Source organism: Populus alba, chromosome 6 (assembly GCF_005239225.2).
Source record: "Populus alba chromosome 6, ASM523922v2, whole genome shotgun sequence".
Taxonomy (NCBI): Eukaryota; Viridiplantae; Streptophyta; class Magnoliopsida; order Malpighiales; family Salicaceae; genus Populus; species Populus alba.
The window spans coordinates 10,801,790-10,867,363 of record NC_133289.1 but is presented as its reverse complement, the minus strand read 5'-3'; the positions used below and the strand labels follow the sequence as shown (position 1 = coordinate 10,867,363).

The following is a 65,574-nucleotide window of genomic DNA, read 5'->3' as shown; positions in this document are numbered from 1 at the left end:
TTAATTTATAACTAATTCGAGTAATTTTATGATGCTCAAAAAATAATTAATATGATGTTTTTAGTTATTTTTCGAGGCTCTAAAAATAGAAAGATATAACTAGAAGATAGAAATTCTAGTTACAAATATTATTATGATTTTTGGTGTGTTATGAATTTTATATTTTCTATTATCTTTGTGTTTTTTTTTCTTTATTTAATGTAAATAAAGAAACGAGAAAACAAAAAAATTAAGCAAGTAAAAATTAATTTACTAGCTCTAATCAATTAGGTTTATTCATATAATTGTTTTAATTAATTTAATTTTTTAATCATTTAATTTTCACCTTAAACAGGAAACGTTTTTTTTATATATATATATATAAAATAGAATAGTTCTTAGATTACAAGTTTTGAAAAAGAACAAGGTTAAGCATTCAATTTGGTGCTTTGATAGAAAGTTGTCATATAGAGGCATGACCTCACGACATAGAGAGGCTAGGGACCGTTTGGTAGTGCGTTTCAACCTGTGTTTCGTCAAATTTTTGAATTTTTTTTTTTTTTACTAAAATTGAGTTTGGTTTGTACTTTTTGCATCGTTTTAATGTGCTGATGTCAAAAATGATTTTTAAAAAATGAAAAAACATCATTGACATGTATTTCGGCACGAAAAACTATTTGAAAAGCAACCGCTACCACACTACCAAACACGCTTTAATCAATAATAATAATAATAATAATAAGCTCCGATAAAACTTTTTGGAAGGGTAGCTGACTGAATCAATTATAGATAAAATCCAAAATGAAGAAATTGTATCCAATTCTAGATTACTAGTTCAGTCATGTCACTTATGATTATATATATATATATATATATATAGAAAATATACTAATAGACATCAGTCTTCCACTGTAGCAATCCAGGTGAAAGGCTAAATTGTATCTTCTTTTTTTTTTTTTTCTATTTTTTGAGCTATTTTTTCTTTAAAAAAACAATTTTATTCACAATAAAAGGCTGAGTTGTATCTTTTATTTTTGTTTTTTTCTCTTTTTTTCCTGGTTTTTGAGCTATATTTTTTTTTCATTTTTTTCTGTGCCTTTCAATTTTGTTTTCTTCTTTCTTTGTATTTTTTCTTTTAAATTTTTTTTTTAATTTAGTTTGTTAATGTTAATTTTTTTCATTTAGTTATCAAACTTTCATGACATTGATCCCGTGTTTAATAGGTTAACTTGGTTTCACGAGTTAACCAAGATTTTTTTTTAATTAATTTTTTTTGTTTACTTTAGCTTGTTAATGTTAAATTTCTTTCTATTTAGTTATCAGAATTTCATGATACATATCTCAGGTTTCACGGCTTAACCCAGTTAATTCTAGGCTAACCCGTCCATTTTTTTTTTTTTTTTTTGTTAATGTTAAATTTTTTTTTTTTGATTTAGTTATCAGATTTTCATGACACGGATCTCGGGTTTAACGAGTTAATCTAGTTTGGCGAGTTAACCCAGAGTTTTTTTTATGTTTTTTTCTTTTTCATTAATTTTTTTTTGTTTAGTTTAGTTTCTTAATATTAAATTTTTTTTCTATTTAGTTATCAGACTTTCATGACACATATCTCAGGTTTTATGGGTTAACCAAGTTAATTCTGGGTTAACCCATCCATTTTTTTTTTATTTTTTTTTTTTGTTAATACTAATTTTTTTTTTATTTAGTTATTAAACTTTCATAACACAAATCTCGGGTTTAACGAGTTAACTTGGTTTGACAAGGTAACCCAGAGTTCTTTTTTTCTTTTTTTTTTCTTTTTAATTAATTTTTTTCGTTTAGTTTAGTTTGTTAATGTTAAATTTCTTTCTATTTAGTTATCAGACTTTCATTACACATATCCCGAGTTTGACAGGTTAGCGTGGTTTCACAGGGTAACCGAGTTAATTCTGGGTTAACCTGTTAATTTTTTTTTTCTATTTAGTTATCAAATTTTCATGACGTAAATTCTCGGTTTGATAGGTTAACTCAGTTTGAAAGGTTAAACCAATTAATTTAGATTTTTTTTCCTTTTTCTTCATTAGTTTTTTTCTTATTATAGCTTTCTTTTCTTTTCTTTTTCTTTTTAATTAATATTTTTTTTGTTTAATTTAGTTCATTAATATTAAATTTTTTTCTATTTAGTTATCGACTGATGCTTTCAATTTTTTTTCTTTTTGTTTTTTTGCTGTTTTTATGTCTTTGACTCTGAAATGCCAGTGCAGTCCACAGTGAAAAGGTTTATGCATTTTTTTTTTTACTTTTTATTTTTTAAAAAAATTTGGTTTGTTTATGTTATTTTTTTTTTCTATTTAGTTATAAGACTTTCATGACATAGATTTCAGATTTGATAGGTTAGCCCGTATATATATATATATTTTCCTTTTCTTTTTATACAAGCTCAATAAATGGGTTTCACAGTTACACATTTTTTATTATATTTATTTCAATATTGACTTAAAAGTTATATATTCCATGAAAAGAATAATAAGTTGATAAGACTTTTAACTTTTAATAATAAGTTAAAAATAAATAAAATTTGCAAACACCTTTCCTTCATGAATGCTTTTCCATTACAAAATCATAGGGGCAAACGACGATTTTATATATTGGACAATACTCTAAATGTTGTGAAAGAATCATTCTTTCATCACATACAAAGCATTGTGGATTACAACAATAATCTACAGTGATTTTTTTTTTTTAAAAAAAACTTTTTCTCTTTTTTTGTTTTTTTGTTTTTTTTTTTCAAATTTACTTTTTTTTTTTTCAACTTTTCTATTTTTTCTTTTTTTTTTCAAAATTATTTTTGTTGATTTTACTTTTTAAATATTGACTTGGTTAAAATTTTTGCTTTGTAATTTTTTTCTTTAAAATACTGTGAATTGCTACGATGTTTTTCCACATATTTTTTCTATTTTATTTCTTTATTTTTCAAAATTATATTTGTCGATTTTTTGTTAATATTGAGCTGATTGAGAGTTTAGTTTTGTAATTTTTTTTTAAAAAAACATTGTTGATTTCTACAATGTTTCTCTGCATGGTTTTTTTTTTTATGATTTTCTCTGAAATTATCCTTTTTTATTTTATTTTTTAATATAGAGGTGGTTAAAAATAACAGTTACAATATGTGAGGAAAGCACTGTAACTTTCCTAAAAAATTACAGTTGATTGTTGCAGTGTTTTTTCCCACATGGTTTTTTACTGTTTTTTTTTATGTTTTTCCCTAAAATTATCTTTGTCAATTTTATTTTTTAAATATTAAGCTGATTAAGAATTGCAATTACAAGTAAATACAAGTTTTTCCTTACAAAAACACTATGGATTAATACAGTTTTTTCCCATATGATTTTTTTCCAGTTTCTTTTTTTTATATAATATTTTTTAAAAAAATTATCTTCATCGATTTTTTTTTTTTAATATTGAGTTGGTTAGAATTTAACTTAGTAATAAAGTTTAATCATGTGGGGAAAGCATTGTAGCTTTGCTCATAAAACATTGTGGTAATGTCTCTCCGCATGGTGTTTTTTTGTTATAATTTTTTTTCAAATTATCCTTTTTAATTTTATTTTTTTTAATATTGAATTGTTTGTGAATTACAATTATAAGTCATTACAAATAAGGCTAAATCATGTAGGGAAACACTGTAGCTTTCATCACAAAACACGGTGAATTGCTATAGTATTTCCAACATGATATTTTTTCCCTTTTTTTGGTGTTTGTTTTGTTATTTTTTTTTCTAAAATTGTCTCTGTCGATTTTTTTTAATATTGAGCTGATTAAAAATTTAGCTTTGTAATTTTTTTTTCTTTAAAACATTGTGAATTATTGCATTGTTTTTCCATGTGATTTTTTTTTTATTTTTTTCAAAATTATCTTTGTTGGTTTTTTTTTAAACATTGAGTTGGTTAAAAATTATAATTACAATAAAGCTAAATCATATGAGGAAAGTGTTGTAGTTTTTCTCACAAAACACTATGAATTGCTACAATATTTCTCTAAATGGTTTTTTATTTTATTTTATTAGGAAAAACGCTATAGTTTTCCTCACAGAATATTGTCAATTGCTACAATATTTTTTCTCATGGGTTTTTTTCCTTCCAAAATTATCTTTATTGGTTTTTTTTTTAATATTAAGTTGGTAAAGAATTTAACTTTGTAATTTTTTTTCTTTTTATTAACTAAAAAGCTAAATCATTTAGCGAAAGCATTGTATCTTTCCTCACAAAACACTATAGATTGCTACAAATCATTTTGTTCAGTCTTTAAATTTTTGATCACCAACACAACTTTTTTTTCCCGTCATGAAATATTTGCTCCATTATACCTTTAATTTCTATTACTTATCTAGCGTTGGTTCACATGTATTTGTTTTATAAGCCTGTGGCAGCGCGCGGGCATATCATCTCGCGCGGGCGTGTGTGTAAAATTAAGGGAAAATCCAAGGAGAGAAACTAAAATAAAAGGGAATAATCCATAAAAAAGAAAGTGTGTGTAAGGGCAACTCCGTAGAAAATAAAGAGCACATGCACAATTGTGTGATTATCGGGATTAATGTTTGGGAGTGTAACATAGTTTTGGGTTTGGCGGTAAATTCGGGACCTGATTGATCTATAGCTAAAATTGGGCTGAATTGAATAAAAAACAGGGGAGAAAAAAGCTGGTGTGACCCGATTGACTCAGAGAATTGACCCGATAAGATTAGATTAAAAACTCAGTTGCAACCTGTTGACTTTTATTTTTATTAAAACGACACCATTTTGATTTAAAATTGTTTTTTGATTTGAACGATTGGTGACCCGATCAAAATTTAAAATTCGGAACTTGAACTGATCTGAGTAAAAAACCTATAGAGTGTAGTACCACAATAATTTAAAAAAATATAATTTTTTTTTTAAAAAAGTTTTTATAAAACACTGTATGTAACGCAGTTAAAATGGACGTGTAAAAAGTAGACGCATCGTGAGAGAATCCGAACCCGCCTAACTGAAAAGTAAGTGAAGGAAGGCCACGTTGGCAAGGGAAGAAGGCAACGTTTGCGGTGTTTTGCCATTGCCGTTGGTAACAGTGAGAGAAGCAATTTACAGAAAAATGCAAAAAAAACCCCACCCCTGCTCCTTTTGTAAACTTTGTACTGACTAGTGACAGAAAATGGGAGGTGAAAGGAAGAAGATACTGGTGGGTCTAATGGTGGCAATGATTTTGGGATTTGCAGTCTATTTCAGGCTTTGGACAATTGACTATGCTATCTCCTCTGATGACACCGAATTGATAAGGTTTCTTTCTTTCTTTTGATCTAATCACCAAAATACATGCTTTTATTGTTGGTAGGTATGATTTTGGTAAGAAAATTAGTGGGTTTTCTTCCATTTCATAAAATGTACAATGTTTTTGAGAATTCAATGATGTTATATTACACAAGCCTGGAGCTAAAAAATGCCCTCAATTTTACCTTTTATTTATTTATTTCTTGATTCGCAAAGAGCTTTTCAGCTGGCTTTACAAATTTCACTCCTATTAACGTGATTATGCTTGAATTAGAGAGTCACTCAAGTGGATTGATTGTATGATTATGAATGTAGAGTTACACTAGCCTGTTGGCTGTTACTACTAATTATGATTCTGTTAGTCCACATTCAATCGCAGACCCTAATTAATTATGCACAACTGGAGTTAAAAATAATGAACCAATTTGCATTAGATCTGAATTCTTTCCTTAAAATGAAAAGGGCTTTGGGTTGGTTCACCAGCTTATATGCTATTTTTACAATGTTTGCTTCTTTTCTAGTAAAAATCAAAGCTGTCATTGATTCTGAAAGCAAGCTGAATAACTTTGTATACCTTTTGTTCCCAGTACAGCAGTAGAATACTTTCCATATTTTATTTGTTTTACAATTGCAGTAATTCTTATAACTGGTGCTGTACATTTTAGTAATTAAGGCGCAAATGCAATTGTTTTACCTTCATCCTACTTCTTAGCTCCACGGTGTTTCTGTGCTTTGGAATTTTGTAGAAGACAGTTCGATCTTGCCAACAGGGAAGCATTGGATGAATCTGCTGAGTGGAGGATGAAATATGATGAGGAGGTAGAGAGAGCTGCAAAGTGTGATAAGCAACTGGTAGAGGTGTGCTCACTTCTATTTCTCCTGATCTGTTTGTTATTCTTGGTGGTATTGCACACTTTAAGTTTTTAACTTTACTTAGTTGGGAATATCAGTTTTACTGTTTTAAGGGGTCTGTCTTTTTTTATCTTTACGACTCTACTCAAATAATCAAAGTCCATAAGTCCTTTCGTACTGATACTCACTCACCATCTTCCTGCCTTTGACTATGGGAAGGAAAAAAAAAAAAAACTGAAACTTCCAATTTGAACGAATCTTGTAAATGCATTTTGGAGCTAGTAATAAGTTAATTATGTCTTCTGATTATTGAATTTGCTTATAGTTGGAATCCTTTTGGTTCAGCGACTTTAACCAGACTCATCTTCATCATTCTTGGCTTCAATTTAGTCAATTATTGATTTTTGAACTGTACCTTCCATTGGGTTTTCTGATGTCAAAAGGACTTTGTTTTGAGTTGGCAAGCTCCATGAGCATTGTTATGTCTTCTAGTTACTACTTTTGCAATGCTCTGGATTTTCAAGTGGAAATCAAAGTTGATAATATTACGTATGAAGAATAAGGAGTCCAATGTGATTTGAACGGAAGTATGTTATATGGCAGTGCCAATACACACACAAAGCAATTAAAAAATTTATATGTATAGCTTCCATGAGATTGAAAGAGTTACCTTACATGAATATCAGATTATAAAAATGAAGTCATGTAGTGAAGCTGCTGTGAAAATGTTGTTACATTGGTTGTTCTGGGCATTAATTTTGCTGCTCTTGGAAGGTCGTTTGTGTAACAGCTGTACATCTGGGTTTGAATACTATATTTGGGTGAACATATCTATACTCGATGTAGACAATGCATTTTTCTAACCAGATGATTTAGCCAGAATAATTATTGAATTACTCTTGTGCTTTTTGCAAATATTGGAGCATAACTTAAGAATAATTCTGAGGGAAATGTTCCATTATCTTTGGATATTATTAATATTTCTGCTGGCAAATGGGCGGTTTTGACATTTCTATGTATGTGGTGTGCATGTGTAAGAGAAAATGTGCTTTCTGAACCATCATATGTGGATTGGCACCTCAATTTTCAGCTCATGGAATAGTCAAAACTTGCACATTTCTGTTTCATATGATATCAATGATATCTTATAATGCTGGTGGGTTTGGAGCAATAATATTCATGTTGGGAACTTAGAAGCTTTTTTGTTGTTTTATATCATGTTTGCTTTTGGTTTCCTGTTTTTGTGTTGAAATGTCTGTGAACAAACTGTGAAAACTTATCTATTTGTATTGTCCCACTAAAAAATGAAAACCAGTAAACAGTTACCACAATTTTGGAAACCAGTAGAAATGCTTTTCAAATATTTTCACAAGTTAGTTTTATTTCCCCTAATTTCACATATTATTGGCATAACTTACTATCTATTGCCCTGCTCTCTTGATTACCATTACCACTGGTGAGTGCCGGTCAGTGATGATCTGCAATCACCAATTGACAACTCACTGTCAACCACCACCAATTAGTTGGCAATGAACTCCACTGATTGCAATCGACTACCATCTGACCATCTGTCAGGGATAGCTAATGTCACTGCTGATTGCTTTTTTAGAAATAAATGTCGAAATGAAAACTAAAAAGGAAAAAGGAACAAAATATAGAGGTAAAATGGTAAAAGGACAAACTGGAAGTGATATTTCAAATGGGATTGTGATTTCCGTTTGTCAATTTCTCTTCAAAGTATATAGGACCTAAAAACTCAGCCGTTTGCATCTGACTAAATTTTTCTTGTATCCTGTGGCACAGATAAAGCAGAAAGTGGAGGATGCTGCCTCCGTTAACCAGCAATTGGTAATGCTACAAAAGGTGACTCTCCAACATCAAACATCTAGTTCTTTTGTTTCTTCCTTCTGATATTCAATTTTTATGGTTGAAATCTGTTTGATACATTTTCTGGAATTTTTCTTTCAACAATAAAGGAACTCTAGAATCAAGTAGCTTGGTCATGTTTTTTGCCAAACATAGTTTGTTTCTCAAACGAAAATTCATCATCAAGTGAAACTGTGCTAATGCCTTTGTCTACTGAAAACTTCCAGAATTGATAATGTTGCTTGAGTAGGATCTTTAGCGTAACAAAAAAACCATCTTGTTCATATTTATAATCTTTTTCTGGAGTCTGGACCCTAATGATCAAGGAGGACCTGGAATTCTATTATTCTCGTTATAATTTGGAATCTATTTGCAGTTTGAATTTGTGTGTTTTTTTCTGACACTTTCTCACATTACCAGGAAAACATGGCCCTAGTTGGGAGGATGGAAGTCTTGAAAAACAAGCTGGAGGCTTCCAAGTTAAAGTGTCTCTCAAAATAGATCGGCGACTTGAACAGAATTCTAACTTGCCCTTACGTGTATCTAAGCGCCTGTAATTTACTTGTTTACAGAAGATCTCAAATGCTGTGAGATTGCAGTTTCTGATGAGTCCAACAAAGGGAAATGGTTTTTGAATGCGATTCAGTCTCTTACCCATAGCTATGTACATTACATACAAGGTATATGCTTTTTAGTTAAGAGAATGTTTAATGAATTATAATGCGTTTGTACCAGTCATAATAAATTTCCTTTTGCTCTCCTCTCCCCTTTCTTTGGACTTCACTCCGTGAATAAGGGATTTATGGATAGCGAAGAGGCCTTATAGCCAATAGGTTAGTTATATAATACTAGTTTTATTTATATAAAATATATTTATTATTAATAAAAGTTTTTATCTTTAGTAATTTAATTATATTTGATTAATGAATCTAGAGTAAAAATAAAGTTAGTAAAATAAAAATGTTTTGCATAGAAAATTATAAAGTTATAATTATGAGATTTTTATTGCATTAAAATATTGTTTCTAAATATTCTATTAAGACTAAACATTAATTAGAGTTGTTGAGATTGATATATATCATATTCATTCCTTTATGAAAGGAAACAACTGCTCTCCTAAACTAAGGTATAAGAGATACATGAAACTAATATGTAAGTGCTTGTTAGATGATATGTACAATGAACTGACCCACAAAAAAATTTCATATAAAAAGATCATCTATGTCTATGAAAAGACTCTGTGATAATTGTGTAAGTGATTTTTAAACTTGAGATTACCAAATTATCTTATATAGGGAGTTATGCTTTGATCTTAACTACACGTGTTATTCAAAGGTAACAAATAGACATATATCGGGTATAACATAGACTATGTAAAGGTATTTAAGTAATAAAAAATAACAAGTCAAATATTGATTATATAGTGGCTACAAAAATTGTCAAAAAGGTTTTTTAGTTTAATTTTTTTTAATAAGTGAAAATAATACAGAAGCCAATAACTTAGTTCAATAAGATCAGGATACAAAATGATCTTCAATCATTATGGTATCATCCATGTGTCGATAATTATATATTACTAATATCCATGTAACGAGGCATAAAATAGTATAGTCTCAATGGTAAAAAAATGCACTAAGTTGTAAAGATAAGATTAAACTCATCTTTATATAAGGAATATAACGAAAAATAAGGTTGATAAGAAAACTAAGAGATCAACTTAGAGATCACAAGAATAAAGTTGCTTCATATCTATATTGCTTGTATTTTAAGTGTGATAGTAATGCTATTACTAATATTTAACTTAAAATTTTTATTGTTGACTCTAATAAAATAAAATAAATGAGTTGTTTATTGAGTACAAACAATTAACAAGTCCACGTTGCAAAAAGTTATTCAAGAAAAGCTACAACATGTTTTAGTTAAAATATTTGATTGGTTGATATGTTAGACATGGTTGATGTTTTTGGGTAACAATGTTCATTAATAACATCATATATGGTTGATTGTTCAATTAATTTCAATCACCAAAGTATCTTCCTTCAATTATTTAAGAATAAATAAATACAAGAAGCATTTGTTACACTAAAAATAAACATCCACATGTCATTAAAAATAAATAATGATTGGTCATAATAAAATAAAAGAATGAAGCTAGAATCAATCTAGTGTAATGGAATCAATCACGTTGGAATAATCTTAATCAACTAAAAGGTTTAAAGAAGCAGTTGATTAAACTATCAGAAATCATGATTGATTAAAGAAAAGCGATCAAACATAGTAGTTTGAGTGTGTGCAAGTAATCAGAAGGTTCATTTATACTCAGAACATGAGTTCTTAATATATTAAACTCATTATAATTATAAATTAGTTAGGATTTATATGGTTATTAATAAGATAATTAAGTATATATATAACAATTATTATATAATTGCTTCATTGTTAGATATAATTTGTAATATTAAAATTAGATGTATACATGAAAATCAAGCACTTTACCATTATAAATAGACCATCTAGTTATAGTTAAAGATGTCTAACCTTATATACACAATTTTTATACAAATTTATCTTTTTCTTTCCTTTCAGTTTTTCATGCTCTCTTTTCCATTTTCATTATTTTCCAATATTTTTCAATTTCTATAGTTCATCTTCCTCTATCTTTTTCTCTTCATGTTTTTTTTTTTGGTATGGTATTAATTGAGATAAATTACATTTTTCTAAATGTTCAAAATCTTGGTATTTTATATTTCACATGAATTTACAAGGTTGCTAATTGCTTTATTTCATAATTAAGTTCTTATTGTGTTGTTTCTTCTTCTTGAAAGGTAGGAAAAATTAATTGATAGCATAACTAATTAAAGAATTATTTGATAGATTAAAATATTAGCATGCCTATTAGGACAATTAGGCCATTTCAAAATGATTTATAAAAATAAAGGACATTCATGCCTTTTTTCTAATGTAATAACTATAGTGAATACTCATGAAGTAGAAGCATTTAATTCTTGGTTAAAAAAATAAATATGGTAAACTAGATATGATCGATTATAATAAAGGATATAGTTGGTCACAAACATTGTTACATATAGGAGGTTTATAGATTGTGGTAAAATCGATGAATTGACATAGAAGAGACAAATAAATATTTTTTTATGAAGTATATATGTGCCTCACTTGTATCCTAGTTCTACCTATGAGAGAAAACTTAGGAGTAAAAACAAAACAAATTAGTACACAATGAAATGTGTTTTTTAGGCCTAAAAAGCCTTTGACAAGGAATGACATAAACATAAGCTATAATAAAAATCATTCAAACTTAGTGATAAAAATGATGAATTGACTTAACAATCACCAATGTCTCTTAGGAAGGTGAAAGAAGGTATTAATAAGGTTGACTATCCAAAACCTAGTTTAGAATAATGCAATGACTAAACACACAAGTAATGATAGATAAAAATACCCTAACACAATAACACATAGTGATCAAAAACCTTATAAAAAATCTTTATGTTTTATCTTTTTTATTAAGAAGAAATAATACATAGGTAATGATTTGACTCAACATAAATTATGATATAAGATGACATTGATCATTGTGACATCATCCCTATGAGTATTCTTAATCTATTAGCTATTATTAATATGAATAGGGGTGTAATGATAAGTAGAATATTACAAAATTCATGATAATGAATTTCATGATATTGTCATTTTTCATAAAGTGTTGGAGCATTTTAATCAATCAATTGGTATTGTTTGTAATAGCAATGTCAGCCAAGGCCAAGTTGAGAAAGTTGTTATTCTTAACTTTAATATTAGGTTGTTATTTCTATATTGATATTCATATAATCTTATTAAAAGATAAATTTCTGTAATCTTATTAAAGGAGAAATTTTTTTCATAACATTTGAAACAAATAAATTGTATTATTCTTAAGTAATTTATTCTTGAAGGATTGAGGATTATATAAAGAACATGATATAATATATATTAATTAAAGAATTAATACAAGAATAACAACCTAACATTAAAGTTAGCATAATTCCAAATATCATGTCCGAAAGCCTAATTAAACATGTTTCATTTAAAATAAATTAATTGGTTGACATGCCAAATATTTAAAAGTATGGTCAACATTTTGTTAAACATTGCTTATTAGTCTAAGAGACTAGAGGAAATAATTATTTGATCGACAAGAAATAATGATTAATTAGTTATTTAGAAGTCATAATCAGCTAAAGAAAGAACTCGAACACAAAAACAAAAGTCCACATAATCAACTAAAAGGTTCAATCCTATTTAAAATTGAGAGTCCTCAATATATTAGAATTTATCAGTGTTGTAGATTAGTTAGAATTTATATGGTTATTAATATAAAAACACATAATAGTTTGGATTATATTAAGATTTAATGTATAAATTCTTTATCTAATAAAAACAATTTGTATAGGATTATAATTAGATATTTTTATGCAAAACTCAAACTTTAATCTTATATCATTATAAATATGTCATCCAATTATTGAGAAAAATAGCCAGCTTCACATATACAATTTCAGTTCTTTAATTTATCTTTATTTACAGCTTTCATTATTTTTCCAATACCTTTGAATTGCTGCCATTCTCCCTTTTCTCTTCCTATTTTTTTCTTGTGTATCGGGACATGTTATCTTTTTTAAGGATTTGAAATCTTTATATTCCATCTTCGTTGCTAGTTATCTTCTCTCTGATATTAAGTTCCTATTGTGTAGTTTTTCCTCCTTGAAAGGTTGAAACAATTAATTGATAGAACAACTGATCAGACAATTATTTGACAGATCAACAGAAGTCCATTCTTTTCTTGGAGAAAGATATGGCACAGAAGGAGAAAAATGCTTCCATTTCTGCTGTTCCTTTTCCTTTTCTTTTTTATTTGATGAAGATTTTCTGTTCTTTTCCTCCTCTCTTCTCCATGAAACAGAACTTTTCGATGAGAGAAGGCACAATTCTACAGCAAAAAATGGCAAGGAAAGCTGTTGATTAATGAGGTGTCCTGATCAGTTGTGTGTATAAATCATTCTTCAGACAAATTTTTTTTCTCATACTGCCATATTTATACTTTGTTTTATTTGGAGGACTGAAGATACAAAGAAATTAAAAAGAACTTTCTTATACCGAACAATTCCCTTTAAAAAGTTTGTAGAAAGAAATTCTCTTTCTTTCTCTTAAAACTTGTAGTTACATATAGCATATAGCACTGTCACTTCCCTTCAGGCAATCTAGATTAGAAACTATCTGTATGGCATCTTTTCCTATAAGAAACGAAACTATTCTGGATCTCTTTCTCTTGTACTTGCAGAGCCATCAGTATCTGTTGAAGGGTTAGCCCGCATTTCGTTGAGAAATTTTGTTATAGTCTGCACAAAGACTTCGTTGTCGTCAGGTTGAGTACTTGAGGATGCTGGACAAGTAGTGATGCCATTGCTGCTACTCCTAGAACTCTATGAAAAGAATACAACTATATACAGTGAAGCTATAGTTAGTTGTCCAAGAATTACGTTTGAATGCAAGCTATTTTCTCATTTTATCTTGGCCAGTCTTTCATATTAGCCTATTTTTCTTAGAAGAGAAATGTCGGCTACTCAGCATTAACAATGGAGACTGCGACATCGTTCCATTCTTACTTCGAGATTTTGAGGTCCTTAGAGTTCCAATGCTCAGGTTGATGCTCACATGCATCCCTCTGCCTCCTAAGAATATTTTGAGTTCAAAATTTTCTTTTCTTCTCACTTTTTGCTAATGTTTATGCTCGTCAAAAACAATAATATAATGATGATATATACACGTAAAATAGATTCCGACTAATGTTAATAAAAAGAATCTTACTGAGGGTACTCGTCGTCGCTTTGGTTGTCTGGTTCTGGTGTTCATCGTCTCAATCAGCTCATCAAACCGAGAAATGAAAAAAATATCAACTGAAATCAATTTTCATTTCACCAGAGAGTAAAAGATTACTAATTAATCTCTTAGCGTTTAAAGCAGTACTCCATATTGTGCTTCTGTGCTATGCTGCAATACATAGGTGCTTCTATATAGTTCTCATATGAAACGAGGAAAAAAAATGGAAATTTATATTTTTTTTGATAGCTTGGTAGTTCAGGGAGGAATTCAAACTTGCTCCTCGAGCTTTCTACTTGGAGGTCTCGATCGGTTTCACCTCCTGGTACGGGTAGGGTGGGACTTAGGCAGGGGGAATGCCACCCCCCCTTTTCTTTTCTTTTTTTGTGTAATTCAAGGCCCGTTCCCTCTCTCGATGTGTATAATAATAATAATAATAATAATAGAATTTACATTAGGAGGGTTAGGTGTACAGCAAAAAAGAAGAATAATCTTAATTACTAGTGGGGCAATATAATAAAAACTATAGAACATTTGGTAACGGACATCAACTTACCTGTTTTACAATTTTTTCATACTTTCTTGCACATTGATAAAGCCTTCTTTCATCTTCCTTAGGCGTTGCCATGCCCTCTCTCTCTTTCTTTTCATGAAGTGCTCGAGGCCACATGAAAGCTTAATATATATTCATCATGGGAAGACAATGGCTTGGGTTTCAGAAATCTCTCAGAAAGTGGCCGTTACCACCCGCCTTGTATGCACTGGCAATAAAGAGAAGAGAAAGACCGTTATGGGCTGCCATTCCTTCTTTCTTACGCACACAAAACACTATTCTTGTGATACGAAATTAGGTCAAACTTTCTCTTGCATGTAGAAAGGAAACCAAGCACAAAGGAACAAGTGATGAAAAAGAAGAAGAAACAACCATCTGCCATGTTTGTAAAGCATCAACGGAATTGGAGGAGTCTTGCAATCCTTTCTTACAAGTTCAGAATTCGTGGGACTTTTTATATACAGTTGAATATTTCATGGATTTATCGGCCGTCCAAGAAAAAGAGACGATACCTTTTTGTAGTTCAATCCAGGGCCTTGTTTGACTATATATAGTTCCAATTGCCCAGTGGCATGCATAATCATAGTTCCATTTATCTCCCGTTTTCTTTTCCATTTATAAAGGAAAGTATTTGAACACAAGTTGACAAAATTATATTATAAAGAAACTAAACACATAAGGAAGGGAAAAAGGTTGAAATTATATTCGAAATCTAATAAAAAAAAAGTCTTAATATTTACACTATTAACATCTTATTCTATTATGTTCGAAATCTTGAAATTCTAAAAGTGGAGGAGGGCAAGTGATAAATCTAATAAACCCAAACCCATCTGTCTAGGTATATATGAGCAAGAAGAGGAGAGCAGGTGCTTGTGATTTTGAATGAAAGGTGGGCAGTAAAATGCTTAACTCAGTTTAGGCGTTCTTCACCTTTATGAAAGGGGAGAGGTTTTCTTACATACACTGCCCATGAATTTCCAAGTTAATTTGAAGGCGAATTTAAGGAGTCATGAATGTGTTTTTCAGTATCATGAGATAAATGGAAAATGACTAGTTAAAGCTAATTAATAGGAAAAGTTAATATTCCTTGAAAAAGTTCGAAGATAAATGCACATAAAAATATTTTACTTCAAATATTCCTTTTAATTGTAATTGTTATTTACAATATATATATATATATATATATATATATATATATACATGCGGATACATCTTGTGTAAATCTTTTTGTGCAAAACAAATACACCTTAAATTTCCAATTAATTTTCACAACAAGCATTGGATCTAAGAGAGATAATAAAAAAATAAAAAGCGGCAATGCCTAAAGTGACTAAAAGAACCAGGTTGAAGAAAAAACGATGCAGCAAGGAGGTTGCCAGTGGCACAAACAAATCGTGAAGCACTGAGATTAGTCCGGACAGGTGAAATAAGAGGTGCTGCTTGGAATTGGCCTCTTCCGCACTTGATCGTGTTACACATGTTGCCTCAATCCTCCCTGAGATTCACGTGGAATGCCCAGTAAATTTACACACCCGATCTACTACGGTAGATTAACAACTAAATAATAGATTCAATAAAGAGGTAAAGACAGCTTTAAATTCTAAAAATAACTATAAATTATTTAATGTTAAAAATATATTCTTATTTGTTAACAAGTTATTTTGAAGATTTTTTTGATCAAGAAAAAACTCAATTGAAATTTTAATTGCAGTATTATAAGCTTGATATAATCAATCATCTATAATTAAAAAAATATGTCATTGATTACTGATTTATATCAATGATTGGTTAAAACAAAAAAATTAACAATTTATCCATTTATTGACAGTTGATTCAGTTTATTTTGACTTTTCCTGTTTCGACAGTAACTACTGAAACGAGCCTTTTCAGCTATGAAGATTGTTAAAACAAGACTTCACAATCAGATGGAGGATGATTTTCTTGTAAATTATTTGATTGACTATATAGCAAGAGAAATTGCTGAAAGATTCATAATTGATAGGATAATCGATGATTTCTACTTCATGAAAGAACGACGAGCATAATTAAAATAAATATATAAGAATCATTTTTTATTAATTTTTACTTTATTTCAAAGTTTTGTCAAACATAAATAAGGCATCATTTTAGCTAATGTTTCTTATATATTTTGCATGTTTATATTTAATAGGTACAAAAACCAATAAAATTAAAGTGATTAATATATTATGAAAATGAAATTAATTTTATAGCTTTAACTTAATTTGGTATTGCTTTAAACATCTTACCTTATACAAAGATCATTATATATTTGTAGTAAGTTCTTTGAATAAGACTAAATCATGTATTTTTTTTTTAACAATTCATGCATAACAATTTTGTTTAAAAAAATATATTTTGTTATATTAGCCTTTCCTGTCAAATAATCCCAGCTCCGTCGCTGAGCTACCTGACCTGGGATTCTCACATTGTCATTAGAAGTTCAAGAGAATAGCAAAACGGCTGATATAAGCCATAGCAGTAGCAGTTTGAAGTCTAGCACAGAGCGTCTACTAAGATCATTCTCGATGCCAGCAGATGCACATGCAGCAGCAAATGCAAGGGTGAATGTCATCTGCACTCGAAGGAAACCCTTTTTCTTGGAGTGAGTGATGCAAGCAACCAGATGCGAGCAACTAAATCAGAACAGCTCCGATGGTAAGGAGACGCAAAATGATCAGTTTTCGCAAGCTCCGTCTCACCAGAAGGGTATAAATATCAACGACGGCCACGGAAAGACTCCATAAGATTTGAACACCGACAGCATTAAGGGTTGGGCCAAGTGGTAAGCGGCTTGTGTCCCCAGAGGCGAACCAGCGCTCTAGTCCTACTGGAGCCACCACCTTGGGGAGGGCTTCTCCTTGCGCGACCCGGCCCGGAAATGTGGAAACAATTTAACCACAATTTGTTTCCTACCATAAAAAAACAAGGTAACTGATGCAGCAAATATTCATGTCAGATGAACTCCACATTTCACTTAGTTCAAGTAATTTCACACAAAAGCTGAAGACTTTAACATATGGAAATCCAATTCTGCCCATGATTCTATACATAAAAGCATAAAAGGGTATTTTTTCCGGGGAAAAAAAGGATAACCAAAAGGCAGTGCCAAAAAAAAATTAATAATAAAGAAAAAATAGAGTTGGAATAAGGGATTAAATTCAATTTAGGGAATGGATTAAGAATAACAATGAATATTCACAGGTGAATTTTTTTTGTAGGATAAAAAATATTTAATATTTATATTCATCGGTTTTAAGTATCATTATAAATACTCATTATCTAATTATTATTTATTATTCTATATATATATATATATATATATATATATATATATATATATATATATGAGGTTTGGTCTTATTTTTTTATGGAGTTTGATAATATTTATACCCTCAAATAAAATAAATATATAAAAACATTGATTTAGATCGGATTGGACTGATTGGATTTGGATTAAATTTTAATTGCAGGGCAGAATGGATACTTTGAAAGTTATGGCCGGTAAAAGGCCTGTGATGACTTACGAGGCCCATTTGACACTTGCAAGCATGGGTTATGGCATAAGGTTCTGAAGACTTAATAATTATAAAAAGCAAGAGTGACGTCATCCAAGCATGGCGGATATCAAGAATGGGTTATGGCAACCACCCACACGTTGCATGGCAGCGTGCCACGTCAACCAGAATCTCTGTTGTTTTTTGGAGGGGACCTTTTTTAACGACAAATGATCTATAACAAGCTGAAGTCCCTTCTTCTTTTCTCCCATCAGTCCTCCTTTTTTCCCCTTTCATGACCCCCTCGTGTCCACCCGAGCGCCCAGGCCTGGCTGCCTCCAGGCCCAGCTTTCTTTACTCTTTTTTTTTCTAGTTATTTTTTTCAATACTTATTATTTTCTATTTGACAATTTTTAAAATAATTAATGATTTTTTAATTTTCATATACCATCAAAAAATTATTTCCATAATTTTAATTTTTTTTTGAAAAATAGTATAAAAATAATCAATATGTAAAAGATAATGATTAATTATCAAAAAACATTTACAATAATATGGGTTTGGTGATGGATGATTAATCAATCTAAGATATAAAATTTTCAAAATTCTAATGATAATAACATTGAAATAGAATTGATATAGCACTATTTTTTCATTAAAAAATTTAGCACTACTAACCTTAGATTAACATCTAAAAACAAAATGGCTCTAAATAATAAGTATTTAATGGTTAATAATTTTTTATCTCTCAATTTATAGGGAAATGGCCCTTTTTTGGTTTCTTTTTCATTATTTATTATTTTCTTAGTGACACTTTTTATTCAATAATTTTTATTTTTTTATTTTTCATAGAACCTCTTAAAACATAATTATTAATTTTCACAATTTTGAATTTTTTTATTTAAAATAAATTAGTATAAGAAATTATTATTGTACAAATTAAATAATGATTATATAACAGTTTTTTTCATAATAAAAGTAGTTTGGTAATTAATAATTAATCAATCTAAGAAGCATAGTTTTTAAAATCTTAGTGATAATTACATTGAAACAGATTTATAATTTGACATAGCAATATTTTTTTTAATTAGAAAGTATCAACACTAACCATAGATTAACATTTAGAAGAACAAAGAATCTAAATGATAAATATTTAATGGTTATATATATATATATATATATATATATATCTTTTAGTTTATAGGGAAATGGCCTAGTCTCTATCCTTATATATGAAGAAAGTTTCCAATCTATCATTATATCCTTAACTGGCTAGTTATTCTTATAAAATGATTGAGTTTCCAATCTATCATATGTTAACTTTTCCCATCCAAATTAACAAGATCAATCATGAAGAATACTTAATATTATACAAAAAAATGGTAACCTTGAGGAGGAGGAGGGTCACCGAATAGAGAAGAAGAAGGGGAGGGAATGAGGTTTCGAAGAGAGAGAAAAGACTTGTCTTGTGTGAATTTTTCTTAAAAAATACATGTTCATAAAATTTTTTATTTTAACTATATCAAAATAGAATTATGTGGTATGTATTTTTAGCAAATCATAAACCATCTAAGAAATCACAAACATCCAAGTAGTGTTAATATTGTTTTTCATAATACCTATTTACTGTATCGTACGGTCTTTAGTGCTGTCCCGCACCCAAAACCTATTAATCATCTCTTACAATAAAACAAAAAAAAAAATCACAAAAAAGTAAATATTATCGTTCCGTTCTATTTCAATTAGTGCGCTCCACTCTAGCATCTATCTATTAGCCACAAACTACCCATGTTATTTTTGTATACTTTATGTATGCACACACACTTGCAATTTACTATGATATACACGTAATATCTTGGTTCATGGGGTTAATAGTGAAATCCTTGGAGATTTAGTCTGAGATGATAAGTGAACATGCATGGTACCTACGCTATCATCCAAAAGATATTAAATAAGATGACAAGAATATTATTTTCCTGTGAATCCATCAACTCAGGTCTGGATGGACTGTCACAAAACAGCGTGCGAAATCTTGTTAGGCAGAAAAAGAGAGGTTTCAAGCGATCGACCAATGCAATTGATCTACACATCTGCTTGTGTTGGGCGATTAATGCGTTTTAATCAAACCATGTGGTTTCTCTTCGAGACCACAAAAAAACTAGGAAAACTGTCACAAAACAGTGTGCTCTCGATCGGGAGTGGAGGAATCACAAGATTGAGAGAGTGGTGATAGTGATGTTGAGGAAGAAAAGAGTAAATAAACAGAAAAAATGGTGCGGAAACTCTCACAACATTCATTCAATAATGGTATTTGCCTTGACTTGGATCCTTCAAAACCTACCTCCTAAACTATTTTTTGTATGTTTCACAACCAACAGTTTGCTGCCCCCACGCCTTTTTGAACACCGTCGGGTTTCGGTCATCTTCTTGGTAGAAACCATGCCATGATATATGGTGGAAAGTGGGTGCTGATAACAATGGAAATTAAAGCTTTAATGAGAAACAATGCTTTGGGAAAAAAAAGGTTTTGTTTCCTTCGTGCTTTGACCATTTATCTTGCTTGACTAAACTGGGGGCCGGTGATACTTGGCACCCGCCAACTTGTGAAGAAAAATAATAATGTAAGAGAAAATACGGCCAAAATCAGCAACATGCACCTTCCAAAATTATAAAAAACCAGAGCAAGTTCCCGTGCTCAGGTGAAGGCTGACCTATAATTCTTACCTTCGTCTACACGATTTACGTTTCGGTCTTTCTAGTTTACTCTCAGATATCACTTCCTATACGGAAGAATTAGAGAAATATTGCTCGAGAGAACAGTGAGATATCATCCAAGCTCACGAAAGCAGACACGAGGCTGATAGTAAATAAAAAAATAAAAAAAAATGATGTTGGTACAAACAAACACCTAGATAAAATAAAATAAATAAAGAAAAATACAACGAAAGAAACAAAGGAGAAACGTTGATGAGACGGAATCGAAAATTCACACGATCCCAACTAAGAATCGCGTCACCAGGAATGGCTTGTGTTCCCGATCTTGCTGTTTGTCGGTGACAATTAATGGATTCTTGCTAGGGTTTTCACCTCCTTATTTAAATAAATTATTATTATAATGCACCATGCTTACCTACGAACCACTATTATTCAAGTGAAGTTAAATTATGGATCGGTTTTTTGACTTTGAGGCTGTGGAATATTATTGCACGAGTGCTGCCATGACATTCATGGCTTGTTACCTGCTCCCACGAAATTGTATTTGACACGAGCGCATCAGCAGGAGAAAAAAAGAAAGAAGAAGTGTAAGTACCAGAAATACTATTTAATATTGTGTCTAAGAAGAAAATTTACAGAATATTGAAATGAAATTTGAATTAATTGTGCACTGTAATAGTAAAAAAGAAAGGTGTTTAGTTCCAAGAAGGGATGGTGATGGGTATTAGAGTTTATATTATATATTATTTATTATTTAACGAGTAAAAAATCTATATATTCATGCCCTTTCTATCGACTTTCAAATATAAATAATATAAATTTTTATTATCTAAGTATTATTTATTAATCAATATAAAATAATATATATAATTAAATGATAAAATTATAATTAGTATTTATTTTATTGTTTTAAGAATATATTAATATAATACAAATGTGTGTGTTGTTTGGATTGAGTTTGACAATATTATTACTTTTAAGTAATGTAATTATCCTAAAACTAAAGTCTTGAATTAGCTTCATAGCTTGTTTTAAACTTTATATAACTTGTTTTAATTTGTTTTTTATGAGGTTATTATAATTTTATAATCAAAATCTTGAATTTAATAGGTTAATTCAAGTTGACTCGGATTGATTTGATACGTTGTCGGCTCAATATTAGACAAAAAATAACATCTTAAATTTTTTATTTTTCAAACTATATTTTTAAAATTATTTCAGTTATTTTCATTAAAAATAACTAAAATTACTGAAATTTTAAAAACACAACAATATTAAAATTTTATTTGATATCGCGGTACAACCTTGCATTTAAAAGTTTTAAGATTTTTTTTAGTTTTAAATTATGGAATTTCTTTTGGTATTTTTGAAATATTTTCAATGTATTGATGTTAAAAATAAATTTTAAAAAATAAAAAAATTAATATATTTTTATATAAAAAAAATACTTAAAAAAATAATATATACCTTAACAATTAAATATGACTGATCGAAAAATATTTTAAACCCAGCGGAAAAAAGTATTAAGCGGGAACACATGCAATGCTCTTGCTTTGCTGACGTGGCCACACGTGCATCCATGGGAGTATTAATTAACTTTTCAATAATTATTACAATAACAGCGACCTTCTCGTGTGGGTCCCTTGCACTCTCACGTGCGGCAGATTAGGTTATAGACTTACAGGGAAAGCCTTTTTTTCCCCTCTCACACACTTTTATTGACTATGTTTTGTGACATTTGTGTATGTTCGTTTTACAATCCCAATTCTAAACTTATGGTGATATATTTAAATATTCAACAGCTTTATTTAATATTTTAATCTTATCTCAACCTCACGGCGCCATTAATGGCATCAGCTTGGGACGGCATTTATTTACTTTTTTTATTTTATTCTTCTTGTTTCTTTATTTTTTAAATTAGAGAGAGAGAAAAAAAATACTTCCCCTTCTTTCTCTCTTTTAAGTGTATGTTTATCATTGTAATAACTATTGTGCTTACTCTTTTTTTTTTTTTTAAAGTTAGTTTTAAAAAATATTTAGTTGTGATTTTTAAAAGGTAAATTTTAACATACATGTTTGATTAAAACTTGATGTGAAATTGAACGGTAAAAACACTAAATACACAAACAAAATAAAAACAACTTAAAAAAACTAAAATCAGATTTATAGAAAAACCAACCTAATGATTACCTGAACCAAAGTTATTGATTTAAAAAGACTTCAACCCTATGATTATAAAGAATCATGAACTTGAAGTATATAAAAAACACCATAAAGACAATTGATCTTTTATATGGTCTAAGAAAAATTCAATGAAAAACCTAAAATATAAGTAACCTTGTGTACACATAAAATATTATTCTGAAATAAATCAAGTCTTCTCTTCTGTCTAACCCTCCAAAAAGAGTATTCATTGTTTACAAATAAAATAAACCCTTAAAGACTATTTGACTTACATTAAAACTCAATCATAAATCACTCAAAGTATGTAAAATAAACGAAACCAAACCTATATTTCAATAAAACTACTATGTTGTCGAGATATTGTAGAATAAAGGCCACTGGATATTCTAAAAAGAGTGTTGAAATAAACCACCTTTGTATAAATAGTGATATTACCGACTTGGCAAGATAGCTTCTGACTTCCCTTGCAAAACATGGAAAAATAAATCCTAAATAAGCTGTTAACTTTATGTTTATTAGGCTGCCAACAAAGAATCCTTGAATTATTAAGATTCATTACAAAAAAAAAAATAATAATAACACAAGCTGCTGCCACTTATACTTTTCCTTGTAGAAGAAGGATACCTTGCCAATTAATTCTCCAATTCTACTACTAGGGTGTTCTTGTATAATAAGAAAGCTCCTTTGTAGGAAATTCATAATTCAAAAGGAAGATAATCCTACGCCAATTAGAAAAATAATATAATTCTCGTATAGTAGCTTTCAGTCTTTATTGCAAGCATTTATCAAACTCTGATTGCTATGAAATCTTAATTCTTTATAAAATAAGGCATTGAGAATCTTCTAGTGAAACTTTAGCTCGATCCAACAGTCGAATTGAAAGTTATTCTTGTTATTGAAAAACCATACTGTCCATCTCCTTGTAATTGGCCCAATTAACACCTCCGATGAATCCTTTCATGATGCTTGTTGATTCTCATTATTCCCTCTCTTCTTAAAAGGATTCGACCTAGAATCGTCGACTACATAAAATATAGAAGGATTAGAAACATTAAAAATAACACTAACACCATACTCACCTAAAAACTTTGTATGTATTATTGTTGATTCATTCGAGAACTTGGAATGAATCATCTCCCCTAGGTTATGACATAAATCTCTTATGTTGAAAATCTTTTCTTCCTCATATGCACCTAAACTCAATCACCACTAGGCACACCATTTATGGGCAATACATCTTTGTAATCCTGTGACAAAGAAATAACAATTCTATTTGTGTAGGATTGTTAGTAGAAAGAATATTTTAACAATATTTTTTTCTTACATAAAAGCTCTCATACTTCTTTGTTTTTCCTCAACACCCTCTCTTCTCTTTTATGCCTTTTTTGCTCTTTCTATTTTTCTATCCACTCTTAGCTAGCTCGTTATTCTTTTTTTTTTTCTTGGCCAAATCTATTTTTTTTCTTTTAAAAGCTCATAACATTTTCACTCTCCTCGGCCTTGCTTTTCCTTTTCAATTTTATTTGGTCATTATAAACTTGTTTTGGTGAAAATAGTGTAAGAGTGAGATTTTCTATCTTTTACAAAAGAATATATATTTATAAACCCATCATGCACAACCTTTTAACAAACTGGCATGCCCTTCCCAATAACAAATTACCCGAATATATATGAATTACATCATATAAAAATTTATTGTTATATCTCCTAATAAAAAATGAAACAAAAACCTATATAGTATCCTTTATTTTTTTCACATTCATTCAACCACTAAAGTCTATAAGGTTTATGATGCTTTGTAGTATTTAGATTCAACTTCTTAAGCACTTCCTCCATTTAAAATCATACTACATACTTTATTACAGATACGACACCTCTTATGAAAGATGTTCTTTATTTATTGCTTCAAATCATCATTTTTAATCTGAACATTCAATTTATGTTGACTAATAAGTGAATCTCCCTAAATTGAATACACGACATCCCCTTAATTAGCATTCTCAAGTGGCGACATCTCATTATCATTGTTATCAATTTTGATTTCAACCTCTCTATGATTTTATAAAATCATAGCTCTCTTGTTTAGACATTAAGAAGCTAAATGAACTATTCCTAAACATTAGAAACATTTAATATTATGATTATGAAGTGTTTGAGTATCAGATTTATCTCTAAAATCAATAAAGACTTATTTCTTAGTCTTAAATGGTTCAACCTTCAAGCTCACATTCAATTTGAATTGGGCATCCCCTCTTTTTTATAATATGGCCTCCTTAATGAAACAAACTAGAATTTTCAACTTGTTATACACTTCCCTTTCTCTTAAATTGTTGTTTCACATTCATAGCCATATGCATAATTATCTTGTAACTCCATACAGTGATGTAACTTCACTTTGTTTACTATATCACTGTTCAACCCATTCAGAAATCTAGCCATAATAGCTTCTCTATCCTCCATTACATTTGCCTGAATCATAGCAACTTCCATTTATTTATGGTAATCCTCTACACTCTTATACCACCAAGTCAGACTAGTCAACTTCTAATTTAAATCTAGTAATAATGTATTGAAATAAATATTTTCCCCATGATTGCTTTTATCTTATCCCAAATGTTACTGACCTTTTCATGATTTCTTTTCTTACTTAAAACAAGTTGATCCCACCAAATTATAGTATAATTGGTAATTTCAATAAAAATAAGCATTACCTTTTTCTCCTTCTAATAGTGGTGATAATAGAAGATCAACTTAGCCTTTTTCTCCCACTCTAAATATACTCTGGGATCATTCTTCCCCTGAAATGTTGATTTTCATCTTAATATTTTTCAAGTTTTTATCCAAGCCATCACGATACCTAAAATATTTTTCTATACCCCTATGGCTGAAGTTTTTATCTTGCAAAAATCCCTCATCTCTTTGATTTCTAGGTTGTTGAAATCTATCATCTTGGCCAATTGATGCATGGTCAAGATCTTCAGCTTCATCTTCATTCTCATCAACAAATTCATCTAAAGATGGGGTGTCTTTCTAGCCTTATAATATTAAGAACCTCTTAGAATGACCCCTCTCGTAAACTAGCAATCACGACCTCTTACCTTTTTATTTTGTCAAAAACCTCACCAAACCTCACATTCATCCTCTTAAGTTGCTATTGCATAGCCCATATTATAAATAACAAGTTTTCCCTCGTATTCATAAGTGATGACTCGTCTTTAAAAGACATAGTTGAAATCTAACATTTCATGTTAGTAGTAGCAAAATATATCCTCACACTCCCTCACATGTTTACAATCAATAAGATATCACTACACTCGTGTTTCACTCAATTCTGATTTTTCACAATAATATGTTTTTTTTTTTTTGCTTCTCATGCTCTTATTTTCAATTCTTTAAGGAATTAATCATCAACAATAAAAAAAATCATAGCCTCATAATGATCAACCATAGATTTTAGGACTCTAAACAGTCAAGAAAAATAAAAATGATATCAAAAAAAATTTACAACAACGAAAACAAAAACAAAAATGAATGCTAACAAACACAAAAGCTAATATAAAAATAAAAAAATGATGCAAGAAATACTCTAATAACCTAAAACTACAATAGATTACACTGATCCAAAACTAATAAAACATAGAAATGAAATCTATTGATGATGCACATTGATTCAGTAGACCCTAATTCATAATTTCCTCAATTAACTTAACCTAAAGAATGCTTAAATAACCCAAAATCAATATAAAAATATAAATAACCATAATTTGTTATGAATTGAAGTGCTTTTTTTTAGTTTTAAATTTAATTTTTTTTATAAACCCAATTTGCAACAAAATAAACAACTTGCAATATCAACTTTCTTTTTTTCCTCTACTATACTAATTCAGTAGTAGCCCTTTTGGAATTTTTTTTTTCATTTTTTATATTAGTTCCATAAAAATCAAGACTGAAAAACAATGAACAAATAACATGGAAAATTTAAAGATAAATAGGTAGATAAAAACCTAATTTTAGAGCTTTGCTTTTATACTAACTGATGCAAACCCAGAGGGTTAAAATATCAAGACCCGCAAATAAGATAAAGACAACCCAAGAAAGATAAAATCAAATTGATAGAAAATGCTATATGAATGCATGAACCAATAAACCAAATTTATTGAATGAAAAAGACCCCAACCTTATAATCATAAGGAATCACAAACTGGAAGTATAGAAAGAATGCCACAAAGATAATTGATCTTTGATAAGTCTAAGAAAAGTTCAATAAAAAACCTAAAATATAAGCAACCTTGCAGACATATATTATTATTCTGAAATAAATAAAGTCTTCTCTTGTCTAACCCTCTAAAGAGAGTATTTATAATTTACAAATAAAATAAACCATAATAGACTAATGAACTAAAATTAAAACCCAATTAGAAATAACCCAAAGCATGTAAATTAAACAAAACAAAACTTAAGTCTGAATAAAATTACTAAGCTGTCAAGATCTTGTAGAATAAAGGTTACTGAATATTCTAAAAAGAGCGCCGGAATAAACCACCTTTGTATAAATGGTTACATTACTGACTTGGCAAGGTAGCTGTTGACTTCCCTTGCAAAAAATAAAAAACATAACTCCTAAAAAAGCTTTCGACTTTATGTTTACTGAGCTGCCAACCACGAATCCTTGAATGATTAGGATTCCTTGCAAAATTAAAAAAAAAAAAAAACCAAACTTGCCACCTATACTTGTTCTTGTAAAATAAGAATGCCTTGCCAATTAATTCTCTAATTCTGCTGCCAATGTGTTCCTATAGAATAATGAAGCTGCCTTGTAGGAAATCCATAAATTAAATAGAAAGATAATAATAAAAAATAACGCAAAACCTGCACAATAACTTCTGATATCTATCGCAACCCTTCCCAACCTTATATAAAACAAGGTCTATAGAATCTTTTAGTAAAATTTCAGCTAAATTAACGATCAGATTGAAAATTATGTTTATTAGCGTAAAACTATGTATTAGAAAGAACTAAGCCCCAAATCACTTCTTTAATCTTATTGATCCTTACCTTTGTAATTGACCTAATAAGTATCTTTAATGGATCTTCATGGTACTTGTTGATTCTCATTAAAATTACTACGAGATAGAGTTTTACATGCAAAGTCAATAACAAACAAGTCTTCATAAATAAAAGTAAGTTATTAGTTTCTACAAAATCAAGATTTGAAACTCAATTATATATAATGCTTAATGTAAAAAACAAAAGGTATTTGACTAACTGAATAATTTTTCCTTTATGTTTTGATAAAAAAAACAAAATTATCGTATCTAGATCCCATTTCATTTAAAGGTTTATTTTATTTTATTTTAAAATCAACAAAGATGCAGGGATCCTAGAGATAGACAACATTAATCATATTAATTTTCTTTTTTTATATATAATAAAAAAGAGCACTTTACAACCCACACAAGGGAAGGTAGAAGGCTGGCCTGGTCTGTCAGAATCGTACTATCATGTGAAAGAGTGACTTGTGCAGCAAACACGGTCAGGTTTTTTGTTTTGTTTTGTTTGATATGTGAATTTTGTCAAACATGTGGCAATACGTAACTAGTTGAGAATCCTTTTGATAATCTCTTGGGAATCTCGTTGTCGTGGGAAACATTTGAACCACTAATTACATGTTAACAGCCCATGAGAGATTACAAGGGATGCTCCAAGTCAACTCAACTCGTGTTTGTTATCAAGCTGTGATTAGACATTTAACCACCTGTTTACATTGAATTCATCCACGCAACCAAGTGATTTTCTAAGATGGCTTTTGTTCCATTCCATCCCCTTCTAGAGTTGAATAATTTCCTTCCAGGAAGAAACTCCTCTTTTTCAATTTCTTGCTGGTATGGCATTGGAGTGTGATTTCTAAATTTCCAACCACAAGACGCTTCCTGGTCAAGGGGAACAGTCGGAACACTTGATCTCTGTTTTATTATTGTTTTTTTTTTTTCCTGCTTAGCAACACCCTATCGGTTTACTCGAGAGATGACAATCATTTTATATCCATTGCATAACTCTCACGAATTCTGTAAAGAGGACAACAGTTGCGGATTTTTATATCAAAAGACTTAAGAATTCGATCAGAGCCAAGCAGCTCCTCTCAGAACTTGAAGGATACGATTAACCATCTGTACAACTTGAAACCAGAAAGTTTATTTCTCCCTCTAAATCCCTACATTGCCACTGCTTGAATCTGTTACAATTGTCAGCCTCCTTGCTGTTTTGAAGAAGTCACTGCAATGCAAGAAATGAACCAGCAAGAATCACTCCCAAGCACAATAGCATTCACTCGGTAAAAAAACCTCAGAACAAAATAAACCAGTGCAAGGTGAAAAGAAAAGGAGTCACACCTGAATGGTTCCTCACCAATGTGTTTGGTAATGCCATTAATGTCACGGTAAAGCACATTGCCAAATTTCTCGGAATTCCTTAGGCCAAACATGTCAGCCAGCTTTCTGTACAATTCTTCATAAGATCCAAGCAATGAAAGGTCAAGTGTGCGACCTACATCTTCTGAGTCCAGGAAGACTTTGCAGTGACCAGTCTCTAAAGATGGCTCACTCTTTCGGTGCTTGTCCTTGCTCCATTGCAATTCTTCACATGAGGAGCACTCTGGTAGGCCTCGGCGATGAAGAGTGGACACAGAGCCATCAGAAAAATTTGCCATCTTATCTAAGTTTCCTTCAGAAGAACTATTTCCAGTAAGAACTGGTGAGGCAGCATTACCAGGGCAGCTAAGAGATATCTGCTGCTCAGCAACTATTGCTTGACCAAAAAGTACAAGCTGAGGTATCTTCGCATCAACAGCTTTCTTTGAAGTCTGGGTAGAATGTGACATTGTCAGCTCACAAGAAACATCTTCACACATGCTAGGCTTTGGAATGGTTTGGACATTTGAGGCTTTAGTGAATGAAGCAGTATGATCAAGCAATGGTGGAAAACCAGTCCGAAGCAGACCTGTTTGCAGTTTATTGAGGTGGGGATCTGATAGTGGTAGACCATAATGAGCATGCCTGGCTCCCTGCATGCCAGCAGGAGTGTTGTGGGGTAGACAATCAAAGGAACTGCTGGGCCCAAGGAAGTTGCCGGAAAATATCGGCATTGGAAATTGACCGTCAATGGGAAAATCCAGGTGTTGTGGAAGTCTCAACTTCTTCCTTGGTGATGAGAAGGGGGGGAAATGAATAGCAGCCATATTCGATGCCAATTCCACTAGCCATGGGCTAACACGTTTCACATTTTGAAGCAAATCAGGCTCATCCCATGTAACCTGCAACATACAAGTTCAAGTGTCAAAGAAAAATAAAAATTATCGGAGTAGCAGAAATCATCTGCAAAAATACTCAAAATGATGTTTTTAGTCATTTTCTTAACCAGCATATCAAATCAAAACAAGAAACATGTTCCTATTGATTAGTCTCTGCAAAATGGAAATTCAATCATGCATGATAACATTAAAATCATCCATTCATTGACGTTGACTTAGTATACCCTCAGCAAGATATTCTTGAAAATGTCACACAAACCAAACCAAAACACGGCAGTCTAAAAATATTAACTTCATAAACATTAATTTAAGCCAACTAATCAAACATATGGCGTTTACATAGCTAAAAAAGATAGTTAATCAGAAAATAACACAGGTTTTCTAAATGTACACAAATTATTTCCTTAATTCACCTCAAGCAATTTATTATCCCTAATTGTTTTGCAAGAGGAACTCTGCCCTTGTTTCAACAGCATCGAGCAGCAATTCTGTATGCTAAATTGTTGTTTATCTGCTGCTTCCTTTTTTCAAAAATGAAAAAAGGAAAGTGGTAGCGTTGGGATGCATCAAACTAGTAGCTGACATTTTAAATTGATAGCAATGAAACAAACAGAAAGTGGTAAGATACTTCTCCTAAATAGTGAAATATTGCAGAATACTCGAGCATAATGACACATACCAGACACTCAGAGACAAAAGATTAAAGGTATGCATGCAAGCATTTAAGGTTTATCCCGCTAACCATTAGTCCCTTTTATTTTGTAAACGTGATATTGTCTTCTTGGCAGAAGAATAGACAAATGGAACAAGAGAAAACCCACATGGACAAAGATATCAACCACAGAGATAATAGAAAAGAGTAGTTTAAACTAACATAAACGAGACTCCTTTTCAGCAATCAAAATTACTTAAGAGATGAGAATACCTGGAGAAGTCTCCATGGTGAATGCGGCCACCAAAGAGAATCAGCAGCCTGAACAGAACAAACAGTACCCATGAACCAACTAATCCGGGAAGAGTCCTCGGTTTCAAAGGCCATCTTGAACCGCATCCCCGAACACCACCGGATCTGCATTGCTGTTTTTACCATAGAGGCCTTCACACAGAACTCGGGAGTATTGGCTCGAGGGTAGTAAACCACCTCAAAAGGCAGACCATTTGCAGCAAGAGTAACAGCTTGAATAACCGATTCAGCCCTTACTTTCCCTTGTCCCATCAAACTTTCGTTTGACTTTGAACCATTGCCATTACCACTTCCGCTTCTCATCAACTTATGCTCATCTTCCCTCAAGAACGCACCAAAACCCCCACCAGGCACTGCAGAACTCCCACCAGCCGGATTCCACAAGGACTCAGGTCCACCACCACTCGCCCTCTTAGCTCTTCGAACACCAACGCAAAGATCTCCATTTTCTGCCCTAAAAAAGACAACAGAATCACCAGCAATAAGCTTCTTGTGATTCACAAATGGGCTCCATCCAGTTGTCAAAAGATGCCTTCTCGGTGTCCCTCTATAGATATGCCTAAACTTCCATGTCTCACCGTGAACATCCTTAGCAAGAAGGGTCTGCACGGGTGGATCTGCTGTGTAATCCAACCGTGGAAAAATCATCTCAGCACAGTACCTTGGAACGGAGAAACCTCCGCCGTTATTTGCATCAGATTGAGTCAGTGTCTTGGCAAAAGAAACCGGTTTATTATTGTCTTGCGCGGCTTCCATTCCACCATTAACTGCAACTTCTTGGTCATTCAAATCGAGTTCATTATAGTTAATTGGAACCAACCTAATTTTAGCGAAGACCTCATCAGTTTCAGGATCAGCCATGAATTTGATATCCGAGACCCTGCATAGAATATGAGAAACACGGGGCAAGTTCCTGAAATCAACGGGCTCACACGCATGCTCGGCATGCCCTTGAGGGAAGTAGAAGACCTTAGAATTCACCGCCGGCATTTGGACCATGCCACCGGCGCAGGCATGCCATAACTGAGAATCTAAGCACTTGTCAGCTTCTTCCTTCAATTTATCTTTTGCTTCCATGAACGTTATCATTTCTTTAGTAGAAGCCACAGAAATACAAAAGATAAAACAATCAGGAATTGCTGGTAAAAACAAAAGAAAAAATTAATCTTTCAAACAAGAAGAGTAATAAAGTACAATCCGAGGGAGTTATTACCTTAAAAAGCATACACAATGATCGAGAAGTTGGAGAGTCTAAATTTGACAAATCTTTATTTCTGCTGCTGCATATAGAAAAATGAATCTTTTCCTCCCACACTAAATTCTGAGTCTCACAGGAAGCAGCTGTGTCCAAGAGTGGGATCTCAATTCCAAGAAAATATCAACATTGTTAAAGAAACAAAACTTCTCAACTTGTATGGCTACCTCATCTCTAAACCCCTTTTCTTTGCAGCCAAAAAGAACCCAACTTGCAACTCCTTTTTTTTCCTCGTTAAAACTTAAAAACAAAACTCCAAGAATCTCTACTTTGCTCCTTGAACAGCTAGTCCAAAACGATTGGATTGAAGCTTAAGACTAAAAGAAACTGTTGAATTCGCAGAGACTAAAAGCAAAGAAAAAAATATACCCGCAATCCTGTTCTCTATCCCACAAATTCTTGAAACCAAAAGGAGAAAATATCAGAAACTACCTAAAAAAGGAAAACTCTCCCAGCATATCCTCAAAATCCTGCTGCTAAAATTTAGCAGACAAAAAAGAAGTCGTGAAGTAACCCTCTAATATGAATCTTCAATCAAGAAATCATGGCACACAAAGAAGCAGATAAAAAGGTATCATCAGAGAAGGAAAGACCAAACTTTTCTTTCTTTCTTTCTGGATCATGCAAGAGTCCAAAAAGGAGAGACGCTCAGACCCTTTTGCTTTGAAAGAACAGAAAAAAGGCCTTTTTAACACACACCCAATAAAGAAAAAAAATCAAGGCCGAAAGGAGTGGCAGTAGTAAAGTAATTGCAGTGGCTATAGAAGTCTTTCATGTCTTTCTTTTTTATATTTCTTTTACCTTTTTCTTCGGATCTGAAGAGAACTCTGCGTATCCTCGGAAGCCAGCAAAACAACAAAGATCTTTAAGGAACCTGTCCAATTTCCTTTTTTTTATTCTTATGATTAAGTTAATTAAAATATTTCCTCACTGAATTCCTTTTTCTCATTAGTAATTGGATAATGATAAATCTTCTTTATATTAATTAATTAAAGAAGTGATGTTGCTGTTGTTGATGTTGGTCTTCTTACCTATCGTGATATTTCGCGAGTTTTATGAGTGTGTGGACCGCTCTAAAAGCAAGGCAACTACAGGACAGTCTTGTTCAAGTTTTCTGAGGTTGTTTGTAACAGTGTTTCAAACAGTATTTTTTTAAAAAAATAATAATTTTATTATTATTTTAATGTGCATTAAAAATAATTTTTTTAAAAAATAAAAAATATATTATTTTAATATATTTTCAAATAAAAAATTATTTAAAAAACATCAAGTACTACACTCAATAACTCCCCCTAACTTTAGTGTATTTTGCAAATAAGTTAAATTTTGTACCCAACCTATGTATTAATTCTCATTTGAATAGTTACTAATGTTTCACAAATTCTCAATTCAGTAATTCTTTTGAAGTTTATGTCTGATTTTCATATTTTATTTTGAATAAAATTTGATATAAAAATAACAAACATGGAAGAAAGGACCCAATTAAGAAATTTATCAAATGTTTGGGATGAGTTTTATAGAAAGTTTTGTTATGAGAGAGATTTGAGAATTAGGCAATAAAATAGGGGATAATTTAGAAAGTTTCAAAGCATAATTTTATTGGTCTAAATACACGCTCACCGTAATTTGTAAACCAATGTAACTTAATTTTAAAGAATATAGTTTAATTAATTAGGATTTAGATTTGTTTTTTAAAAATTATTAATTCAAGTCTCATAAATTTTAAAGCTATTAGAAACTTTACATAGATGTTAACTTTAGGACTAATGAGATTAGGTAAGGTACGAGTAAAGTTAATCTGGATATCCACATTAATAAATAAATAAAAAACAATGTAACTTAAAAACTTGTAGTAGAAATTAAACTCAACCTCCAATTATTAAATTTAATACAAATTATCAAAATTTTGATCGCATCTATTTTTTTTCCCTTGTTTGTTGTTTTTAATTTTCTTCAATATTGTTGTACATTTTTCTTTCACTTTTTTTTTTTAAAATGGAGTAATTTCGTTCCAGCAATTCTATTGCAATTATTGCAAGCTAAATTGTTATCACTGAGTCATTGAGTGAGGCATCTGGTCTACATTATAGTTTGGTTACATTTTCTTTTTTAATTTTTCTTCTTAAATGATTTCACAATAGTTCGGGATTATGTACATTAAGGATATTTCTTACCATGCTCATAAATGCTATGAACACACCATAAAAACTTAATATAAGATCAATGTTTTAAATCATTTTTAAGGTACCATAATATTATTGATTTATTGGGTTGATTTAGTGATTCATTGATGAACCCAATGACCCGCGGGTTAAGGTTAATTCCCGGTGTTACATTCTGTTTTTACCTTTTTATTTTGAATATATTTAAAAAATACAAAAAAAATTTTAAAAAATATATTTTCTATACAACTTGGCCAATTTGCGGCCATTCATGATTTTCAACCATTCTCTTATTGGTTTCATATTAACAAATTTTTAAAATAAAAAAAAAATTGAAAAAAAAAAGAAAAGAAAATAGAAGAAGATGAATAATAATAATAAAAGAATTATGAAATTGCTTGGTGTATGATTTTATTGGGTGTAAAAATATTTTCAAACTATTTTTTTAAAGATAAAGTTATCATCGAATGTTGATAAAAAAGATCATGGAATTTCTTAATACTTGACTTTATTTTGTGTAAATGCTCTTTTAAAACCCTTACTTTATTGTTTTTATCTTGCAATTTTGGTTGCATATTAATCTTTTTTATTCCACAAATCAACCTATGATAAATCAACCATCACTATGGATTTTATCTTTAGATTTTTTGAAAGAATAGTGAGACCACTAATATGTAACTTTATCTTTGTTATGTGCTAAATATCTTAATATATAATACTGTTTTTCATTGTAATTTTATAGTGTATTAATTATATTTGTCCGTGAAAGCTGTTAAAGATATACAAACCATCATTAAGTGTATCTAAGAGATTGTTTAAAGGGTAATAAAAGCAATTAATATGTGACTCTTTATTTTATAAATAAAAAAATAATATATGTGTATTAAAGAATAATAAAGATTTCTTTTTATTTTTTTATTCCATGAATCTGGACATGCAGGTTCGAGGGTGCTCCCAGTATTACCCTTCCGAGCTAATATTTTAGCTGCTTAGTCGGTCGCTTTTTGGAAACAGAGTCATTGGCAACATTGTTTTTTGAATTTATAAATGTAAATATTTATAAACCTTAAAATTATTTTTTTGTATATATTCATTTGTTATTTGGACTTGAATGTTCTATGTTCATAATGGTGTGTGTTTAAATTTATTTTTGTGCTCTTATTTTTTTCTTGATGATGCGGGTGAATTTGGATTGAATCAGTGTGATTTTACATGAATTCAATAAATATAAATGATAGTATTTAGATCTATTTCAGTCAATATAGTTTTGAATAGGCTATGCTTATTATCTATTAATCATTCTCTGTTCATTGCTCGCTTTTTAAAAGTGATAATTGAGCCTTATTTCTAGGCTCAATTCTCAAATCATTATCTTAGTTATAATAATGTTTTACCTTAAATAACAAACACATGTATATTAATTTAGATAAATTTTTAATGTCTAAACTTATTAGACATCCATTATTATTAGAAACAAACACAAATCAACCTATCTTAAATACATTATATAAAATGATTATTATCTTTTATATTATATAATTAGTTTCTCATTTAGAATTTTTGAATACCAACTAGAGTTACTATAAATTAGATACGACTCTTTTTGCTATTTCTATCATTTTCCTTCGCCTCAATCTAGGTTCCTTTTCCACATCAATTCTCGGATGGAGTCCAACATCTATGTAATAAATATCAATCATGTTTTCATGTTTCACTATGTACTGAAATTACAAAATCAGATAAGGAAGAAATTAAATAATAATAATGATGATAAGATGTTGAGAAAACGAACTAGATAAGATTTTTTTAACTAAATTCTTTGTATTAAAATTTATCATCTTTATTTATAGATGATTGTTTTTTCTTAAGCCAACTAATATTGATATTATGTGAAACAATTTTTTTTTCTTCAAAAGGCAAGAGTAATTTAGAATAAACAATGGACAAATTTCTTTTTTAGGTCACTGTCTCCTGGAGCAAGTGGATTGTTTCAAGTTTCTAACAAGAGACAAGCTACACCTTTTTCATAGACAAGGTACCCTTTAATAAATCACCTTGCAATCGGCTGGATAAATTATTTCTTAAAACCAAAAAATTCGTATTTTTATGTTTTTCATTGAGATTCTGGAGTTAACTTTTAAAAAGCAAAACGAAAAGAAAAAACTAATAATTTTCCAAAATAAAATGAGGATTTCATTTAACTAATATAGTTTTTTTTTTATTAGTATTAGTTCTTTTATAAATTTAAAATATTTTCTTTGAATAAATTTAATAAATGACTAGTTGTGGATTACAGTTATGCTGCAGAGTCAGATTATTATTATTTTTTTGAGTAAAAAATATGTTTAGATGTTGTAAAAGTGTTTTAAAAAAGAAAAAAAAAATCTGTGATTTAAGTCATAGATCCAATTGGATAATTAAATTGGTTTTGTTTTAATGAGATGATAAAAAAATACATATAGACTATGACAACAAATGAAGCAAAAAAAAAAAAAAAACATGATCATGATAACTTCAGAAAAAAAAAATTTAAAAGAGAAAAAATAATGTAACTCAATTCTTAATCTATGAAATACATAATGAAGAAATTAGGTACAAAAAGGACAATATTAGCATGACAAACCTGTAACCCATATAATAAAGACCGAAGTTAATTCATGTTAACCTGTCAAACCCGCGACACAGGTCATGAGATCGAGATAACCCAATTAAAAAAAAAAATTACAAAACCTTTTTTTTAAAAAAAATCATGTCAAATGATGAAATCTGATAAAAAAAAATAAACAAAAAGCGATGTCAACTTTTATTAACTTTTTAAATCTATGACTTGAGTCATTAGTCTGAAAGTACCATACCTGAAAAAACAACAAAGCCTAATTCCCAAACAATCAAATATTGAAGGATGAAATTGAAAAAAAAATAATTATACAAAAGGATCCATAAAAAAAAATAGAAATCATGATAACGAGGATCAAAATTGAAATAAAAATAAATTATAGGACAAATATAAACTTTTGATTGAATGGTGAAATTGAAAAGAAAAAGAAATTTAACAAAAGGACCAAAAAAATCAAAAAAATGAGGATTAAATTAGAAAACATAACATATAAAAAAGGGATTGAAGGATAAAATTGAAAACAAATCAATATTTTACAAAAAAAACCCAAGAAAAATATAAATAAAAAGAATATGGACTGAAGTTGAAATCCTCATAAATAAAAGGATACCTTTGAAATTTTGAATGTCCAGCATAAATTTTGAGAAGGGGAGAGAAAAGAGAGATATAGAACCAAAAAAAGCACCGCTGGTGACAAATCACCCCACCAACGCCACTATACGCCGCCCCAACTAGAAAAGGACGCTATGATGATTCTAACTACACATTGAAAATAAAGTTTTGGTCATTAGAAGAGCCGTTGCACACGCCATCAACTATTGGTTTTTTAATTATTTTTATATTTATTAAAATATTAAATTGTCATTCATTCAACCTAATAATAATTAACAAATTAGAATGAAAATATGAAAAATTCTTGAATGTCAGTTGAATTTTTTTATTTTTAAAGATAATTTAGTTATCTTATCATATTTTTAAAAATATAAAAAAAACTTGAATTATTCTCAATCAATCTAATAATAATCATGAATATTATAAAAAGATCATACAGCTCAATAATTTTTTTTATTATGAAAAATATAAAATCATCATTGCACTACTCAAGTGAGCCACAACCTGAATATAAAATCAACAATGTTTCTTGAGTATTATAACGTAATTTACGTTGTTTTGAAAAGAAGAAGAAGATAGTTAGAGGATAAGCTCCAAACTTAAACAAATTTTGTGTTTTTTTTTTTTGTTTTTTTTTCACCAACACTTCATTGCCGAGTGAACTCATAACTCCTTTTTAGATTTAGTACATATTTAGTAATAATTCCATGAACAATAATATCTGATGAACATGGGCCCGGTGCGAGAAGATGAAATTTGAGAGGTTAGGATAAGAAGATTTCCCCGATGTGTTGCAGTCGGATGTGGAGAAGTCACCGTAATGACCTCACGCCCCGCCTTGATATCTGCTGCCTAACTGAGTCAGTCAGGCAGTCCAGTCATACTACCTTCACGTCCACTCGGTTGGGGAGCCGAGAATCAAGCGATTTCGGTGACTGCTACAGTTCAATTAATTACACAAAATTAATAATATATTTATGTCTAAATAATTCATTCACAGAAAAAACAATGAATAAATAAATTTGATTGAGGTAATTATTATTCACCATGGGAGAAAAAACCGTTCATTTTGTTTTATTCCATGCGAATAATATTCTCGAACTAATATAACTTATATAAATGCTAATCGAAATAAAATTTTTATTGTATAAATCTCTCATCATTATGCAAATTGACACTATAATAATGAATATTAAACAAGAAACAACTCTAGATTGATGTATGATTTGATGAACCATCAAAACACATTTGAATCCCAAGCATTTGGTATCACACTTCGCTTGGAAGCAAAATACAAGGAAGATAAAAAAGAAAAAAAAAAAAGCTTTAATAATTAAGAATATTTTACAACCATTATCTAAAAAACATTACATATATAAAAATGAAGAAACTAGAAAATTTGAATTAAAAAAAGCCAAAATCCATGGAAATTTATCACAATATTTTTTTAAGAATTAGAATTTAGTTAAAGCTATTCTTAAAAATATTATACAAGAAAAGAGAAAAAATTATGCGAAGAAATTTTATGGTGCTTAATGAAGTAACTAGTGACATTTTTATTAGTTATTTTGTTTATCCACTTTAAAGAAAAAAATAGATATAAGTAGGAGAAAAAAAAATCTAAGTTAATATATTCTTATCACTTTTGATGAGTCATGAGTTTTATTTTTTCTCTTCTATTTATTTTTATCTTTCTCCTTCAAGGTGGATCAATGAAAAGACTAATAAGATATCATTAATTATTTTCTAGACAATATAAAACTTTTTCATGACATGCAAGCACAAATCTTATAAGAAATATTTTAAACTTATCAAACTATTTTTACAAGAGAAATGAATTGCATTACAGTCTCCAAATTCAACAAGACCTATAAAGAACATTTTTCATGATATCATTAGTTATTCTTTTTTTTTTTTCTCTTTGAGCCATTAGTTTTATGTTTTATAAAGTATGGTTGTTGACATAATTCAATTTTGACCCTCTTCTAAAAAAAAAATAAACAACAAAATTTCTTGCCCAAAGAAGAAATAAAAATTGCAAAAAAAAAAAACATTTTAAAAAATTCACACTTTTACTTTGATTTCAGTAATTTTTCCAAAGTCTTATAATTTTTAATAGTTTTTGCATTTTTTTATGCAAACAAGAAAAATAAATAAATAAAGAATAATTTGTTTTGTAACAAAATGCAATAAGAGGCGAAATCGAAAAGAAATAATGAGAAAAGAGGTGTAATTGGCCAAAAATAACAAAATAAAGATCCAAGGACTATATTGGAAAAGGTGAAAGAATAAGAAGGCTATAAAAATACGCAATTATGGGAAAACTTAAAAGAAATAATGAGAAAAGAGGTGCAATTGACAAAAAAAATAACAATACAAATCCGATGACAAAATTGAAAGAGTTGGAAGAGGTTGATGAATGAGAGGGCTATGAAAATAAGCAGTTAGGAACTACATTGAAATAAATTTGAATAAAATAAGTACAATTGGCTACGCAAATAAAAAAATTCCAAGGACCAAATAAAAAAGGCAACAAAATTAGAGGACCAACTTGAAAAAACAAAAACTTCCCTTCTTAAGAGAAATGATGTTGTTTTGCGCCTAAGCAACATGATGTCATTCCAAAGAATAAAAGAAAAAGCATACACCAAAACAATGTCATTTTGGTGCATGCAAGAACCACCATCTTCTTCTTCTTCTTCTTCTTTCTCTTAGGTAGAGCCACCTATCTATCACCTTTAAATCATTGCACTTGATTCTCTCACCCACACTTCATAACACAACCAAAACACCATCACCCCATCCCTGACATTTCCTCTTTCATCACCACTCACTCCCATGCCAAAAAACCCTTGAAACTATTGCAAAAAGATATTAAAGCAAGCCACTCAATCATGTTTTTTTTTTTTTTCAATAAAAAATTTTGATTTCATTTAGGAATGATTCTTCCCAATGGACCAAGGGTCCTAATCAAGCCACCTAAGAGGGGTACTATAAGCTTTTCCCTTTCTATAAATAAAAGAAAAGGAGTAAGAAAGGAAAAAAATAGAGCTAGAGAGAAAATGTCAAAAAAAAAGGAGAAAAAAGAGAGTTTTAAGCTATTTTTTTTTTTTTACTTTTGTTTGAGCTAAGAGTTTGTGTGAACTAGAAGAAGAAAGAAGAGAGAAAAAGAGAAAAAATAAAGCTTGAAATTAGAGAGAGAGAGAGAGAGAGAGAGAGAGAGAGAGAGAGAGAGAGAGAGAGAGAGTTTTTTAAAGTTAGTTTAGCTAGAAAGGTGTTATAGGAGGAAGAAGAAGAAGTGAGAAGGAAAAAGAGAAAAAAAGAAAACCTAAATATTGAGAAATAAGGGGAAAAGAGAAAGAGTTTGAGCTGAAAAAAAAAAAAAAAGAGTTTGTATGAGCTAGGAGGTTAGAAAAAACAAGAGAAAGAGAGAGAGAAAAAAGTTTTCCTTTCAAAATTTGGCAAGAAAAACCACCTCAAAACCCCTCCACCACAAGCACCATCTTCTTCTTTACTACTAGAAACACCCATAACACCTCTTCCTTGTCTGGAATTACTTTAAGGTGAGCCCTAATCACTTTTCCTTCTCTTCTCGCAAGATTGCACAAGTTTTTTACTATTTGTTTTTAAAATGCAAATTATACTTTTCATGCATGATCACTATTCATTCATGTATTTTTTTTTATCAGCTTTGCATTTACATTATCTTTCTTTTGTAAAAGTGTGCTTTCACCTATTTACATACGCATATGTGTGTAAAAATTCATTTTTGAACATATGTTACTATTCACTCATATAATTTAATTTTTTTTATTTTAATTAGATTCACATTCATTTTAGCTTTGTTTTGTAAAATATTTCTTTTACCTTTTTATGTATGCATGTGCATGTAAATATTTATTTATAAAAAGGGAATTTAGTTTTTCGTCACGTTAGCTATATGTTTTAAGTAAACTTGGTTCTTAACAACTAAGTTGACACGCATCCTAGTTTTTAGGGATTTACATAGGCCTAGCATGATGTTTTTAACTTTAAAATGATTACAATAATAAGTTGACGTGTTTTGTCATGCTAGCATCAAGTTTTGTTTAAACTTCAATTTTAATGGTTAGGTCAACATGTCTCCTAGTTTTAGGAAATGATGTAGTCCTAGCACATTATTTTTAACTTTAAAATGAGTTCAATAATGAGTTGATGAGGTTTCATCAAGTTAGCGTCATGTTTTGATTATGCTTGGATTTTAATAGTTAAGTCAACGTGTCTTTTTTTTTTTCAGGATCGATGTGGGCCTAACATGATATTTTTAATGTTAAATGAATTTAGTAATGAGTAAATGAGTTTTTGTGAAACCAGAGACCAACTTATTTTTAACACAATAATAGTTTTAACTCGCTTTATGAGAATTTTATTGAGATGCAAGATTTCTGATCCAAGTCCCAATGCTAAACCCAACTATCATACATAAACATTAAATAACTTATGAAAAAACTTAGAAAATAATTTAGATAATTGATGGAATGTATGAAATGAATTTATGAGAACATATGGCCAAATTAAGCTTTCATTTAAAAAGATGAAGTAATGATGATTTCTATCTTCTCTAAGGCATAATCAACCATTTTCTCAAATATCTGGAATCAGTGCATGCTATGGGATTCTTAGTCTTCTTAAGGAACTTGGTGAAAACTCTAAATTTTATTTATTTGCCCTAACAACCATTTTAGAGCCTTGTTTGCATCGTATGTAGTGATAACATAATGACTCTGTTGGGGAAGCTAGGGTTAATTCTCTTTTATTTCCATTTAATTTTGAACATTTACTTTTTTCATGTTATTTTTATGTTTATTTTAGTTTATTAGATTATATATATATATATATATAATTATTTTTCAAGTTTCACACACTTCATAAAACCAATAAAAACTCTAGACTCGAGCTTGTCCAGCTTTAGAATTAGATTGTAAGATCTAAATGGCGAGTGTGAATTATGTCCATCGAAGTTCATGTGGACTCCCACTCAATTTGGAACTCGTCTTATGTATGAGGTATCATAGAGTTTCTCCCTTACTCATGTTTCATAAGGTTAAGAGGTCGGGTTTTGATAATTTGGGAAAAAATCATTAGAGGTAGACAAATTGAGTCAAACCATTTATAAGCTGGATCTTATCCATTTGGGTTAACCCTTGATAAGACACTAATTATATCATAACATGTCATATTTATAGTACTTATATATTAACCCTACTATTTCTCCATCGGTTCTTACAAGAAGTGTGAAATATTAGGACATACTTATATTACCTTTGAGGATATGAGGACTAGATTTGAGAAAGAACAATATGATAAAGTGGATTGCCTACTAGCCAAACTTAAGTCTTAGGTACTAGAGCGAGTAGAGATTGATGCAAGGATGCCTAATTTACTTCATTGTTAGATTGTCGGGATATGTTATCCACTTATGACCAAATTGACTTTTAGATGTAGTATGGAGATATAGCCCAATGCTTAGAATTAAGGAGCAACCTATATACTTTTCAGGCTATGATTGGATTTTAGAACCCAAAGTATAGATGCTTCAGTTTTGACATAGTGGATATGATACCTATTCTTGAGGAGTATAATTCCTTCTTAGCTTGGCCAAAGTCATACTCGATGTACTTTTATATACTGTTGCGATGTTACGGTCGTACAAATTAATTACCCTAACTTAAAACATAACACTTAAGATAGTATAGAGCAAGAAAGGGGTCGATCCCACGAGGAAGATTTAGTTTAGATTTTTATGCTATATGTTATGCAATTGGAGGGTTTTGATTTGTGATGATCAAAACTATGAAAGAAATTAAACTAGCAAACAAAATCAATTGAAACCGAAATTTATCAAGAAAATAAACCTTGGTTGTAAGCACACATCTACTAACAAAAATTAGAACTGATCCTGGAAACAAAACTTTAATTTATATTTTTAATTTTTATCTTTTTTTTTAATGTTGGTTAATTAACGAATCTGCCGTATAATTAACCCTAACCAACAAACAATCATAATGTCCGCATTAATTATTTAATTCAATGGCAGCCCTAAGAACTAGATAAATTGATTGATCTCTTGACAACCAAGCTGTCCGTAGCTTGTGTTTCTTTGTTTGAGTGTTCTTCCTAAGTTTAATAACGTAGTTTCACCACAAAAGCTTAGTTGCTTCACAAGTTCATATATCATAACTCTGGTTTTGATATCAAACTTAGCAATGGATTGTTCACAATAATAACTTAGAGTTCGCTCTAACAATTATCAACAACAATCATACTCATTCATAATATAAATTGAAAATAAAAGGAAGTATAAATCTCACGGTTCTTGAAATCCAAATGTTTGTTGTGTCCTTGCAACTAAGAAAATGAGCTTAACCTTGCATATTTATGTAACAACTACCCCTAAAGATAGAAGAAATCATTATTTTTTTGTTTGTAGGGAGGAGAGTTTGTGTTTTTTTACTTCTGGTTGTTGCCCCCATTTCTGCCCTCTTTCTCATATCTCTTTTATTTTATATGCTAAGAAACCCTAGTCCCTATTTTACAAAATAACCCTCCCTTAAGTTGACAATTTACATTTAAGTACTTCAATAACTATTTTTCTAGAAAGAAGAAATAACTTTACATTAAATCTTCAAGTTTTGACTTAGAGGAGCTAAATTGATGAAATAAAAACTTGGACATCAGTTTAGATGCTTCGAAACATAATTTAGACATGTTCCTTCACGAAACCTGTTTGCTGACAGAATTTAGCTGTTATCTTTGAAAATTAATATATCCCTCATATGACATTTTTTTTGCTGAAATTTGGAGGGTTGATAGGTATTTAAGTCAATAATCCAAAAAAATTGAGTTTTCATCAATTGGACTTCTGCAGCTCCAGATATTGAATTTTGAATGGACAAAGGTCAACATGGCAGACTACCTAACAAGGCTCCTATAATTTTTATTTTTATTTTTATTATTTGAGTCTAACAAGGTTTCAACGAATTTGAGTCTAACAAGAATATAAAAAATTTAAACCTAGCAAGGTTCCTTTTTAGTTTGAGCTTTGTAAAGCTTTTACAAGTTCTTCTTTTTAAATCCTAGAAGGCTTCAACAAATTCAAACCCTTTGAGGTTCTTCTAAATACCTTTTCTTAACAAGCTTCCTATACAAAACCTAACAAAAGTACTTTTCATTGACTTTGTATGGTACATATTGTAAATATAAGGAAGCTATCATAACCTAATTTTGACCCTCTCACAAGTAACATAATAGAAAATTTTCTTGTCCAAAGAAGAAACAAAAATTGAAAAAAAAAACATTTAAAAAACCATGCTTTTACTTGAATTTCGGTAATTTTCCTAAATCGTATTATTTTTCATAGTTTTTGTGTATATTTTTTATGAAAGCAAGTAAGTAAAATAAAAATAAAAAAGAAAATGTAAAAAAAAACAAACAACAAGAATTATGCAATTAGAGACATAATTGAAAGAAACAATGAGAACAAAGGTGCAATTAGAAAAAAAAAATCTAAATAAAAATCCAAGACTAAATTGGAAGAAGAGAGGAATAAGAAGACTGAAAATATGCAACTAAGGATAAAATTAAAAGAAATCCAAAGAAAAAAGCGAAACTGGCTAAGAAAATAAAAATAAAAAACCATGGTCCATATTAAAAACAAAGGCAAACTTGGAGGACCATTTGAAAAAATAAACCCCCCCTTTAATAAAAACATAATTTCGCACCTAAGTGAAATGACATCATTTCTCCCAAAGGAAAATAAAAATAACAAATAGATGTACAAAGACAAAGTCGTTTTGGTGTTTGCACCAACCATTACTATTTTCTTTTTTTTCCTCACAAAATCACCCATCCACTACCCTTAAATTATTACACTTTATCCTTTGTATTAGCCTAAAGGTCTCTAGTACTTATGATTTTAATAATTTTGATGATAACAACAATTTAGCAAATTTAATGTATATGTCAAGTTTTTAATGTTGTAGGAATTTTCTACTATATCAACTTGCAGCAATATGGACTTTTTATATGTCAAATTAACTTGGAAATGCCTAAACTTAATCACATGTAATCAAGTCATTATAATATTTAATATGGGATCACAAAAATAATTTTTCGTCCAAAAATAAGTTTATTGCCAAATTTATACAAAGTCAAAAAACAAGTCATGAGAAAATATTCTATCATATATTTTGGCATTATTACTCAAATTGTTTGAATGGATAGCATAAATTTGATCCAATGACTTCTTGTATTTTGATCACACTAAAAGTTTATTGTCCATTTTTAACTAAGTGGTAAATGAGTACTTTGAAAGAGTTGTATTTAACTTATTTTACACTAAATATTTAACTTATTCTAAACTTAATATACAACTTGTTTTACACTCAAAACTCTTTTAACAATATTTTTCCTTTCTAAATGCTTCTACTAGCCGTTTCTAATATGTGAAGAGATACATTAAAAATTTAAAAACTTTTCTCAAAGCTTTAAACTCTTTTCACATCAATCCTCTCTTTCATATCCTTGAGCTAGATTACTTTCCATAAAGACTTGAGTTCAATCTATTATAATCTTTATTTATTATAAGGTGTGAAAAATCCTTATAAGAGACAATTCAGTGTGAGAGTGTAAGTGACACTTAAATCACTTAGGAATATTATGGTTGTGAGGTTAAGATCTTAATCATTAAAAAAGATTATGAGTATAAGTTTTATAATCTTGAGCCTGCAAAAAGAGTTGTGTATCGGTAAGGTTTGGCCTATGAAGAAGAGTATGAGTTGTTAGTGAATACTTGAATTGTGGTTTAAGAAGTTGAGTAAGCGATTGTCTAAACATTATAAATATGGTATGTCTCTCTTAATTTATAACTTATTTACTTTGCACCTTTCATATTGAATTTTTGTTTTGGCTATTTGAAGTGTTAAAAGATTAAATTTTTTGAAGTACCATATCTCAATTAAACACCTAATTCACCCCCTCTTAAGTGCTTTATAGACTTTCATTTGGTATTAGAGCTTGAACTCTTAATCACCTACAAGAAAAGATCATTTTACTAGAAGGTCAATGCTTAACTAGTGATCACTTCTTTAAAGGTAAGAATCATACTTATTGGAAAGTTAAAATGTAAACTTTTCTTGAGTCAACAAATATTGAATTATAGGATAGTGCTAAAGAGTGGATATACTTGTTCTAATAAGATAAGTTTAGATTAAGATGTTAGTTTAAAACCCATAGGTGAATGAGATGATAAACAAAAGAAAAGGCATAGTTATAATGCTAAGGCTAAAAATGTTTTGTTTTTGTTAACTTAATCATGCAAAGTTCACTAGGGTTAAGAATTGTAAAACAACTTTTGAAATTTAAAATCTTTTAAAAGTAATCCATGAAGGAACAAGTCAGTTTAAGAGTTAATTAGTCTCGATAAAAAATATGAACTATTCAAGATGAAGCCTAATAAAAGTATTCATGAAATACACAATAGGTTCATTATCTTTGTTAGTGAACTTGTTAGCTTAGGTAAAGTGATCACAAATGAGGAAATGACCGGTAAAATCTTGAGGTCTATGCCTAGAGCTTGGGAACCCTAAATTACTATTATCAAGAAGGCTAAAAATATTAAAAGACTTGAATTTGATGAATTTACTAGTTCATTAATTGCTCAAGAAACAAAAAAAAATCAAGGAGTTTGAGATTGAAGATAAGAAACAAAACAAATCTTTAGCATTTAAATTTGTGACTAATCACGAGGAAATAAATGAATATGATAATGAAGAAGAAGATGATGACATAGCCATAATTGCTAAAGAATTCACAAAGTTTTCAAGGAAGAAAAAGTATAGCAATTAAAGGATTTTTTTAAGAGAAAATGTTGACAAAAGAGAATCAAGCAATAGAGATACTATCATATGCCATGAATGTAAGAAACCAAATTATATAAAGTATGATTGCCCTAATTTTAAAAATAAAGCTAAATTTGACAAAAAAAAGAAAAGAAAAGGGAAATAAAGGCAACTATTTGGGATGACAAGGATGATAGTGCAACCTTTTCAAAATATGATGTCTCTAAGTTGAAAAAATTATTTAATCTATGTTTGATGGCTAATATTGATATCACAAAAAAAAAAAAAGTTTGATTAATGACCGATAGCTCCATCAATTTTGATGAGGTAAATGAACTTGATCCTCAAATCATATTTGATGAATTGCAAAATGTATTTGAAGAATTATATTATGATTTCAAGAAAATGCATAAGAAGTTTATGTTGCTTCAAAATAAACTCGATACTATTTCAAAATATTTTAATATATTACCAAAAAAAAAAAATGATAGCTTATTAACAACGAATATTAGTTTTAAAAGACAACTAAGTTCTTTGAAAGATGCATCCAATTCATAATATTTCTAATGAGAAAATTAATTAAAGAAAATGAGTCTTGAAAGCTCAAGCTTTTTCATTTAAACTCTACTTTAATTAAATTCATGAAAGGGAAGGAGAACCTAGATTGACTTCTAAGTATCAAAGATGTATATTTAAGAAAGAATGGTTTGAGATATAATCCAATAAAAAAAAAAAAAGCTTTTCTCAAATTTCTTTGTTAAGGCATCAACATCTTCAAAACTATGTATTTCTTGTGGTAAAAATAGATTTCATGAAAAATATTGCATTCATAAGAATATCATAATTAAAACCATATCTATTTAGGTGTTAAAAGGTGCATTTTACTAACATAAATGGACCCATGAGATTATGGGTACCAAAACTAACAAGTTATGATTTTTCATTATAAGAAGATAAGGACAAATGATATTTGGATGGTGAATGTTCAAGATATATGATGAGATACAAATCCAAAATATTATATATGTGACATTCAAAGACGGTACCAAAAAAAAGGTAAATGAAATCATTAATATTAAAAATCCCCATAGCATTGAGCATGTTTTACTTGTTGGTGGTTTAAAGTCTAATTAACTTAGTAATAACCAACTATGTGATAAAGGCAGTATATTACAATGCTTGGTTATTCATATTATTAATAACAAAATAATTTGTAGTGAAAAAATACTTAAAAACATTTACGTGATTGATATATATATAAAATTGATAATAATGTTAAGATTTTTAGTGTTTTGTTAGACTTATATTGCATATGACATTAAAAACTTGAACACACCAATATATAATTGATTAAAAATTATCAAATAAAGTATTATGAATGGACTTCAGCATCTTGAATACAAAAAGAAAGTGATATCCAATGCTTGCCAATTTAGAAAGCAAGTCAAGAGCTCTTTCAAAGCAAAAAATCAAGGATTAATTAAAATTGATGCATATGAACCACATCCAACCCAAAAATATACACCCATACTTCTCCCTCTTTGACATTCCAAAAAAGGAGGATAGGTAATAAATCTATAATAATAAAAGCATAATTAAACACCAAATCTGCAAGTTAAAAGATAAATAACACAAAAAAATAAGACAAATATACGAAACTGGGTAATGAATGACAAGCCTAAGAGTTGCCTTGGTTACTTTATGATGAGGTTTTAGCCAGATCTTTTTCCTTTTACTCTTTTTTGAAAATGAAAACATTAGGACCAAGAATAAGAGAAAAATCCTTTATAAGAAATATTTGACATGCACGAAACATATATGCTTGAATATCCTAAATTTTCTTCTATTGTCCCAGCTATAAATATAAGATCATCTATTTTTTGGTTGAGAGAGGTGAGAGTTGGTTGCGGGATAAGAGAATAATTTTCTTGTAAACAAACTGATTAGTCTCATCATCCTAATTAAACAAGGTATGGATAAAATAATTTTTGTTGAGACAAATGGATGATTCAATATGTGGTCATTTAAGCGTAAATTGCTTTACTATGAAGAACATGGTGAAGAAATGACCATAAATTAGAGTTGTATTTTAGGAGTTTAAAATGGTTAAAATGTTTTGAAGAAGAAAGATTGAAATGTTTTTTCTCCTTTAAGTTTTTAGAATAACCTTGATCCAAATAGTAAGCCAATCATGCTCACCATTAGGATTCACAATAAGATAATAGACAATCTTATAGAGGACACAATCCAAAATTGTTAGAAGGCTAGCCAAGCTAAATCATATGGCTATTGTTTCATCATTGTGGTAGAAGAGGATTTGGTATTGTTTATTTGATGGTAAGGTCATATCAATATTCATAGGCCTATTTTGTATAAACACATCATGTCCTCTAGTATGTAACATTAAAAATAGAGAAAATTATTGTAAAGTAATGGTGATAGGCTTCTTATTCACCATACTAGTCAATTCAAAGGTTTTTCCTATTTCACCTAGAATGTACACCAAAGTTTGCATAAAGTTTCCTAACCATATTCACAAACACCTCTCGACCTTCACTCCCAATAAAAGAATTCCATTGAGCATGGGTAAATAATTCACCAACATTATAAAAATCTCCTAACTCATTAAAAGTTACATAACACCCTTTAAGAATATGTTTTTTCATAGAGTTTATTAGTGTAGTATCATTCAAAAGAGTATTGGTTGACAAAGAATTCTCTAGGATAACATGGATCATCCTTAAGAGAAAAATCATGGATAATGTATATTTTGATTTTGGGAATTTAAATTTCTATAGCATAACATTTAAGAGTATGCAAGGCTTGGCAAGTTGTTAAAATCTTTTAAATAAATAATGACATAAAGATGGATGGGACAAGTAAGTGTAAAGGTTATAAAATAGAAAAAAATAATAAAACAAATTTTGTATTGTTTATTTAATGGGAAAGTCATATCCATAAGACCATTTTGTTTTAAATAGAGAAAATTTTTATAAAGCAATGGTGATAGGCTTCTCATTCACCATAATAATCACTTCAAAGGTTTTTCCATTTGACCTAGATTTTACACTGATATTTTGAAAAAATTGACTTACCATATTAACATACAACTCTAGTCTTATCTCCTTGTAAAGGAATACCAATGTTTAAGTGTTTTTTTTAAGATCTTTTCATATTGGAAAACCAAATTTTTCTAGCTAAATTTGTTCAACCAAAACTTCTGCCTTAAATTTCTTTTTTTTCTCTCTCTCTTTTACAAGAAACTTTTATACTCTTTTTTCTTTTTTCTTTTTTTACAAAAAAACTTCTACACTCACTTGTCCTATCCATCTTTATATCATTCTTCATTTAAAACTTTAACAAATTTCCAAACTTGAATACTCTTACAATTGGAGTCATACATATTTAAATTTCCAAAATCAAAATATGCATTATCATGCTAGTTTTTTGCCATTCCTCATTCTCTTGTTTTTCCACCATTTCTCTTCTCTTTTACTAGTCTTCATCCTCTTTAAAACTCTAAACTTATCATGATATCTTATCTACATAAACAAAACCATATATCTCTTTTACCATGCCTCCAATAAAAGCCTTCATTTCACCATCTCCAACTATGATGATCAATATTCATCTTCTCAAAACAACACTAACTTATTTAGATAGTCTCTTATAATTCCATTCCATAAAATATCCATGAGTTTCCTCTTAAAGATAGTCCACATTATCCTAGATAATTCTTTTTCACCCAAAACTCTTTTGAAAGATACAAGACCCAAATAGTAGTAACCATTATCCTCGTAATGTATCTGAGTTCAATAAATTGCTAGAGTTTTTGTATGATAAAACTATAATATTTAATATAATGAGTTTTTTTTAACTATTAATTGAAATATAATAGAATTTTGTAAATAATGAGTGAAAAAAATGAATAAGGAGTGTTTTTGTAATTATATATAAAAAATATACAAAAACAATACATAGGAACAATGTCGGATTAGGATTACGTAAACCTAAAAACCCTTTTTCTTTTCTAATCTCGAAGACAAAACTCACAAACTTGTTTCACAATTTGCTTTTAGGTTATTTGATTTTATCATTAGTTCTTGATCAATGTAGTTGCTTTCCTTTTTTAGTTTTTAATATAAGCTAAAATTGCTATAAATTAGTACTTAACAAAAACAAAAAAAATCAATGACCTAAAAAAGATGCATTGTAATGGGTGTAATGTAACTCTTAATGAGTTAAGAGCCTTTTTCCAATCTTGATGAGTTGTTTTACCCATGTTTAATGTAACTATTTTATGGGAGTGGAAAGTTGAGAGGAGTTTGTGAATATTGTAAGGCAAATTTATGCAAACCTTGGTGCAAAGTGTAGGTCAAATGGAAAAACATTTGAACTGATTAGTATGGTGAATAAGAAGTCTATCACCATTATTTCACAAGAAGTTGCTCTATTATTAATGTTACCTATTAGAAGGTATGATGTGTTTAAAAAGAATGGTCCTATATATATGGATATGACCTTCCTATCAAATGAATAATACCAAATCCTTTTTGGTACAATTTTAAAGCAAAGACCGTAAGGTCTAGGTTAGCAAAACTATTAATAATTTTAGATTATGTCCTTTATAAGGTGATCTATCATGTTATTGGTTCGTTATGGGGGGTCTTGATGGTGAGATTTGATTGAATTATTATTAGATCTAGTTGAACCCTCATTATAGAGTATCCCAACCAGCTCTTATCCTTGTTGTTCATCACCTAGTTTCAAGTATTTATCTTATTTCTTATTTTATTTATCTTTGAACTTATGAATTTGATACTTAATCATGCTTGTATTATTGTAGATTTAATGTCTATCCCTCCCTTTTTGATATGAAAAAAAGGAGAAATATGTATGCATATTTTGGGATGGACATTGGTTAATATGCATATATTTTAATTAATCATTGATTGACACTTCTCTATGGCATGTAATATTTTATGTTGAACTTGGGGAATAATATTTTGTGTTGAACTATGATATTGACTATGACATGTGCTTTAATATATATATATATATATATATATATATATATACTATGTGTGTGTGTGTGTGTGTGGTGTTGATATCTTTGCATGTCATAATTATTCTTTAACATGCATATGAGGGAGTTTCTAAATATTTGTGATACATATTGGAAATCATATTATTGAATAATATCTTTTTATCTATACATATTTGTTATCATCATAAAAAAGAAGGAGATTATTAGCCCAAAGATCTCTAGTACCTATGCTTTTAATAATGTTGATGATAACAACAATTTAACAAATTTAATGTGCATGTGAGTTTTTAATGTTGTTAGAAATTTTTCTACTATAACAACTTGGAGTAATAAGAAATTTTTAGACGCCAACTTGACTTGAAGATACCTAAGCTTAATATCATGTAATCAAGTATTTATATAATTTAATTTGGCATCATAAAAATAATATTTCATCTAAAAATACTTTTATTACCAAATTTATACAAAGTGAAAAAACAATTCAGGAGAAAATCTTATATAAAATATTTTAGTATTATTACTCACTCTTTGGTTACATTCAATAGTTAACTTGTTTTACCACTCAAAATCTTATAACAACTCATTTTTTTTGAAATGTATCTCCTAGCCATTTGCAATACATGAAGAGATAAATTAAAAAACAAAATATTGTATTCCAATTTTGAGTGAATGAATAACAACTATGTGCTCAATTTTCACTTATAAATATCACTTGTTCACTTCATATGAAGTAAGTTACTATAACTAATGCTTGAAAACTCTATAATCTAAAAGCTTTTATTATTTCATAATTTCTTAAGGTTAAACTCTATTTGTATCAATCCTTTATTTCACATTATTGAATAAGATTATTTTTTATAAAGACTTAAGTTCAATATATTTTTATAATCTTGAACTTATAAAAAGATTATTGTATCAGTAAGGTCTCACCATAAAAAAGACCATGAGTTGTTAGTGAATACTTGAATGGTGATTCAAGAAGTAAAGTATATAATTATGTAAATTATTATAAATATATTATGTCTCTCTTGGTTTCTATCTCATTTACTTATGTCTTTGATTTTGAAATATTTGTTTTTCGCTACTTAAAGTGTTAAAGGATTAAATTTTTTTTTTAAAAAGTATGATATCTTCAATTAAGCATTTTATTCACCCTTCTTTTTTAAGTACTTTTTATAATTTCACTCTCACCCACACTCCATGACACAACTACAACACCACCACTCCCTTCTTTGATATCCCCTCTCTCACCACCACCCACCCCATGTCGAGTGGTCTAGAGAGAGAGAGAGAAGAAGAAGAAAAGTTTAAGCAGAGAAAACTAAAGTTTTGGGTGGTCAGGAATGAAAATTATTTCAAAAGACAGACTTGCCATCAACCAAAGATTAGCTGCAAAGGGCCCCTGCCATGCCAGCCATGCCATTTGGTAGAGAAATGAGATCAAGACGAAGAGTGGTTGGAGAACAGACAACAAAACCAAACGTGACACCGAGCCCACCGTTACCGTAGCATCATCATTGGAGCTGAAAACCCAGGCATCATCGTCAGTTAAGTCCAGAGGGGCCTTAATCAAATGTAGGAGGTGGCGCTTGAGACAGAAACCATGCATCCAAATGCCCCTCAGCCAGCTGACCCACCAGCATGGAGGGTCACAAAACTAACGACTAAAAACTTCTTTCTTTTTATGCTTTTGATTTGATTAGTTCCCCAATCTTGTTTCATCCCTTTAATCAATACTAGTGATATTCATGTTGGTATAGTATTAAAATATAAGTAACAATAATTCCCCACGGTTCTCTACCTTACCATCTATATATGACCTAGCTACCTGCATGTTGACAATATTGCCAAGCATTAGCTAGTAATTTGGTTGAAAAAAGTATCTGAGCTATTCTTAGCGATATGAAATTAAACTTTATATCATCTAACAACTCATTTCAACCTAAAACCCCTTTAGAAAAAAATACTGTACTTCTCTATATTAAAAAATATTTTTCAGGTTAATAACACCTTTATCTTTTTATCCAAAAACTTTAATATTAATTGTTACTAGTGTTTAAGTCTATTCATTTATTATTATCAAATTGAATAAAACTAAATAAGTTTTTTTTTTCTATTTTAATTTCATAGTAAAACGATTAAACTACTATTAGAAGTAAAAAAATCTAAATAGTCATTAAGAGATATTTTTGTTTTGCACAATGTGTTTTTCATTATTTAAAATGTCAATTAAGAGAAAATTTAGTTATTTGAGCACGTATAAAAATAAAAAAAAAATTAAAATATATAGTGAAATGACTAAAAATATCCTTAAAAAGAAAACAAAAAATCTAACTGAGTCAAAGTTTTTTTTTTGGTCTTTTCACAATGATTTTTGTGTTATTATTAAGTCAACCAAGGGGCAATTTGGTATTTAGCTAAATAAAAAAAATAAGTTCTTGTACGACATTGGGAGGCGCCCGTACACTTTGAGCAACATGTGCAGTGCCTCCCAGCATTCAAAAATACTCTTTCACCATATTATTGGGAGCGTTGTTGTGTCATTGAAAGCGTTTTATGTCCTATTTCATGTGGAGCAGTGCATTTGGCATTGCGGTCCGGTTTATTAATTGATAGACCTTTCTTTTATTTTTTTTTTTCTTTCTCCTCCTCTAAAAATTATAGTTTTCCCTCTTTATTGATATTTTTTAACTTCAATCTTATTCTTTTTAATTTTTAATTTCTTTTTGTTATGGCCCTTTTGAAAGAAAAAAAAAATTGATCAATCCATCATTTTTTCTATTTTTTTTTTTTAATTAAATTAAAGTCAATTTATTTAAAACACCCTTGCAGCAATTAAACATCATATTTTGCACAAAACAAATACTCTAGCCTCATAACGAAAGCGCATACACCGAGTCCAGTGTAAAACAGAAGAAAAGGAAAATTGCCGTTCATTGTAGTCTAAGATATTTAATTCTACAATTTTAATAAGGAAAAATTGCCCTCATTATATTCAATGGAATGTAAGTTAAACTAAACCATTATATTAGAGATTTAACCATTGGTTTATGTTCACGAGAGCTCTAGTTTTGAGAAATGAATTAATTAGGTTTCTTAATTAAAAAAAACTAATTATAAATTCTTTTTGTCCATTATGTTCCTTTTATATTTATTTATTTTAAAAAATAGAGAAAGAAAAATAGATATTATAAGATGAATTAATATCTCTCCTTATTTATAAAAAACTAATTATTTAATATTGTTATCCATATTTATGTTCATTTATTTATTTATATTTTTAAAATAGAGCAAAGAAAAAATAGATATTATAGAGAGAATAATAAGAAAAGAAGAAAAAAATTTAAATAATATAATATTAAATTAAGCATGGTTGACATTGGCTAAGTGATTAAATAATTAATTTTTATTGTAAGAAAAAAATAATTCGTTTCTAAACTAGAGGGATTAATTTATAATTTACCCTTTTTTAATGTTTTTTGTTTTTTATCCCTTTCAAGTAGAGACTTAGGTAATAATGTACATTTAAATGTGGATGGATTGGTTTCTTCATGATAATTTAAAGAACAACTCTGCTTGCAACTTGAGTACAATCCCAGAAAAAATAAAACACCGAAATAATTTATAAAAGTGTGTTGGATATCATGAGAACATTTCATGTGTCTTTGCAGTCATCAATTACCTAAAAATCAGTGGCATGTATGATATATGGTAAATCATTTACGGCATACATTCAGACCTCTACTTGTGGCCGGAGATATTATTTTTTAAAATATAAAAAGAATATTTAGATATTACTAATATTTTTTTAATAAAAAAAATTCAAATTATTTGAGTATTAATATATAATATAATTGACTTTGAATGCATAAAAAAACCCGTATACCTATAAAAAAAATTTGACTAAAACAATTTCAACTTGACATATTTTTTTTAATATTAAAGATAACAACATAGTAGATTGATTTGAGTTAACCCGGGTTAACATATCAAATCTATGACTCGGATTATGAGACTATGATAACCCTTATAGAAAGCAAATCAAAATATATGATAAACTTATTGCATTGTTGTTTATGAAAATATATAAATGCAACACAACAAAAAATATGAAGCAAAAAATTTGGGATTGTTTGGGCATAAACAATATCAATGAGAGTTTGGAATTGTATTTGACAGTCCATGAAAATTGAGGGTATCTAATTAATTAGATATGCTACAAGAAAGTGTTTTTTCTCCAATAAAATAACGATATCATAACTTTTATCAATAATGCCCGAACAACCTCCAACAAGTGTTAATTTGTGTACCCAACAATTTGTTTTGTTAGAGTGTATTGGAATTAGTTTTATGAATAGTTCCATGTTCTTTAAAAAATTAATGAAGTTCTAATTAATGATATTCTCCACCATTATCACTTTGATGAACTTGTACTTTTATATTTTATTAAGCACACACAAGTCATCTTAATACAGTCATGAATAAAAGTAACAAACCAACATGATCAATCTAAAACAAGGATATTGGAATGGACTCCATACATTAAAGTATATACTCATAAAATGAATATGGATTTTTTATTCAAACTTAATGGAAGTAAAGCATGATGTTTTTTCTAGTTCATAAAAATCACATAAAAAATTAAAATCAATAATATTTTAAATTAAACTATGAAATGACTTCTTTAAATAACCAAAGAAGGCATCCTTATAGCAAACCATTCTTAAAGCTTGACGTAGCTTGTCAAAACTTTTTGATACCAAGTCCAGATAATGTAGTTTCCCTCATATAATACCATAACCAAGTCCAGTTACTAAATGTGTTCTTTGCAACCTTGGAACTCAGTATGCCTTTTTATGATTTGTTTAAACAAATTTTATATTAGCATGATGCATGTTAATAAGATAAAAAAAAAAATTAACAATTATTTTTTTTTATCTCACTTTGTAAAAAAGAAAATCCAATTATATTCTTTGATGCAAGTCTAACAACCTTATAGCTAATCCTTAAAATATTGTTTTGAGTTTATACATGTTTTTCAAATTTAGTTGTATATTCAAGCAACTTGTTTAATATTTTTATTTGATTTTATAAGTTTTTATATATGCTTTTAAGTATACCATTTTGAACTATATTAAGCAATTTAGTTGTATATCTTGTGTTTGAAAACTTGTCTACACAAGTTTAATTTTCTTGTTTTATTTCCTTATTTTGAGAAGCCAATTTCATTTCTATAATTTAAAAATTGTTTAACGAATTTTATCATGAATTTAACTAAAGAATTGGTTGTTTCAACTAATATTATTTCAGTAATTACTACTTTGATAGTAAATAGTTCACCATCATCTATTGTGAAGCATTGTGAGAAACGTGAAGAGTTCATTGGATTGAGCTTTCATATATGGCAACATAAAATGTTGTTTCATTTGACCACTTTGAATTTGAGAAAGTTCTTGTTAAAAAAGTGCCAAAGTTGTTAAATTATAAATCTTATTTCATTATTGTGGTAGCTTTGGATGTATAGAATCATAATCATTTTATATGCAAAAACTACTTGTTAAAAGATTTCCTGATACAGAATGTGATTTCTATAGTTCAATTAATAGTGCAAATGTATTTTGAAAAGCTTTGGACAAAAAAGCTCAAGGTTAAAGTTGTCGTTATGAAATTAATAAATTCATTTTAGATTTCAAGATGGTTAACTCAAGAAATGTTATGGGTCAAGTTCAAGAGTTTTAACTTACACTATATAAAAAGATATGGTTGTAAGTAAATCCTTTTAAGTAACTATAATTATTAAACAATTATCAACATCTTAGAGAGAATTCAAGAACTAACTTAATAATAAAAGCAAGAAAAGAAGAGTGGAAGAACTCATCTTGAGGATATGAGTAGAAGAGGATAATAAATTATTCGGAAAAAAAAAGCCAATTCTTATGGTATAGCCTCTTAAGAAAACCTTGTGGAACAAGTGGAAAAGTTCCAAAATAAAGGCTAAAAGACAAAGTTTGTTAAGGAAAGGAAAAGTATTTCCAAAAGTATTGCTAAAAGATTAATAGCAAATATTTTATTTGTAAAAAAAATAAAGCACCCAACCAAAGGTTGTAGAAATAGAGCTTGGAAAAGTAACATAAGAAAGGGAATGATTGTTGAAGCCAACAACAATGAGGTTGATTACCTAGCTGATGGGATTTAAAAAAAACATATTTATTGTTGTTTCTAAAGAAAACCAGATAAAATATATCGAGAAAGGTGGATTGATATTACTGTAACAAGACATGTTTGCATATTGAAGATGATGTTTTCCACGTGGATGGTAAACACTTATACATAGAAAATTCACCAATATCCATGATACTAGGTGTTAGGAAGGTCATACTAAAGATGACTTTTGAAAAACTTTTGACTCTCAGCAATAGGTTTCATGTTGTTGATATTAGGATGAACTTAATTTTTGGTTCATTATTAAAATAATAATAATAATAAGTTGGTCTTTGAGAGTGACAAATTTATACTCTTTAAAAATAGAGTGTTTTTAGGATATGAGTATGTTACTGAAGGCTTCATCAAAGTAAATCTAATGACTATTATAACCATGAAAGGGAGAATAATAATAATGAATATTCTTCTTACCTATCTAAGTCTTATGACATATGGCATGACTAGTTAGGCCATATGAATTATAATTCTATACAAAAGTTAATAAATCTTCATTTATTACCTAGCATGATATTTTATAAAAATCATAATTATAAGATTTGAGTAGAATCAAAATTCACAAAAACTTCTTTTCATTCAATTGAAAGAAGTAGTGAACCTCTATGTTTAATTCACTAGGATATTAGTTATTTAAAGTTTGTGCAAACAAGAGGTGGAAAAAAGTATCATATCACTTTTATAGATAATTGCATGAGATATTATTATATTAAATTGCTTAGAAGCACAAATGAGGCTCTAGAAATGTTTGTGTTACAAGAATAAAGAGGAAAATCTATTAGATAAGAAAATAAAGGTGATAATAAGTGATAGAGGTGGAGAATACAAAATATCATTTGGTCAATTCTTTTTTTAAAATAGTAGTAACCATTATACTGTCGCTCATTATTCACCTAAATAAAATGGCATTACAGAATCTAAGAACTGAAAATCAAAAGAAATGAGAATGTCATGTTGATAAATATAGAAGTAACTCAAAAACTTATGTATGGAGACAATTAACATAGTACCCCTTAAAAAGCACATAAGATACCATATGAATTATGAAAAAGTAGAACACCTTCCTACAAATACCCTAAAGTTTAGGGGTATCTTGCAAATATGGAATTACCTAATCTAAAAAAGGTCAAGATAAGATCTAAAATTATAGATTGTGTATTTATCATATATGCTTATAATAATAGTGCATGTTGATCTCTTGTACATAAATCAAGTATTAAAGATATTTATCCTAATATTATTATAGAATCAAGGAATACTATTTTTTTAAGATGTATTTCCATTTAATAATAATGATTGAGGCTAATTTAAGTATTCATCATCAATCAAAATATGGCGAAGTTGCACCTAGAAGGAGTAAAAAAAAAGATCAAATGTTTAGTCTAGGTTTTCTAAATACTTGTTAGAAAATGAACTTTGGAAATTCCAAGGTAATATCCTATACTTAGTTTTATATTAGAAAGAGGAAGTCAATATTAAAATGAAATCCATTATAAATAATCATATATGAAAACTAGTGGATTTTTCACCCAAAAGTAAACCATTAGGCTATAAGTGGATGTAATTATTGATAAATATAAAAGCAAGACTTATTATTAAAAGGTTTAAACAATAAAAAGATGTGGACTATTTTGATATATATTTGTTTGTGTTAATAATAAATCTCATACAAATGTTAATAGTCATTGCAACTATTAGCGAACATATAATACATCAAATGGATGCAAAAATAACATTATTAAATTATGACCTAGATGAATAGGTCAATGTATAACAACTTGAGAGGTTTGTTTTATTAAAGAACAATAAAAAAAAAATCTGTAAGCTTGTTAAATCATTATATGGTTTGAAACAAGAACGTTAGCAATTATATAAAAAAAATTCGACAAGATTATGTTGTCAAATGAATTGAAAATCAATAAATTTGATAAACGTGTTTATATGAATAACACAGATAAAATTTATGACGTTGTATATCTTTATAGAGATGTCATGTATATTTTGGGCAGTAATGATTACATGATCAAGCTACTAAGAAAATATTAACTAATAAGTTTGACATAAAAGACTTTAGTGTTGCAGATTTCATATTATGAATAAAATCTCTAAGACATCTTATGGTGTGGTATTGCTTCAATATCATCATGTTGAGAAAATTCTCAATAAATTTTCTAAAGATGATAGTAGCATTGTGATAACACCAATAAATATAAGTGTTGACCTATCTAAAAATAAGGGTATGGGAATAGACAAATTGGAATATTCTTGGATAATTAGGAGCATGATGTGTGTTATGAACTAAACAAGACCTGATATTACATGCCCAGTTAACTAATTGAGTAAATTTATTAATAATTCGAGTATGGATTATTGAAAATTAATAAGGAGAGCATTTAAAAATTGAAGGCTCGCCTTAGACTATGGGCTACACTATACTAATTACCCAATAATACTAGAAAGGTATAGTGATGCTAATTAAATATCCAACACTAAGGATTTAAAATCCACTAGATGACATATATTCACAATCTGTGGAATAGTTGTCATAAAAGTCCTCTAAACAAATGTGTATTATAATATCTCTAATGAAATCAAAGTTTATTTATCTTGATAAAGATGAAGAGGAAGCTGAGTGGCTTCAAGATTTCTTAACCGACATTTCATGTTAACCAAAACTAGTGCTAGCAATTTTTGTTCATTACGACAGTCAGTTTATAATTGGAATGGTACAAAATAGTATATATATTGGTAAGTCAATACACACACACACATATGTTGTAAACATAATACCATTAAAAACTTACTTTCAAATGAAATTATACTCATTGACTATGTAAAGTTACAGGAAAATATTGTAGATTCGTTAACCAAAAGTTTATCAAGAGAGCTTGTATATAGTTTATCTAAAAGAATGGACTTAAGGCCTTTAAAAATGAAATGATGATAACCATATCTATTTAACTGAAGATCCTTAAGTCATATAACATTCTTAGTAGCACTTAACAATTATTATTTCCTATTTATTTCTATGATGAAAGTGATGTTAGTTGTAGCGTGATGCTAGTTGCAGGAAGGTAAAGCATGAGTTGTACTCTTGATGCTTTTTAAATTTTAGTATAATAAATAGAGTATGAAAAAAACATTCTTAATGAAATATCACTTATATGAGTGAAATATGGTCATTTATTTAAGAATTTTAAAAAGACTGAATTATCAAAAGCACTTATGAAACTACAAGTTCTTCAGGACCAAGATGAATATAATCGTGAGAATCAATGGGAATCTCTAGGTAGATAACTATATGATTAATATTGTCTTGGTTTACATACAAGGTTGAATAGTTCAAGACATTACATTCATTATAAATCCAATAGTATTTCACTAAGTAAGGTTCAAAGCTAAAAGCTACATACTTTAATGTAGCGATCTACCATTTCAATTTTCTCTCTACAAATTCTTAAAGTTTTTGTACTAGTCATAAAATTTTCATTCATGTAGAGGATTGTTGGAATTGGTTTCATAAAACAAGTAATGGATATTTTCAAAGGTCATATTAGATATGGAGGTCCCCTTACATTTAGGGTAAAATCATGTTGGATTTTGTAATTCAACATGAGTATTTTAACATGTTTTAAAAACTAATTAAATATGAATGGAAAATTATTCTCAAAGAATATTTAGATAGCAAAAGTTGCAAAACCAAAATAATTTTATGAATTGGGCAATGGGCTTGTAGGCTTATAAGTTTGGGTTTTGGTTTGGTTAATGAAATATATTTTTTACTATTAAGTCCTTGTTTGATCCGTAATTTATAGTATATGAATAAATACATTAATTTAAGAATGAATGCATTTCTGAATTTTGATAAACTATTATAAAAATGAATGTATTCATGAATTTTGATAAACTATTAATATTCAAGAATATTTATTAATGAACATTCATCCTAATTAATAAACATTCATTATTTATGAGTAATTAGTTCTTGTTTTCAAGTTATATAAATAGGTGTCTTGGATGAGTGAAAGTATAATAAAAAATCTTCTTAAAGTTTTGTTTTCCTTTGTTGTTGGTTTTTCCAAGTCTTGCTCATCTACTCATTCTTTCAGATCTTAGGAATTCATCTTTATTACAAAGGAAAATTAAGTTCATTATATTAAGTTCATAAACTTAAAAAGAAGTTTAAGATAGCGATGTTAGAATCTTAGAAGATATATCAAGGAAAGTTTTTTGCAGTGAGAAAGAGCTATAAAACTTTTTTAAAAAAATGATTAATTCTTGAAAATAATAAGAATTTGAGCTTGGTTATTTTATAAAGCCTTCAACAATTAAGTACCTTAAATTAGTTTTGTTGACGTATATTACGTGATTATAAACTAAAAAAATAGACTCACTTATTTAATCATTTTGTGATATTTGGACAACATGAATTTATCATGCTATTGATGTGTACCTGAAGGTACCGTAATACAACTGTGAAGGCGTGGCTTTCCTTATCCTTTAAGTTAAATGAAATCCTAAATGCCAAAGCTGCACTTCTTTATGAATATAGATTTCTTGTATAAACATTTCAACACTTTAGTTCTGCTGGATTGAGAAGGTTATGCTACCAGGGATCCTGAAACATGCTTAGGCATCGAATTGCATTTATAAGTTATTTTCATGAGTTTCAGAAGTTTTATTTGACCTGCAATGTAAAAGGAACTGGTTACGCGTTTAGACAATCTGGAGTTTGATGAATTCAACTCTTAGATACATCTTTAATTTGCAGAAATGAGTATCGGAGCCCTTGAAACATAAACGGTAGGTGTCCTGGTTTTGGCTCGTAGTTTTACTTGCAAACCAAAATTCTGTCCCTAAGAAATGAAAACCAAGTATTCACAACACCTGAAAGCACTTAGTTTGATTTGATGGATGGAAAGCAAGAGAACAGGGGGGGGGGGATACTAAATATTTGTATATGGATGCCACTGGTATGTTATTGAGTTCCAAATGTCGAACACGATTGACATAATTTGGTTTTTTTCGTCTTCTTGTTTTTCTTTTCTCAACTACAGGATCATCCTTGGCTTACAGATGCAGAGGGAGAAGCTTTGCAGACTCATGAACTGCCAGAAACTCTCACTGGAAGCAAGCACCCATGCAGAGTCCAGAATGAGAGGCTACCTCTTCGAATAAGTGTCCAAGACCTCTTCTTTGAACAGCTTCGGCTCCGTACATCAATATCTGGATGGTTCTGTTACTGGGAATCTTAACAACTCAAAATACTTGTGGAAACCTTGGACTTTCCAAAAATGACGGTTCCCATCAAATAAACTAAAAAAAAAAAAAGAGTTGTAGGTGTTATTGACATGAAGGAGCGTGTTTCTGAGCTTTTAAAGGAGTGTTTGCCCATGAAACATGATCTTCAAAAGATCCTAAAGACAGAGAAGTGGAAGATATTTTCCAATCCGTTTGGGTTTAGACAGAAACTGCAGCCCTGCAATTCCAAAGAAGCGTGCAATTTGAAAGAGCCAGAAGCATCTGCAAATGGACTCCAGAATCATGAGAACGGTGACATGCCTCAGTAATCTTCAAATTCAAACTGAGTGGATGGCTATGCCCCTCTACGTTTCTTGTTCATTATTTATCTGTAGAATGTCATGCATAGATGCATTTTTTTACAGAACAATTGTGTCGTTACGTTGTTCGCGCAGAATTATTAATAATTCAATACCTCTGAAACAACTGAATGGATTGGTTTCTCATCTTCAGAAACTTGGCATTCTGGTTGCATTCTTGGCTTTTCGAACCATTGATTTATTTCTTTTCAATTTTATTTCATAGCGGAATCACCCTGTTGTGTGAGCCTAAATGATTGTTATATAGATATTTGTTCTTCCTCTTCTGTTGGGACTTTAAATGTTATTTACAAAATATTTTAGGTTGTTCTGCGAAAAATAGAGCCCGGTATCTTTTTTAGTCAGAACAAAAGCATGGTAGAAGACTGCGGAAGAATACAACTTCAAATAACATCACCTCCCTTGATGGTATTGTTTTTACTCGCAGATTGAGGTCTCTGGTAGCCCCAGAACAATCATAAGAAAAATACTAAAAGTTAAGGGAGGTTGAATCCTCAACGAATCGCTGTAACTCTTGTGAAGGAGCACATGCCGTGATAAGAGAAACAGAGTAAATAATGAAAGGGAGCGCAGAAAAAAATGAAACTCTCTCAAGAAAATAAATCTTTTTTTAGCATCTAGCATGGTGGGAGATTTTCTGGTGGTGGCAGAATGGATTCTTCAGGCGACTTTCCATTCTTAACGACGAAGGCCATCTTTAACCCCCGCAAGGTGTGGAGTTCCAGGAGACAGTACATAACCAAACACATACTGTTGAGTTTGTCTTAAATTATAGTTCCTAGTGAAGTTTCAGGCTACAATGCATGAACCGAACACATACTATTGAGTTTGTCTCAAATAAGGGGCAAGTGAAAAAATAAATACCTATGTAAGTTTATATATAAAAACTTTAAAGTTATTATATTTTATAGTTAAAGCTTATTTGAAATTGCCTTCATTCTCTTAAATTTGATGACTAGAAAGAAAAGAGAAAATGTGAATTTTGGGTTAATTTAGAATCCCGAGTAAGAAAATAATTTTATGTGATACCATGTAATCTTTCACTTTTCCATTTTAAATTTCCCATATCA

The 65,574-nt window shown here is 29.5% G+C and overlaps 2 protein-coding genes across 2 annotated transcripts; one reads left to right on the top strand and one right to left on the bottom strand.

Moving 5' to 3' along the window:
- Positions 1-4,987: 4,987 nt before the first annotated feature.
- Positions 4,988-8,744, top strand: LOC118048302 (uncharacterized). Its single transcript, XM_035057906.2, has 4 exons — positions 4,988-5,273; positions 6,011-6,122; positions 7,920-7,979; positions 8,403-8,744. The coding sequence occupies exons 1-4, from the start codon at positions 5,149-5,151 to the stop codon at positions 8,481-8,483; spliced, it is 378 nt and encodes a 125-aa protein (XP_034913797.1). The 5' UTR covers positions 4,988-5,148; the 3' UTR covers positions 8,484-8,744.
- A 20,145-nt stretch (positions 8,745-28,889) lies between these two features.
- Positions 28,890-33,235, bottom strand: LOC118048303 (auxin response factor 18). Its single transcript, XM_035057907.2, has 4 exons — positions 32,310-33,235; positions 31,058-32,187; positions 29,216-30,135; positions 28,890-29,099 (listed from the first exon to the last, which is right to left on the bottom strand). The coding sequence occupies exons 2-4, from the start codon at positions 32,183-32,185 to the stop codon at positions 29,030-29,032; spliced, it is 2,118 nt and encodes a 705-aa protein (XP_034913798.1). The 5' UTR covers positions 32,186-32,187; positions 32,310-33,235; the 3' UTR covers positions 28,890-29,029.
- Between the last annotated feature and the right edge of the window lie 32,339 nt (positions 33,236-65,574).

Coding starts and splice junctions, on each gene's coding strand:
- LOC118048302 (XM_035057906.2), top strand. CDS start 5,149: ATGGGAGGTGAAAGGAAGAAGATACTGGTGGGTCTAATGGTGGCAATG. Junction 6,123..7,919: donor GTGATAAGCAACTGGTAGAG/GTGTGCTCACTT, acceptor CCTGTGGCACAG/ATAAAGCAGAAAGTGGAGGA. Junction 7,980..8,402: donor AATTGGTAATGCTACAAAAG/GTGACTCTCCAA, acceptor TCACATTACCAG/GAAAACATGGCCCTAGTTGG.
- LOC118048303 (XM_035057907.2), bottom strand. CDS start 32,185: ATGATAACGTTCATGGAAGCAAAAGATAAATTGAAGGAAGAAGCTGAC. Junction 30,136..31,057: donor CACCATGGAGACTTCTCCAG/GTATTCTCATCT, acceptor TGTATGTTGCAG/GTTACATGGGATGAGCCTGA. Junction 29,100..29,215: donor ATTGGTGAGGAACCATTCAG/GTGTGACTCCTT, acceptor CTTGCATTGCAG/TGACTTCTTCAAAACAGCAA.